General features: G+C 43.3%; 3 protein-coding genes and 1 non-coding gene across 6 annotated transcripts; all 4 read left to right on the top strand.

Annotated features, from left to right (window-relative positions):
• Positions 1-13,581: 13,581 nt before the first annotated feature.
• Lin28a (lin-28 RNA binding posttranscriptional regulator A) lies at positions 13,582-26,034 on the top strand. Its single transcript, XM_076863175.1, has 4 exons — positions 13,582-13,612; positions 14,073-14,269; positions 24,994-25,178; positions 25,815-26,034. The coding sequence occupies exons 1-4, from the start codon at positions 13,582-13,584 to the stop codon at positions 26,032-26,034; spliced, it is 633 nt and encodes a 210-aa protein (XP_076719290.1).
• A 4,396-nt stretch (positions 26,035-30,430) lies between these two features.
• On the top strand, positions 30,431-66,528 carry Dhdds (dehydrodolichyl diphosphate synthase subunit). 3 transcript variants are annotated; one of them, XM_076863172.1, is made up of 10 exons: positions 30,431-30,470; positions 30,813-30,929; positions 31,366-31,479; positions 33,340-33,456; positions 36,826-36,968; positions 39,946-40,062; positions 41,335-41,436; positions 51,703-51,817; positions 54,458-54,565; positions 64,233-66,528. In XM_076863172.1, exons 3-10 carry the CDS (start codon positions 31,417-31,419, stop codon positions 64,470-64,472), a joined length of 1,005 nt encoding a protein of 334 aa, XP_076719287.1. In that variant the 5' UTR covers positions 30,431-30,470; positions 30,813-30,929; positions 31,366-31,416; the 3' UTR covers positions 64,473-66,528. The 3 variants fall into 3 exon arrangements, with proteins under 3 accessions (XP_076719287.1, XP_076719289.1, XP_076719288.1); XM_076863173.1 differs by having other exon boundaries at positions 30,433-30,470; positions 64,236-66,528; XM_076863174.1 differs by lacking the exon at positions 54,458-54,565.
• On the top strand, positions 32,546-32,617 carry Trnaa-agc (transfer RNA alanine (anticodon AGC)). Its single transcript has one exon. It is a non-coding gene; the product is annotated as a tRNA-Ala (tRNA).
• A 1,096-nt stretch (positions 66,529-67,624) lies between the features above and the next one.
• Hmgn2 (high mobility group nucleosomal binding domain 2) lies at positions 67,625-70,381 on the top strand. Its single transcript, XM_076860997.1, has 6 exons — positions 67,625-67,824; positions 68,669-68,713; positions 68,899-68,928; positions 69,218-69,268; positions 69,815-69,910; positions 70,249-70,381. Exons 1-6 carry the CDS (start codon positions 67,810-67,812, stop codon positions 70,282-70,284), a joined length of 273 nt encoding a protein of 90 aa, XP_076717112.1. The 5' UTR covers positions 67,625-67,809; the 3' UTR covers positions 70,285-70,381.
• Positions 70,382-70,636: the final 255 nt, after the last annotated feature.

Here is a 70,636-nt window from a genome sequence, read left to right as displayed (position 1 = left end):
AAATTTTTTTCTTTTCTTTTTTCTTTCTTTTTTTTTTTTTTTTTTTTTTTTTGATATCAGGGATTGAACTCAGGGGCACTGGATCACTGGATCACTGAGCCACATCCCCAGTCCTATTTTGTATTTTATTTAGAGATAGGGTCTCACTAAGTTGCTTAGCGCCTTGCCATTGCTGAGGCTGGCTTTGAACTAGAGATCCTCCTGCCTCAGCCTCCCCAGCCGCTGGGATTACAGATATGTGCCACCCTGTCCAGTTTAGATTCTAATTTGAGACATTATTAACTGTGGAATCTCTGGCAAGTCATGTATTTATTTATTCATTCAACAAATATTTAATAAGGAATTACGCTATGCCAAGCTGTGTGCTGGACACTATGAACAAAATAGATGTAGATCCTGGTTTAGGGAGTTGACATCCTAGTAACCAGTGGGAGAGAAAAACAAAAATAAGTATATATAACAGGGCAAGTGCTCTGTCATGGAATTGTAGGCTACTGGATCACCTGGAAGGGGTGTTGGCTAGGTGAGTGGGGGTGGAGGGCCCAAAATGATCCCTGGAGAGGACAAAGCAACATCTTCATTGAAGTCTAAAGAATAAATAGTCATCGGCAAATTGAAAGTAAGAAAACAAAACCCTGCAGCGGGGCTCACCCGTAACTCCAGTGACTCAGAAAGCTGAGGCAGGAGGATCGCAGGTTTAAGGCCAGCCTCAGCAACTTAGTGAGAGCCTGTCTCAAAATAAAAAGGGCTGGGGCTGTAGCTCAGTGGTAAAGGGTCCCTGAGTTCAATCCCTAGTGTCAGGCAGAAGGGTAATGACAGGAAAATATTAGGAAGAACCAACTGTATCCAAGGCCCGGGAACATTATTACTTGTAACTGAATTAACAGGAAGATTGAGAAGCATAAGGTAGGAAGTAAGGCTGCATTGGGGCAGAGACAACCTAACTTTGCTCTTTTTCCAACACCTCTGTTTTCTAAGGTCTAGAGAGAGAAAACAGGGGGGAAATGCTGCACTTTTGGAAAAGTGTTGCAAAAAGCAGTACGTACCCAACAGAAAGGGGCTGTGGATCACTAGGGGTGGAGTTAGGGCTGTCTGGCTCTGGGCTAACCTCCAGAAGATCAGTGGGAATTTCATCAAAACTGAGGCATTGAGTCTCTTGAAAAATTGTCTGAGATCACACAACTGGGGAAGGGTAAAACACTGAGGTTTGTACAGAAAGCGTGACCCCAGAGTCTTTGCAGAAGTGGGAGGAACTTGTATTAAGGACCATAGTGGGAAGAGTCTGCAGAGATCAGATTCAGTTCAATGAAAGAAAACACTTTCTAACAATCCCAGAATGGCTGATGGGCAGGACATCCAGAAGGAGTAAGCTAGCTCCCTGCTGCTAGAAGTTTGTAAACTGACCTAGAAAATAATAGATGTCAAGCTTGGGGTATGAGAGGGGTCAAATGGTCTGCAAGACTCCTTTTGCCTCAGAGAGTTTTGAAACCCAGGATGCTGTGTCTTCACTCCATACCCCCTGCTTTAACAGAACAGGAGCGGGGCATCTCTTCAGAACCTAAGGGTGCTCAGAATCCAGGCCAGAGAGGAGAATGGACAGCTTCATGCCTCTTTCTATTGTTCTTCCTCAACCCTGGGCAAACCAGAGAGGCTCAGAGAAGAAGAGGAAGGGGACAATCCTCTGTCATTTGGGGGCCTTGATTCCAGGAGGACTTGTGTGGCTTTTGGTGTTCTCTCCTGTTATCACAGAAATGAGTGGTTAGGAGAAAAAGTTGCACTATTGGGTAGACCTGGGTGGATTGCTTCTTGTCAGTGTTACCCTGGAAAGTTGTTTAATCTCTGAGCCTCTGTTTCTTCATTTTGAAGATGAGGACAATAATTGCCACAGTAATTGCCACAATTGTAACAGTAAGCATACATGTCAGCCCCTGTTATTTCTGTGTGTTTGTGTGTGTGCGCACACTCGTGCAGTTACTTGATAGAGGAATTTGACAAAGATACACAAACACTCTGAACTCATTTTTCTATTCTGTTAAGCGTGGAGCATAACGCCTCCATCGTAGGGTAGTTGGAGAGGGCTATATCCAGCACATGCAAATTAACAGACATTATTTTTCCCTCTTAGTCTCCAGGAAAGGAATTGGGGTACTTTGATATAAGTTATGATCTTGATCTGTAAACATTACAAAGGCACTGAGCAGTAGGCTCTAAGATCAGAAATCCTTCTTGCTATTTGATAGAGGGGAAGATGAGGTCCAGGAAAGGAGAACTTTGTTCAAGGTCACATGAGGAATTAGGGATCAGAACCCAAAACTCGCCTGGCATGGTGTCGCATACCTGTAATCCCAGTGGCTCAAGAGGCTGAGGCAGAAGGATCATGGATTCAAAGCCAGTCTCAACAATTTAATGAGGGCCCGGGATGTGGCTCAGTGGTCGAGGGCCCCTGAGTTCAATCCCCGTACCCCCCAAAAAAATCAAAATTAAAAAATAAAAATACAAAAGGCTATGGTGTGGCTCAATGGTTACATACTCCTAGGTTCTATTCTGAATATAAAAACAAAAACAAGGGCTGGGATTGTGGCTCAGCAGTAGAGTGCTCCCCTAGCATGGGCGGGACCCGGTTCGATCCTCAGCACCACATAAAAATAAATAAATAAGAGCTGGGGTTGTGGCTCAGAGGTAGAGCATTCACCTAGCTTGTATGAGGCACTGAGTTTGATCTTCAATGCCACATAAAAATAAAATAAAGATATTGTGTAAAAAAATAAAAATTAAAAATAAATAAATAAAATAAAGGTATTGTGTCCAACTACAACTAAAAAAAATAAATAAATATATTTTAAAAAGACCCAGAATGTTCTCACCATACCATTCTATCACTATTACTGACAAAATGTTGGAAGGATGTGTCATTGAAGACTGAATGGATGAATACAGGTCTCTATATGTCTCCCCAGGGACATGGAGGACTTCCCCTGTGGGACCAAACTTTGAGGTTGTTCCTCAAACAAACTGTTGCCTTTTAAGCTTCTTTGATTTCATTTTTGCTGTTCCTTTCTTCTAGGACACCTTGCCCTCCCTAGCCTTCAAAATCCAATAAAGACCAATAAAAAAGAAAAAAGAAAAAAAAAACCTATACAGGTCTGACCCAATGCCACCTCTTCTGTAAAGCCTGTGTGTGTGTGTGTGTGTGCGCGTGTGCGTGTGTGTGTGTGTGTGTGTGTGTCCGTGTGTCCTAGGGATTGAATTTAGGGCCTTGTTCATGCTAGGCAAGTACTCCACCACTGAGTTACATCTCCAGCACTTTTTATTTTATTTTAAGACAGGGTCTCTCTAAGTTGCCCAGGCTGGTCTTGAATTTGTTTTTGTTTTTGAAGAATTTTAATACTTTTATTTTTTTAGTTATCGGCGTACACAACATCTTTGTTTGTATGTGGTGCTGAGGATCGAAACCGGGCCGCACGCATGCCAGGCGAGCGCTCTACCACTTGAGCCACATCCCCAGCCCTGGTCTTGAATTTGTGATTCATCTTCCTCAGCCACTGGGATTACAGATGTGCATTGCCATGCCCAGCAGGTCTGTGAAGTTCTTCTTACAGCATGTGTGAGTTTTCAGTGTTTCCAAAGCACCTTACACACGCCTCTGTTATTCATCCCAGCCGCAGTTTGATGCTTCTGTCCTGTCACATGCCTCTTCTCTACTAGTTTTCTCCTATACCTAACAGCGAGGGGAGGAATATGAGTTTGAAACCACATTCCCTGATTGAAAGAAGCATGCTGGGGGAAGCGGGCTGGGGATGTAGTTCAATAGTAGAGAACTTGCCTAGCATGTGCAAAACCCTGGGTTCAGTCACTAGCACAACAAAAAGAAAAGAAAGAGAAAAAGAGAAGGAAAGAAAAGAAGTGCTGCACAAGGTGGGGCACACCTATATCCCAGTGGCTCAGGAAGCTGAGGCAGGAAGAGTGAAAGCTCAAAGCCAGCTTTAGTAATTTAGTGAGGCCCTAAGCAACTCAGTGAGACTCTGTCTCTAAATAAAAAATAAAAGGGGTTGGGAATGTGGTTCAGTGATAGAGGGCTTGCCTAGTGTGTGCAAAGACCTGGGTTCAATACACACACACACACACACACACCAGTAAGCCAGAAAGCTGGTTTTGAATTTCTAATTCTTGAGCAAGTTGCTGGTAGGTCATGTTTCCACATATACAAAAAGGGGTGGACGGAAGACAAGGCCTGAAATACTAATGCCTGAGCCTCTGCTGATGAGAGTATAAAGTGTTGACTCTAAAAGCTGATTCCAAAGTCTAAGTACCAGGGCTTGAAACCTATCACTCTGTGACTTTGAGTAAGCTACTTTTTATAAGCTTTTGGGGTCTCACTTTCATCTATAAAATGAGAATATAACCACTGCTAGCTTATAAATTTGATGTGAGGATTGATTGATTAATTGATATAGGAAATTGAATTCAAGGGCACTGAATTACACATCCAGCCATTTTTTTTTTTTTTTTAATTTTGAGATAGGGTCTCATAAATTGCCTAGGCTGGCCTCAGACTTGAGTGATCTTCCTATCTCAGTCTCCTGAGTAGCTGGGATTACATTCAGTGCCCTGCTAGCTATCATCATGTGATAGTAACTTGCACTTGTGATCCACCTTCCTCAGTTTAGTATTTTAAAATCTAGAAAAAACACCTCTAATAACCAATGTCCTCTAAGCAAGTAGAGTGTCTTTCTTTATTTCAGGAAGGTCTGCAAAGCAGAATGATTAAGAGCTTAACTTTGGAACCATCAAAAAGTAAGAGTTGGGTGGGGGGCTGGAGTTGTGGCTCAGAAATAGAGCGCTCGCCAACATGCGTGAAGCACTGGGTTTGATCCTCAGCACCACATAAATATAAAATAGAGATATTGTGTCCACCAATAACAAAAAATAAATATTAAAAAAAAAGAAAGGGTTGGGCTGGGGATATAGCTCAGTTGGTAGAGTGCTTGCCTCGAATGCACAGGCCCTGGGTTCAATCCCCAGCACCGCAAAAAAAAAAAGTAAGGGTAGGGCTGGGGGTATAACTCAGTGGTAAAGTGCTTGCCTGGATGTGTGAGGCCCTGGGTTTGATTCTTGGCACCACATATAAATAAAATAAAGGTCCACTGACAACTAAATTAAAAAAAAAAAAAAAAGTAAGGGTAAACCAGGCGCAGTGGCACATGCCTGAGACAGAAGGATAGAGAGTTCAAAGCCAGCCTCAGCAAAAGCAGTGAGACCCTGTGTCTAAATAAAATACAAAAGAGGGCTGGGGATGTGGCTCAGTGGTCAAGTGCCCCAGAGTTCAATTTCTGGTACCAAAAAAAAAAAAAAAAAAAGGAAGGGTAAAAAAAAAAAAGCTCAGATGTGTAAGGTTCAGGACCTTCAATCCCATGCATACTCTCTTGAGCAGTACTTGAGAATGTGCCCCTTATCTATGAACCAAGAAACCATGTTATCCAGAAAAGAAGTGAAAAGAAGCCCCAAATCACTACTGGAATACAAGCCTGGAGAGGAACCAGGATGGTGTGGTTCAGGAAAGAAGCCCCGGGAAAAATGAAGGCTTAGTGGAAAGGATAATATCATGAAGATTTTGAAAATAATTGAGGATATTTCAGTGACTCACAGTGTAAGGAAGAGAAAAAAAGCAGTTTGAGGGAAATTAAACCCGGGAAATTAAAATGTAGTATAAGAAGAGAAATTTCATCGTACTCTACTACTTGGCAACACAGTGAGCATTTCTATGACCATGACAAAGTAAACATGGGTGATCAATTTAGTTGGAAATGGCGATTTAACTGTACTTGGGAGGTAAGAGGGTAAGTTATCATTTATCATAACAGGAAATCAATAGATAATATCTAAAATTGATAAATCAAGGAATAGACACGTATGCATATTATTCAGGGATATGGAAATATCCTCTGGAAGAAATGGTTCAAAGAGAGACAGCCTCAAGGGAAAGGAGGGGGTGGGGTATCTAGGGGACTGTTGTTTTTCATTATAATTCTCTCAATACTAATTGATTTTTTTATTCCTATGCATTAATTACCTTAACTTTTTTTTTTCCAGTAAAGAAAAATAATTTTTTTTTATTGGAGTGAGCTAGACCTGGATCCACCCTTTGTGATTTAAGTTGAGGCAAGTCATTTAACTTCATTAAGTCTCGGTTTCATCTCCAGGAAAATGTCAATCATATTAAAATGGTTGAGGGTCAAAAGAGACAATACACACAGCTTTTAGTGCATGGTCAGTATATAATCATCATGCAATAAATGCTAACTTCAGAATCAGGGGAAAGTGGGTTAAAAACCAAGGCAAAAGTAGCATTTGGGAAATGACAGCACTTGGCTAGACACCCTGCCTTCTGCCTCCATGGTACATGACAACCAGTGGATACAAACAAATGGACACCAGGTGAATGACAGCTGGATGGGTTGTGACCCACAGTCCAGACTTAGAGTCATGGTGACGATCACGGAAAGGATCAGGAGCCATGAGGGAAATTACAGTGGGCTGTCAGGAGGACACCTGGAGAGTTACAGTGGCTGGACAGTGCGCTATCGCACACTCATCATTTTCTCTTCCTGTCTATACCTTGTGGGGGTTGTGTCAGAAGGAAAAGATTTAGAGGCTGTCAGGGTGAGGGTCAGAGGTCAGCTGGGGTCAGGAAGTCTATTTCATTGAGGTCAGTCTCGTCTCCTTTCAATCTAATGAAGCCATTATTGGTGAAAGCAAGTGCCTGGCGTCTTGCTCTGTGAAGCAGGGCAGGCATGGGGAGCAGATGAAAGAAGGAAGGGGGCTCCCTTGGCTGGTCCTCCTGCCAATTCAAGAGGCCTAAGAGGTGAGAGGGGCACAGTCCTGCTTGATGTAGGAAGCCCTTGTCCCTGAAGTGGGATGAAGATGACAGGGTGGCACGAAAACAAGCTGGTTTTCAGTGTCCCTGGGAATGGTCTCTCTCTCTCTCTCTCTCTCTCTCTCTCTCTCTCACACACACACACACACACACACACACACACACACACGTACACACACATTCACATTACATCAAAATTTCAGAACTGGAAGAAACCTTTTTCTAACAACTAGTCTAATTCTTATTTTACATATAAAGGGTAAAACTGGATGTATTTCGTGAGGAACAGGCAGGAAATAGAGATGCCACACATTTTACTTAACTACGTGTTCATTGTCTGACTCTTCTAGAGTGTAAGCTCTACGAGGACAGGGATTTTATCTGTTTTGTTCAGTGATATATCCCCAAGTGTTTCACACAGTGCCAACTGAGACCTAATATTGGCCCAATAAATATTTGTTAGGTGAGTGAATGAATGAAAAGATAAACGAATAGGAAAGCTGCACACATCTCTTCCCCCCTTGATGAATCCCAGAGCCCTCTCACCAAACTACATAGGAGACAGAGAAACTATCCCATTTTCCAAATGATTACACTGTAGCCATGTTTTAAAATGGTAGGATATATCAACCATCCTGTGGATGTTTTGTTTTGTTTTTGTTTATTTTCAGTACTGACAGTGAATCCAGGAGTGTTCTACAAATTATTACATCCAAGCCCTTATTATTTTTTATTTTGAAACAGAGTCTATGTAAGTTGCTGAGGCTGACTGAAACAAGATCCTCCTGCCTCAGCATCCCAAATAGCTGGGATTATAGACATGAGCACTATGCCTGTTGGACCTGAAATTTTGAATGCATATTGTGGGAAGTAGTTTTCTCAAATGCACACCATCATTCATGTTAGCAGATGGCCAGAGTTTTGCATTTAGAACACCACCCTGGTCTCTACACAGAGTTCTCAAAATAACTTCTGAAATGGGAGCTGGATGTGGATGTTGCCCAGAAGAGGAACTGCTTTGGCTCTGATCAGATCTTTGATCTGGGAAGCCAAGGAACTATGGAGCAAGCAATCAATGAAAATAACAGGCTACAGCCATGGCTCAGAGAAATGGAATCACAACCTTGGGTCCTCATATTTACTAATTTTATTTAATATATAGTCCCTTTTTGTAACATTTAAATTTTTGTATAAGTTGGAGATGGACACAATACCTTTCTTTTATCTATTTATTTTTATGTGGTTCTGAGGATCGAACCCAGTGCCTCACATATGCCAGATAAGCACTCTACCACTGAGCTATAGCCCCAGCCCTGAAGTTGTTTTTTTGTTTGTAGTATTGGGGTGAACCCAGGGGCACTGTCCACTGAGCTATATCTGCAACCCTTTTTATTTTTGCATTTTGAGATAGGGTCTCACTAAATTGCCCAGACTAACTCCCACTTGTGATTCTCCTGCTTCAGCTTCTTGTGTCTTTAGGATTACAGGCATGCGCCACCACACCCAACCCTCTACATCTATTTTTGTTTTTGTTTTTAGTTGTAGATGGACATAACATCTTTACTTTTATATGGTGCTGAGGATCAAACCCAGTGCCTCACACATTCAAGGCAAACACTCTACCACTGAGCTACAACCCCAGCCCTCCACATCTGTTTTTTGCCTGCACATACCTTTTTCCTCATTTGTAAATGAGGACAGCACCAGTAATGATAACAACATACTAGAGTTGTGGAAATAATGTGGGCTTTGGAGTCAAGAAAGTAGAAGTTCAAATCTGCCTCTGCTGTGGATCTGCTGAGCAACATTTGGCAAGATATATTGATTAAGCTTTAGTTTCCTCTTCTATGCAGTGAAAATTTAGCACCTACTCTTCAGGGCTATTGGAATACTTGAATGAGACAAGAAAAGCGCCTTTACAGATATGGGGAGAGGTACACACCCATAATCCCATCTGCTTAGGAGGCTGAGGCAGGAGAATTGCAAGTTGGAGGCCAGTCTGGGCAACAAAGTGAAACCCTGTCTTAAAATAAAATAAAATAAAATGAAAGCTGGGGATGTAGTTCAGAGTTAGAATTCTCCTGAGGTCAATCCAAGTACTCAAAGAAAGAAAAAAGAAAAATATGCCTTGCACATGTGAGGCACTGGGTTCAATCCTTAGCACCACATAAAAATAAATAAATAAATAAAAATAAAAGTATTGTGTCCATTTACAACTAAAACAAAAAATAATTTTAAACAAACAAAAATGTGCCTTTATTATTGATAAAGAATAAGTGTTATTATTTTTGTTTACCAGAATGTAAATTCCATGAAGACAGGGATTTTGTTTGTGCTGCTTATTGATGTATTCCCAACACTTAAAATGATGCCTGCCACACAGGAAATGTTCAATAAGTATTTAATTGGTGAGTGAATTGTTATCATTACCAAGACCTCTTCCAACTCTTATTTTTATAGAGTTATGAACCTACATAAAAGGAACTTAGCAATGTACCTTAAGCAGGAGATGTTCTTTGTGTTGATACTAGATAGCTTTGCCTTGTGTAAAGAATCCCCTTGCGAAGTGTGGTGGTACATGCCTATAATTCCAGTGGTTTTGGAGGCTAAGCCAGGAAAATCACAAGTTCAAAGCCAATCTCAGCAATTTAGTGAGGCCCTAAGTAACTTAGTGAGACCCTGTCTCAAAATTAAAAAAAAATAGAAAGGACTGGGGATATGGCTCAGTAGTTGAACACCCCTGGGTTCAATTCCCAGAACCCTAAATAAATAAATAACAAAGAATTCTTTCCCCCCCTCTTTTACCTAGATATTATTACCCTTAGAAACAAGAACACAAGAAACTTGCACTATATTAGGATTTATCTTCTTTTTTTAATTTTAATATTTATTTTTTCGTTTTCAGCGAACACAACATCTTTATTTGTATGTGGTGCTGAGATTCAAACCCAGGCGGCACGCATGCCAGGCGAGCGCGCTACCGCTTGAGCTACATCCCCAGCCCCAGGATTTATCTTCTTAACTAGACCACTACTTCTTGAAGATGGGACTGTTTCTTCTTATAATAATAATTATTATTATTTGATACTGGGGATTGAATCCAGGGGTGCTTTACGCTGTCCTACATCCCAGTCCTGTTTATTTTTTCTTTTGGGACGAGTTTCACTAAGTTATTTAGGGTCTCACTAAGTTGCTAAGTCTGGCCTTGAACTTGAGATCCTCCTATCTCAGCCTCCCAAGTTTCTGAGACTATAGCTATATGCCATTGAATCAAGCTTTTATTTATTTTTAAATGTCATTATACTACTTAATGCATATTACCCGATTCCTGCATCAAACTTGTGGATTAGTACAATAGCTGGATCATAGTAAGTACCTAATAAGTTTTTCACCTACTGAGATGGGGACCCAAGAGAGGAAGAAGATTTAGTCACGGGTCCTGCCTCCCAATGGACAAACTCCATTGAGAATGAAGAATCAATTATGTTGGGAACGTTGTGTGTCCCTTGTTAAAGCAATCTCTGTCCCCACATGTGTAACTTAATGAGACACTGATATTCTCTTAATTTCTTCTGGAAATGAAATTGAAAGAGGCAACCTAGGAGAATAAGAAATATAACTATTTTAATAATGTTCACTTTTCCATTAAGACTCTTTTCGGGTGTCATCAGTGAACCAGGCAATATTCTAGGGAAAAATGTGGGGCAAGATGAGAAACACTGAATGGTCCCAGTAGTGGAGCAAATGATCCAGCAGACTCTAGATCATAGAAACAGGCTAGTGAGCACTAGCTACACTAACAGTAATAATTTTTATTTATTAAGAACTGACAGGCTTGGTGGCACTTGTCTGTAATCCCAGATATGCAGGAGGATTACAAGTTCATAGTCAGTCTGGAAAACTTAGTGAGACTCTGTTTCAAAATAAAAATAGAAAAGTTTGGAGATGTAGCTCAGTGGTAGAATATCCCTGGGTTCAAACTCCAGTACTGAGGGCGGGGGAGGGGAGAAAAAACTATATGGCAGACAGTAATTTGAAAGATTTCCCTGTACAATCTAACTTCAGTCTCACAATCCCTGAGAGCTAAGTATTCTCATTATCTCCACTGGACTGAGGAGGAAACTGAGGCACAAAAAGGAAGTTGCCTTAGATCACAGAGCTGTAATAAACATGGGTAATCTGACCCCAACACCTGTGATCTTATGAAAAGTGCTAATAAATAAGGAAATCTTTTGAAAATTAGTAGTAGAGAAAAATAACAACAACAACAAACAAAAAACAAAACAAACAAACAAAAAAAACCTCTACTCTTTCCTTACCCTTTATGGACACATGAGTTCTACACATTTTTCTGAAGGGAAGCTTGAGATACCCACACCACTTTCACTGAATCACGCATTACTGAAAATGCCCTTTCTTTGGTGTCCAATAACGTCTCTTCATCTGTCTCTGGTATGAATTATGTCGGTGTTAACCGGGACGTTAAGGAAACCAGGAACACAAGAAGGCATTCTCAAAGCAGGGGGCTGGGAGCCAAGAGCGTGGGTTCGTTCAGCACCAAGGACAGAGCCAAGGCTGCCTCAGGACCCTGGACAGAGAAGCTAGGCGCGCCTGCCCGGGGACCCAAAAACCCTTCAGGGCGGACTACTGGAAACCCAAGAGCTCAGCTCTTCTTTTCCTTTCTTCAGACGACCTCGGTCACCTGCTTCTGAATCTTAGAAACAGAGGTACAGGAAACAAATATATTTTAAGGGCTCTACTAACGGGGAAGATAAAACTCGTGATGGGGAAGCTTGTGTTAGTAAAAATGGTTTTGACTAATATACTCAGAGAATTCTTCAAAGATCTAAATTACAGTCCTCAGTTGGCAGCAGGACACTGCTAATGATATGTGTTAATGATACTTATTTTTTAGGCTGAATAGAAAAGCGTCCCCGTTGTCCTTTTTATTCCCAAAGTTCTATCCCTCATTCCTTACACTCAAGTTTTTGTCTCGTCAAGACACCTCCACAGTAAAGGGAAATCTGACCACAATCCCTGGCTCCCACCCCATCTTCCCCTTCCCTACCCCCACTTTCCCCCTTTCTCTGTCACATACACACGTGGTCACGCGCGCACACACACACAGAGAGCTGCAGCGTGAGAACCGCGAGTTGTTCGGCACACTTGTGGAGAAGACTGAACTCAGAGCAAGCGGATGCCCCCGAAAGCAGGCTCTGTCCCTTTAAATGGGTAGAGGCAGTGGGGGAGGGGAACTGGCCGGAGCTGGCATTGTCCAGTTTGAACTGAGCACCGGAAGTGAAGGGGCAGGGCCAGGGCCGTGCACTGAGCCCCGGGCCATTGTCCATCTCCGACCAGGGCAGTAGCCAGCCCCCTGGCCCACCCTCCTTATCTCCTAAAACCGAGGCTTCCTCTTCAAATGAGGAGACCCCCTATTCCAGTTCTTCCGCCAGCCCCATTATGGGGACGGTAACGCACTTTAGGATGGTGATTCTGAGACAAGGAGGGTCTGGAAATCTCAGAGTGTCCGGAGTACTGGAGTTAGTGCCTCCACCCAGCAACCCACTCAGCCCCTCTCCCTGCAGTGGATGGAAAGGCGTGGGGGTGGGGTGGGGATGGGGTGGGCACTGGTGAGAGAGGGACACACTTCCAGGCCCTTTGGGTTCCTCCCGCTCTCGCTGGGAGCTCTACCTGAAAACAACTTGAGACTCTTGATTTGGAAAGGAGAAAAGAAGGAAGGGTTCTTTACACCGCATCAATTAGGAGCGCTTTCCCTCTTTTAGTTGGGGAGATCCAGAAAACTCTTCGAGTCCGAAACTCCAGGAGGCAGAGAGGTTTAGCTGTAGTGAGCCGCAGGCTGACTTTGATAGGCAGCGCCTTGGTCAGGACGGGAGATCCGCGCTGCGGGATCTACAGCCTCTGCCCTGCTCCCCCATCCCCGACTTCCTAGTGTCCAGAACTCCAGGTCTATCTAAGCACACGGGGGTGGGGGGTGAGAGCGGGTCAGCGCCAAGCAGCCGGGTCAGTTCAGAGGCCTAAGGGGGAAGGGGGGAGGGGCGCTCAAGGACTGGGGGAGGGGGAGGGCTCATCCATTTCTCCCTTGACAGGTGGTTTGTGTTTCTGATTGGCCAGCGCCACCAGGCTCACACCTCCCTCCCCCAACTCTCTGGAATGTATAATTATCTGCGCGGGGGGTGGGGGTGGTGTGGGAGTGTGTGTGTGTGTGTGTGTGAGCAGTCACGTGGTTTTAAAACTAGCCCCCCATGTCCCCTACCTGTATCTGCTTTGGGGACCTCACTGAGTCCTTAAAGGGCAGGATCCCAAATTCTGGGGTACGCAAGATTTCCAGGGCAGACGACCCCCATCTCCAGATGTGTGTATATGGAGGGGGTATCAAACCTCAAGGTTCTGAGAAGGGACACCCCAGAGGTGTCAGAGACCAGAGCGTTGGGGGAGGGCCAGAATCGGAGTCAGAGGGAAAGGGAGGGGAGAGAAGAAGGAGGGGAGGGGAGGGGGCTGCCCGCGGGGGGTTGGGTCATTGTCTTTTAGAATTTGGGAGCCTTTGAAAAGCCGTGGGCCCTCCCACCGCTATTGTGCGGGGGAAGATGTAGCAGCCTCTTCTCCGAACCACCCCTTTGCCTGCGGACTTCTCTGGGGCCAGCAGCCGCCCGACTAGGGGCCCGGGGCCACGGGCTCAGCAGACGACCATGGGCTCGGTGTCCAACCAGCAGTTTGCAGGTTCGAGCTCGGGACTTAGCGGGGACACCTTAGGGTGCAGGGCGCCCAGGAGCCACGTAGAAGGGAGGTGGGGAAGTATCCTTCGGGCTGCCCGTAGTACCCCAAGTCGGTGCGGTTTCCTGCTTCATGGGGCCATCTCTGGAGTAAAGAACCCCGGAGTCCCAGTGGCGTGCGCGCCGAACTTGCGGGGGCGGAGGGAGAGAAGAGGAGGGGCCTGTCGGACCGTGTGTCCCCCGGCAACGTGCTGTGGGAACAGGAGCAAAACTTTCGGGGCACCTCTGGCCTCGGTGTAAGCTTGGGAGCGCGGGTGGTGGCCGGGACAGGTTTTTTCTCGGCAGCTGCCTGATACATGCCCCCTCCTGGGTGTACACCGCAGGCTGGACACTGGGGTCTCCCGGCTAGGTCCGGAGAGGGCCCTTCGTGGCCCTCCAACTAATGGACTGGCCCTCCCTATCTCCAGGTGGCTGCACCAAAGCGGCGGAGAAGGCGCCCGAGGAGGCGCCGGCGGACGCGGCCCGGGCAGCAGACGAGCCGCAGTTGCTGCACGGTGCCGGCATCTGTAAGTGGTTCAACGTGCGCATGGGGTTCGGCTTCCTGTCCATGACCGCCCGCGCCGGGGTCGCGCTCGACCCCCCAGTGGACGTCTTTGTGCACCAGGTGAGACTGATTCTGGTAACTTTGCTGTGGAAAAGGGGAACTAGGAGCGCATATCCATGGGTGGGCGGACAAGCTCGGCTGTTGGATTGAAGATCAAGGACTCATTGTGTGACCCCATCTTTGCCCATGCACCCCAATTCTAAGGCCCCATTTACTACAACCTGGCGAGAGGGGGATGCAAGCACTGATTATCAGTACCCCCGCCCCCTTCCGGGAACCCCTCCGGCTTACCACGTGTCTATTACCTCTTTCCCCTGGGAAGAGGGCAGGGGGCAGAGAGGTGACCCCATGTGGCAGAAACTAAGGTTGTATTGTGCTTGCGGGTGGGGGGAGGGCGAGCAGGCCGGCCAGGAAAGCACATGCCGGGCCTGAGCCGGGCGTCCAGCGCCTTTAACGTCTGAACGTAGCTCGGAGGGCGGGAGAGAATGAAGGGAACTGGTTACCAGACCCAAAGGCGTAAAGCTGAGAAGTCAGCCGCGTCCCCTGTTTAAAGCCGACCTCATGCAGGAGGTCATCGGAAAACTCAGGCCCTGAGGCTTGGGTAGGTTTCACAGATTCCTGAAGGATCCATCTGGGGTCTTGAAAGCTCCTTTAGAAGATTCGTTACAGTTCAGGACTAAGGGCTTTGCTGTCCAACTCCTGCCAGGAAGGAAAACCTTAAGGAGCCCAGGCTTTTACATTCCTGGGACGGGCTAGGAGGGAGTTGGGTCGGTGCAACCCCAAGTTCTCAGTTAAAGCAGGACAGCACAGTATGGGGTGAAATTCAGTGTCGCAGGTCAGGGGGTGGAGGGAGGCTGGCCTCTGAATCTATTCTCCTCAGTTTGGCATTTATGGCCCCAGACAGCCATTGATTGCTGTCCTAACATTCCTAGCCTCAAACAAGAGCCAAAGACTTTGGTCTCCCTCCTCCCAAGCTTCTCTTCCCATAATATCCTAGAAGTATTGCAGGGATCCTGGGCCACCAGTTTAGGAGTAAAAGAAGTTGTTGCATGTGCCCATTCCATCTTTGGTTGGGACTATTTGGAAACAAAAAATTGCTAATCCCTGGCCCTGTGGGTTGACACCCTGGCCGGGCAGGGAGGGGTTACTTCAGGGAGGTTGGCTTTAGGAGCCATGGGGGAGGGGAAAGGAGGATGTGGGGATTAAGGGTTGGAGCCTGAGGGATGGCGTTCTGGAGGGGGAGGGGTGGGGAAGGGAGATGCTGGGTGGACGGTTGGAGGCAGTAGAGAAGTCTCCAGTCATGAGTGAGGAGGTAGAGTAGGGGAAACTATGAGGACAGAGGATTCAGGGAAATAGGGGCCCACTGGTTACTGTTAGCTGTTAGTGCCATAGGGTCACTGGGCTTCTAGAACATTTGCCAAAAGGACCTGCAGGAGGAAGCTTAACTACCCTTTTGCAGCCCCCAACATTAGACAGCTAGTATCTGGCTGGTGGCTTTGCCCCCCCCTCATTTACATATGTGAATGATAACCCACAGGAAGTAATTGTGGGAGAAAGAAGGGAATTGGCCTCTTTAGATCTATTAAATCACTTTATTACAGGAACCAGCTTTGAATGGCCCTCCTCAGCAGGGTGGCAAGCCTCCCCCACTCTCCCATTTATCTGATCACAAAGAGATTAAAATCTTTCCTGGTATGGGGACAGACTGGACAGCTTCCCTAATTTGGGGAGGCTGGAATAAAAGAGTCAGATCCAACATTTTCTTGTCTCCCCTCAAGGCTGCTTAGTAGGGAGGGACTGAAGGGAATGTATTCCCTGATCTGGATTTCCTTACTCATCAATTGGAAATCTGTGCCTCAGCAGACTTATCCTTAGGTTCCAGAACAATTGGAAAATTATTGGATATTATGGAAGACAGCAGGGGCCAGCTTGGAGACACTCTGGACTTCAAGGTGTTGGAACATCCAGGGAACCAAGAGCTGAATGAGTTATCAGGAGGGAGCTGAGCTGGAATAAAGGATCAAGAATCTATCCCCTAATCTCCACTCTCCCAATGGTGGTCAAAAAGGACAAAACTGGTCTTTATTTTGCATATGGGATTTGGGCTGGTCCACAGACTGCACCTTAGTTAGTAATTTGAAATCCCTCTCTGGAAATCTAATGGCAGAGGAAATTTGTAGTTGCTGGATAACCCCTAAAATTTGTTTGCTGGGGGAGGAAAGTTACTGAAATGGAGAGGGTCAGAAATCTTTAGCTGTTGTTTTGGGGCATCCTGGGGTTAGGGTGAAATGGTAAGGACAATGGTCCTAAGATAGCATTTGCCAGGAAGAGGGGATTATAAGCCCTTCTGAGGTTGGGTTTATAAGGTTCCCAACACCCTTTTAACTATTATTCTTATACTCCCTTCCACGTACTTTATAATGTACCCGTGGAGTAAATGTGTGTGAGAAAAAGCTTATCTGTGACTCCTCTACTCAAAAAAGAGATTTCTGTGACACCCCTTTTATCAGCTATAGGTCATTGGATCTAGAAAATCTCTGGAATCTGTGGCATTAGGGGAATGTAAGAGTCATAATAATGGTAAACTGCAAGCCCTTAAATCAAGTTTCAATCAAGGTTTCTTGACCTCAACACTATTAATGTATTTTGAGCAGGATAATTTCTCATTGTGGGTTTTATTTCTTCATTATAGGAAGTATAGTGTTCCTTAGAAGCCAGTTGTACCCTTCAGTTGTGACAACCAAAATGTCTTCAGATATTGCTAAATATCCCCTGGGAGGCAGAATCACCTCCAGTTGAGAAACCATTCTACAGGGAAAGCAGAGCAACAGAGCAAGAAAGAGCTAAACTGTTTCCTATTTCCTGGAGATTCACCAAGAATGCTAAAAAAATCCCTGTGGCCATTTTAAGAGTTCTCGCTTAACTCATGTTTCCTGTGGTTCAAAACCCAAGCTACCAAGATTTGTATAAATTCTTTAAATGAGGAAAAAATGTCTTGCTTTTCCATAGTGTCTAAGTACCCTGGTAGCTAAAATACTGTATTAGAAGGCTGAGCAGCAAAAAGAAAAGCCCATAGATGATTAAGGAAACCTCATGGCCTTCTTTTTTGGAAGAAAATTGAGGGTTGGTGAGAGCAATCTCTGTCAGGGTCTGGGTTAGAACTATTGGGTTCAAAGGGCACATGGGCTCTTTCAAAGCCGCCTGGTTTTTTAACTTTGCATCTTTGATTCCTCGCTTCATTTCTAGTTATTGATGCATTTCTCTTATACTCTTAACCAATGTGTAAGCTCTTTGAAAAGAGGAACTTGGCTGTCTGTGTCCAAGTGTATGAGTGAATATGAAAAAGTAAAGGAGTCTTGAGCACAATTTCCGTGGCGTCATTAATTGATTCATTCCCACTTTTTTTTTCCCCACCCAGTACTGGGAATGGAACTCAGGCCTTGTTTGGTAGGCAAGTGTCTACCACCAGCTACATTCCATCTTAATGGGAAAAGACAGGTTAAAAATAAATCACCTTGGTTTTTCAGAACACTGGTAAGAAGTCCATGTGTTAATTTGGGCATCGCAGAATCTTCTGGGATCCTTCTCTTTCTGAGTAGACATACTTTCTAGCCAATATCCTATGTAAAGTCTATACCACCATCCTGAGCAGAGCATCTATTTGATGGAAGCTTCTACTTGTTGGTTTGTGACACTATTGCCTGTCCCATAAGGGGTTTTTAGTGACTTTTACCGGGGCATGAAGGGTGGAAGGAGTTGGGGGAAAAGGAGGAAACTTCCAAGAATAGTATGTAATTTTTAGCATCTTAGGTTGGAGTTTCTGAATTCAGACAGGAAACCAAAGTCCAAGAAGGGAGATGGCTCTTCTATACAGCAGTGTATAAGAACTGGGTTTTTGGCATAAAACTCCAGGAACCTTTTTATTTCCACAATGAATTCTTTAAGCAAAGGTGGAGGTGGGGTGAGTTCAAAACAAGCACCCTATCCTTGCAACTCCTTCATCTTAAGGATGGAGGAAGGCAAGATAAGCACAATAAGGAGCTGAGGAGGTAGATCTACACACATACACATGTTCACAGTTCAGAACCCTTCAGTCTCCTCAGCCAAGGCTCCCTCTGGTTACCTTCTGCACATGCTGGTGCACAGCACCATCTGGTGGAGAAGTATCAACAGAAGCCAGTGAGCCTGGCCGCCCTAAGGCAGAGTGTTGGTAGCAGCTTTTGGTTCTGATCATCTTTTTTTCCATCCTTCTCCAAATAAACTGGTTTCTTGGTGAACTGATTGGGTTTCTAACCTCTACAAAACTCTACTTCCAGAAATGAAGCTCAAGGAGAGCTCTGATAGGATAATGCTTAGTTATTAAAATTACTTTTATGTGCTTTGCTTCTTTTTTTGTGTGTGATTTTGGGTATTGAATCCAGAGATGTACTCTACCACTAAGCTACATCCCCAGCCCTTTTTTCAGACAGGATCTCTCTAAAAATTCCTGAGGCTGATCTTGAACTTGCAATCCTTCTGCCTTGGCTTTACAAGATGCTGGGATTTACAGGCATTATTCTATTAGAGTTTAAAATGAGATCTGTGATTTGCATTATATCAGGTCATGTTGGCTAACAGGCTGTTTGCAATCAGCCCAGCTCTTGCCTTTCACTATGACTTTTCTCAGGGTGCTTATTAACCCCTCTGTCTCCATGTGAACTGTAACATGGGGGTCATAGCTTGCCACATGAATTTGATATGGGGGTTAAGTACTTAACCTATGGTAAGCATTAATTAATAACAGTTATTTTGGGTATTAGAGAACTTAATTTGTTCAACAAATATTCGTGTACTGCTGGAAACCTAGATCTGAGGGTACGGACATACACTGGATAACTTTGAACTGGAGTGACTGGGGGTTGCAAGAGAGCCAAGAACCCCTGTTTTGGGCTCCATGAGCTAGAGCAAGTACCCTGAAATTCTGACTTGTAATTTATGTGGGAAGAAACAATATGATTAAGATCAGCAGTGATCCAGTTGGAAGGAACCTGATTTGTGTCTCTTTTTTTTTTTTTTTTTAGGGATTGAACTCAGGGCCTTATACATGCAAGGCAAGCACTCTACCAACTGAGCTATACCCCCAGCCTAGAGCCTTAAACTTTTAAAATTCATATTTAATGAGTGACCCCCAAGCTCCATATCTCTACATTTTGGCAGAAGCTGTTGCTGGAAAGGGGTGATGAATGTTTGTGGGGGAAGAGAGGAGAGGCAGTCCATGAGATATTAAGAAGGGAGCAGAAGGTGTAAGTACTACTAGTGGAGGGAAATCATACCTTGCTACCAAATAGAGATGTTTGCTGCAAGTGCCTCTACCTACCAAGGCAGCCTGAGCAATGGGCCCGGGCAGGCTGCCCACCTTCCTAACTTGAACAAATTGGGAAAGGAAGATGGGATTCCTGTCTTCCTCAACTTCTCCCCTTTAAAATATTTGTCTGAATAAATAATTAAGATTCTAGCAGGGAAGATTTGACTGAAGGCATCCTAATGGTGGTGGTGGGGATATCCTCTTTTTAGTTAGACCTAGGAGATATGGAGTGGGCAGGCCTGAGAAGGGAAGATGGCTACTGGATTTGACTTTGGCACATTTGGCAAGACTGACTGGGGAAGAGAAGTGTTTCTGTATCTGTTTACCCTACTGTGACCATAACCCCAACCTGGAGAGGAAGGGAAGAACTGATCCTGTTGAATGTGGGGGAAGGGGAGAGCATACAGGGGATCTGCGCCTTGGAACTCCAGGAATCTGACCACCAGAACCAACCAGTGTCAACTCTTTGTTTCCTGGGGCTGGGCTCTATTGGGGGAGCTTAGGCCATGCCCCTCCCCCCAAGGACTTTTCTCTTTGGAGGGGATGGGGAGAGGGCGGGGCCTTGCTTTGTGTGTGGTTGGGGGTGGAATGGGGGTAGTACAAGAATTTCAGGCTCCTTTCAGATTCAGGCCCTGGGAGGCTGGCTCTGTTGGGCTGCATGCCGCCAAATACCTATCTGATAAGAGAGGAATTCAAACTATGTGTTTTGGAAAGGAACAGGGGAGGGGGGCAGGGAGCCACCCCTGGAGACCACCAGTTTAAATCTTGGCCAGCCGGTTAGGTTGAGGTGCCTGCAGGGGTGTTTTGTACTCTTTGTAAGTCTTCTTAACAGACCTCAAGTCTTCCAGTGATGACTAAACCTAGGAGGACTTAATCTTATAGTGCCTGTCCCCATGTATGGTACCCCCTTGCTTCTAAAAGTGATTCAGTAAACTGGAGCTTGCGGAAGAGATATTTTTCTGGTTTCCATAGCTGGTTAGTGATAAAACCAGAGTTCATTTTGAGTCTCTTGACACTTGGTTCTCCCTGTTACCCTGCCCCCAACCAGCCTGAAGAGGTGGGTAATTGCCACTCACCCAGAATTTATATGTGTTAGGAGGCTCAGTGTTAACTACTTTTCATGCATAAAACCTCATGGTTCCACCATAAAATTAAGTTTATGCTCCATTTTATAAATTAGTATGGAAAGGAGGGTGAATTATCTCAGACTTTTAATCCTTGTTTTTAACCACTCATTGCTGGATCACAGCTGGAATTACCTGGAGAGAAGGCTAGTCTTGTTCCTCTAATACCTTCCAACTCACTGACTTATCTCTTGTCCTGGCTCAGTGATAGACAAGTCCAATCAAAGGTTAAATTTCTATGCAACAGGGAAGAGGAAAAGTCCTTTGGCCACTGAGATGTTTTTATTTCCTGTTTGAATGCTCTTGCCCTGTGTCCACATCAAGCTGGGGCTGTGTGTTGGGAGGCATTATATCCCTGGATGTTCCCCTGAGGATAAAAACAAGTGAAGGGGGTGTTTGGGGTGTATTTCAGTGGTAGATCACATGCCTAGCATTTGCAGAAGCCCTGGGTTCACTCCCTAGCATCCTTATTCCTTTCCAGGGGAAAAAAGCTACAAGAATCCCTTAGCTTTGGAATATTTCTATGATGGGACAGTTACGAGTAATAATACATAAAGTATTTCCATATAATTTTCATTAGAGCCTATGAAGTTGAAAGAAAGGCACTGTTTTTTTCATTTTCTGGATCTGAGGCTCAGATGTGAGTGACTGATAAAAATTCACAGAACCAGTAACTGGAAGGACAGCATTTCATAAAGCAGGATGTGGATGGCTCCTAAGCGTGTGTTCGTAACCAGAACCCTTGGTAGAAGTAAGTTAGCCACATGTGGGGGTGTATACATCTGTAATCCCAGAAACTGGGAAGCTGAGGCAAGAGGAACACAAGTTCAAGGTCAGTTTTAGCAACTAGTGAGATCCTGCCACAAAATTCAAAATAAAAGGGCCATAGATACAGTTATCATGTGTGCCACCACACCTGGTCCTTCTTGACATATTTGATACACTCTGGTTGTTTTACCCTAATAAGATAAAGTTGTAATGAAGACTCTTCTGGAGAGGGCATGGGAGATACTGTTACCTCTACTAATGTGGTATTGATGTACTAAGTGGCATGGTAGTAACTGTGAGTTTTAAGTCAGGAACTCTGGGTTCTTCTAATGCTTGTATTGCAGTTCAATTAGCTGTATGGATAACTCCGCTTCTCCTTTATTTTTTACAACTTTTTTTTTTTTTTTGGTGGGGGGGTACCAAAAACCACTGAACCACATCCCAAGCCCTATTTTGTATTTTATTTAGAGACAGAGTCTCACTGAGTTGCTTAGCACCTTGCTTATTGCTGAGACTGGCTTTGAACTCTGGATCCTCCTGCCTCAGCCTCTCAGCTGCTGGGATTACAGGCATGTGCCACTGCACCTAGCTCCCCTTTATTTTTTTAAGGTTGTGAGGCTATTTATTTACTGCTTTGTAAGTGTCAGGTTTTTTAAGTCAAATAATTAAAATTGCCTCCTTATTGCCAGGTGTTTTGGCACATGTTTATAGTCCCAGCTATTCAGGAGGTTGGAGTATGAGGATCAGAAGTTCAAGGCCAGCCTGAACAACACAGTGAGAACCCATCTCAAAGAAAACCAAACAAATAGCCACCAAAACAACCAACATGACTCCTAGCAATAATATGATTCATCTCAACACTAGTGGAGACAAACTCAGAGACAAAAAACTACCTCTGTTCTTTAGTTCATCCAAAAATGTGCTAGGCATTATCTGATGTGCCAACATGAGCAACAGGGCTTACTTGCATGATATACATGCAATACTTGCATGGTATTCATTATTGTGGCTGTACCAGATTTTATTCAACTGTTCCCCATGCCCTCTCCTCTTAGAAGAGTCTTCATACAACTTCATCTTATGAGGGTAAAACAGCCAGACATGTGTCAAATATGTCAAGAAGGACCAGGTGTGGTGGCACACAATGATAACTGTATCTATGGCCCTTTTATTCTTAATTTTGAGACAGGATCTCACTAGTTGCTAAAGCTGACCTTGAACTTGTGTTCCTCTTGCCTTTTTTTTTTTTAAGAGAGAGAATTTTAATATTTATTTTTTTAGTTTTCGGCGGACACAACATCTTTGTTTGTATGTGGTGCTGAGGATCGAACCCGGGCCGCACTCATGCCAGGCGAGCACGCTACCACTTGAACCACATCCCCAGCCCCTCCTCTTGCCTTAGGTAGTAAGTTATTTACCTTTTTGTGGGGGCAGGCACCAGGGATTGAACTCAGGGACACTCAACCACTGAGCCACAACCCCAGCCCTATTTTTTGTATTTTATTTAGAGGCAGGGTCTCATTGAGTTGCTTAGTGCCTTGCCTTTCCTGAGGCTGGCTTTGAACCTGCAATCCTTTTGTCTCAGCCTCTCCAGTGGCTGGGATTACAGGCATGTGCCACCGTGCTTGGCAATTTACCATTTTAACAACAATGATATACCGAATATGTCATGCTAAATCTTCCTGAAAATTAAACCTACTAATACTTATCTAGTTCTTATTTTTTTTTTAATTTTATTTATTTTTAAATTTTTAGTTGTAGTTGGACATAATATCTTTCTTTTATTTATTTATGTGGTGCTGAGGATTGAACCCAGGGCCTCGCACATGGTAGGCGAGCGCTCTACCACTGGGCCACAACATCAGCCCCTCTAGTTCTTCTTTATATATAGTTTTCCTTGACACTTAGGTGTTTAATTCCAAGTGGATAATTAATTTGTTTCAGCAAAATTTGACTTGTTTTCCTCACCTACTGATTTCTCCATGTAGTCTTGGATCTCGCTGTGACTTCAACTTTAATCCTCTCATCTGCGTGCTTGGATCATGCTTGGATCATTGGACCTGATTGGATCATTATCCTTCAACTTTGAGTAACACTTATGTATAAAAATACACTCTACTGTCATGTTAGAAAAAAAAAGGTACCAGGGAGATGGAGGGCTTGTTGATGTTTATATACATGTAAAATATAGTCTTTGATTCTGTCAGTTTATTCTAAGTCCATGGTTATTCTACCTTTCAAATTTTGGGTTAATATTTAAAAATCTGTGCATGTCTCCATGGTTAAAGAAAGAAGGAAAGAAGAAGATTATATAAGAATAGTACAAAAAGTTCCCATATAACCATTACCCAGATTTATCAATTAGTTACATTTTGCCTCATTTGCTTTTTCATTCTCTTTATCTTTGTACAGTTTTAGGTTTGTTTGTTTATACTTTTTTTTTTTTTTTTTTTTTTGGTATCAGAGATTGAGCTCAATGGTTTGAGACAGGGTCCTACTAGTTGCCAGGCCTGGCCTTAAACTTTTGATCCTCCTGCCTCAGCCTCCTGAGTCCCTGGGATTAAAGGTGTGCACCCCTGCGCCGAACTGTAATAGTTATTTTTTTTTAACCATAAATTGCAGTATTCAGCATCTTTGTCTTTAAATATTTCCATGTGTATTTCTTAAGAATAGGGACATTCTCTTATCATTTAAGTGCAATGATCATAATCAAATTTGACATTGAGACATTTATCCATATTCCATATGCAAATTTTGTCAGTTATCCTATTTTTTTCCTATTCCAGGAAAATCCAGAATCTTGCATTCCATTTAATTACACAATTCTTGCTGTTTTTTCCTTCATGATCTTGACATATTTGAAGTGTGTATATCTGGTATAGAATATCCCTCTATTTGGGTTTGTCTGATGTTCCCTCAGAGTTAGATTCAGAGTGAGCAGTTTAAAGTCATATGTCTTTGGTTGGTGCATTGAACCAAGAAATAGTGTCCCTTTTCAATGTGTCCCATTATAGTTTCAGTAATGCTAAACTTGAAGAATGTGGCTAGGGTGATGGTCTAAGTCTCGTTGGCTATTACTTCTTAACATTTTTTAATAAAGCATACATTAAAGCTTTGATATTAAATACTGCCTAATTTTGCATTTTGTTCCCGATATTCTAGTTACTTATTCTTTTGGTGGTAATATAAGAACTGAGGCATTATATGAATACAAAATGTTTAAGGGCTTTATAGTGCTACCTTTATATTCTTCAATTTTGTATTTGTTGATTTCTTATAAATGCTTACATTTAGACTTTTTTTCCCTTAGGACTTTAAATTGGCTGCAAAGCAATGTTTTGGCATATACTTATCATCATAATCTTTGTTAATGTAGATTTTTGTTGTTCTTACTTATGGTGACTCTTGGTATTTAGTTCTTGTTGCTTAAGGGGGAATGCTGTCACTCTTGCTTTCCTATCTTGCAGGAACAGGTTTGTGCACTTTTGAGTTTTTTTGTTGTAATAATGGAAATGAATGGTAACATCTACCATGTTTTCCTTTACCAGAGTAAGCTGCATATGGAGGGCTTCCGGAGCCTGAAGGAGGGCGAGGCAGTGGAGTTTACCTTTAAGAAGTCTGCCAAGGGCCTGGAATCCATCCGTGTTACTGGCCCTGGTGGTGTGTTCTGTATTGGGAGTGAGAGGCGGCCAAAAGGGAAGAACATGCAAAAACGCAGATCCAAAGGAGACAGGTATAGCTTGGAAGCCAGCTTGTGTAGTCTTCTGATCATAAGGGGATATGTTCTCCCAATCTGTCACTTGTATCAGTTTTCCAAAGATAAATGAAGCCTATGGTCCCTGGTAATCTTGCTATTGGGTTTAAAACGTCTTAGCTCTGAGCAGATTATCTTTTTTTATTTTTTGTTTTGAAATAAGGTATTGATAACTTACCTAGGACCTTGCTAAGTTGCTGAGTCTGGCTTTAAATTTGTGATCCTCCTGCATCAGCCTCCTGAGTCACTGAGTTTACAGGTGTGCACCACCATGCCCAGCCAATATCTGATTTTTCTAAAATTCTTTCTAAGATAAGAGTATGGTAGGCCACCATCTCTTCCCCAAGTTGCAGTCTGCAGTTGGGGTCAGTGACTCGACTCTAAGTATCTTAATATTTTCAAATTGACATGAATCTGAAGATGACATATAGTTAGATTTGGAAGTTATTTAGAGATCATCTAATTTATTTCTTCATCTGTAAGTGGGGAAACTGGTCTCTGGCAAGGAAGGTGTAGTGACAGTCCTGGACCCAAGCTCAGATGGTTTCCCTCTGGGGAGCACTCTAACCTCTTCTCATACTTTTGTCCCACCTTTCCCACATTGCTTTATACCAGGTGCTACAACTGTGGTGGGCTAGATCATCATGCCAAGGAATGCAAGCTGCCACCCCAGCCCAAGAAGTGCCACTTCTGCCAAAGCATCAATCATATGGTAGCCTCATGTCCACTGAAGGCCCAGCAGGCGCCCAGCTCCCAGGGCAAGCCAGCCTATTTCCGGGAGGAAGAAGAAGAGATCCACAGCCCTGCCCTGCTCCCTGCAGAGGCCCAGAATTGAGCCATAGCGGGTGGGGGCTATTCTTTTGCTATCAGGAGTTCAAGGAGCAGGCATCAATCGGCAGAGTGGAGAAAGTGGGGATAAGGGTGGGTTGGGGGTAGCTGGCAGTGCCAAGTTTCTCAGGCCGGGGTTCCCCCGCATCATCCCATCTTCCCTTTCAGTGGGGGGAAGGGGCGAGGCAAAGGAACTCCAACCATGCTCTATAGAAATGCAAGTAGGGGCTTTGGGGCAAAGCCACCTTAAAACCTGTGTGCTTTATCTGAGTCTTCACCCCAAAACCTAGCTTTTGAAAGTGGCCTGGATGTTAGGGAGGTTGTTTTCCTTTCAAAGAAGGAAATGTAATAATATTTCCCTTGCCAGGGCATGAAACAGTTAACACAGAAGAGCAGATGAATGGACCCAACCCACATTCTGTGGGAGAATCTCAGGAGCAAAGCAGGGTTTTCACATCTTGTTTCCTTCCTCATAATCCAATCTTGGGATATAGTGCTGGAAACTGTCCCAAGTTATGGGTTGTGAGGATAGGCAAAAGGGGTGGTTGGGGAAACAGCTGCAGACCCACTGCTCCTAGCTCACTCCCACTCTTTCTGGGCCAATGTGATTTTATTTATTTGCTCCCTTGGATAACTGCACCTTGGGTCCCACTTTCTCCAGGATGCCAGCTGCACTATCTGTGTGCGAATGACGTATCTTGTGCATTTTAACTTTTTTTTTCCCCCTTAATATAAATATTCTGGTTTTGTATTTTTGTATATTTTAATCTAAGGCCCTCATTCCTGCACTGTGTTCTCAGGTACATGAGCAATCTCAGGGATAAGGCGGCAGCAGCTCCAGGTCTGCACAGCAGGAATAATTTTTGTTGTTGTTTTTATCACCATGGAGAGCAACCATTTGGAGTGCACAGCCTATTGAACTACCTCATTTCTGCCAATTAGAGCTCGCTTTTCTGCTATACTGTCCTCTTGAAACCCCCTCCACCTTAAATGTTTCATAGGAGACTAGGTTTTAATTGAGTTGCCCCAAGACTTGATTTCCTTGTACTGGAAGACTGGAAATTAGTCTAAACAAAAAAAAAGTGGTGCAGAGAAGTTTGAGAGGTGGGGGCCAGGTAACAGGCCCAGAGAGGAAGCCAAAGTTAAGTGATGGTTGTCTAATGCTAGGGCATGGAAGTTGCTTTACAGATCCATCCTTCACCAGATTAGCCTAGGCCTACCATGTCCAACAGGGTGTATATGTGTTTTTGTTTTAAAATTTTTTTAAAAAAGGAGAGTAAGGATGAGTTCAAAGACTAGTACCCTTATCCCACCCTGTGCTGTACTAGGAAGGCTATATGAACAAAGGGCTAAAATCCTTAACCTTCCAAAACTCTTGGCTTCCAGAGAGACCCATAGCAAGGACTCTTTGTGGCGCCCAGAGCCAGTGTCCTGCCCTGCTGCAATAATTATGAGTAGTGTCAAGGTAGCTAAAAGAGGAAAGAAAGGGGGTTTCGTTTACATGCTGTGAGATCACCGCAAACCTACCTCACTGTGTTGAAACGGGATAAATGCAATAGAACGCATTGGGTGGTGTGTGTCTGATCCTGGTTTCTTGTCTCCCCCGGATGCTGCCCCCCTCTAGTTATTATATTTGTCTGGGCTTTGTAGGACTTTACTGAGTCTCTGAGTTGGTGATTGCTAGGTGGCCTAGTTTGTGTAAATATAATGTGTTGGTCTTTCTCCATGTTCTTTTGGGGTTTTATTGTTTACAAACTTCTTTTTGTATTGAGAGAAAAATAGCCAAAGCATCTTTGACAGAAGGTTCTGCACCAGGCAAAAGGATCTGAAACATAAGTTGGGGGGCCCTCTTCTTGAAATGGGGGTCTTAAACCATCTTTTATGTTCCTCTTTCCCTGTTTGCTATTTTGGGCCAGATCTTCTGTCCTAAAAGCCTGACTCTTATCCTACCTTCTTCCTCAAAAGAAAACCTACATACACATTTAATCCTTTGAGTGTCTCTACAACTCTTAAATGACTTATGCAGAATTCCTAAAGAAGCTGGGATTCCCTGCCCCTTGTTCCTAACCTCCGGAGTCAAGACCAGCTCTTGATGCAATTAATACCAAATACCACACTACTGTTTGCATGGATCAAACCTACTTAATCTGTAATTCTAAAGTAGAGAGAAGCAATTGGGGGCTTTCCATGTACAAAGTGGGGTCAGGAGACCAGGAAAGAAAATATGAATGTATGTTCAAGTCACTCAGGAACTTTTATTCAGGTGCAAGAAACTTATGTCAAAGTGGCCACAAGATTGTTTAATAGGAGACGGACGAATGTAACTCCATGTTTACTGCTAGAAACCAAAGCTTTGTGTGAAATCTTGAATTTTATGGGGAGGGAGGGAGGGAGGGTGGGAAAGTGTGTACCTGTCTGTTCTTTCCCTGATCTCTTCCCCTCATTCCTGAAATACAGGAGACTAAGCCCCCTTGGGCTTTGGTGACCCCCCACCATTGGGGTGTTTTATATTATGATTTGATTTTGCTGTACCCAGATACTTTCTTCCTTTCCTATTTTCTAATCATTTTATAACACACATGCTGACTCTTCCCTTCCTTCTCCTCTCCCTGGGAAAATCAATGAATAAAAACTTATTGGTACTCAAACTGTTTTCTCCTTGTCAGATATTTAGGGACCTTTTCTCCTCCCCATATCCTTACCTTCTTAGATTGGGACTCAGAAGTCACAGAAGAACCATTAAGTTTTTCAGTTTACCACTTTGTTAAAAATGAATCTTGGAAGGTTCAGTCCTCAGCACCTCATTACAGTGGGTTTTTGTTTCTAGTTAGGCCTCTTGTCCTTTCCTTGGAAGCTGCCACATTCAAGAGGGGATTAGAGGCTTGGCATGCATAAGAATGGAGTTGCCTCTGCCACTGGCTGGGATGAAAGGACGGGGCCATGGCTTGGGGCATGAGACCCTAATAATACTCGTCCCTTACTCCTCAAAGCCCTTTACAAATCTTAATTAATTAACCCCTTACAGTACCCCAAGAAGGAAAATATGATGGGGAACTGGGGAAATTGAGGCCAAAGGAGAGTCGCTGACTATAAACCAACATTTTCTTTGAGCCAAAGTTTGCCCGCCTTCTAATGAAACATTGGCTTTTTAAACATCTCCCCCTAAGGGAAGGATTTATAAAACTTGATTAAAGGGAAACGAAGTGTTAACACAAAGTTGAAGAAGTAAACTACATTAAACTTCAAACCTGGTAACATTACCAGAGCAAGGGTTAGAAGTTTCATACATCCCCTGCGGGTTGGGCGTTTGTAGCTTAACTGTATCAAAAGTCAAAGCTAACAGTGGAAGCTCATAAAATAGCAAACTGCTGTTGAATTAGTCTTCCTGCAAAATTGGACTAACCTGCTAACCTGCATCTCACTCCCCAGGAAGGGCAGATGAGTATTAAGACTATTCATGGGTGGGTTACTTATCTCCAGAGCTTTCTTTAATCATTTTGCTTGGTTAAAAATGACCCTTTCAGCCAGCCTTAGCAATTTAGCGAGGCGCTAAGCAACTCGGGAAAACCCTGTCTCTAAAATACAAAAAAAAAAAAAAAAGGTTGGGGATGTGGCTCAGTGGTTAAGCGGAATCCTCGGTATCAAAAACAAAACAAAAAAATCTTTCATCTGAAAAGACTAGAAGTCACAATATCTATTCCTTGCCTTGTTTGTGAAGCAAAGTGAAGTAAAACGAATTTTGTTGAACCCGGTATAGTCCCAGCGACTCTAAGCAATTTACCAAGATCCTGTCTCAAAAAAAGGGGTGGAGATGGGATGTAGCTCAGTGGTAAATTGCCCCTGGGTTCAATTCCCACTACCCTACCTCCAAAAATCAGGTTCGATGAGAATGTGAGATTCTCTTCCACTTCAAACATTCAGATGGAAGTTGTTTTATGTATTAAAGCAACTACTGGTTACGTCAGACACCTAAGTTCTTTGCTTTTTGTCATTTTGAAAAAATACAACTACCAGTTTCTTCTGTGATTCAGTACCCTAAAATTCCTGCAAGATTTGGTACGGAGCCAATTCCCTTTAATTTTCTACGTTGGTTAATTTCGGACTTCCGTTATTTTACAAGCCCTTCTTTAACAGCAAAGTGGTTTCTGCCCTTCCCTCTAATTTCCGCTGCTGTATGTGGGTTTTGACAGTCTGCAAATCACAGTCTGGGTGCCTAAAATCAGCCTAAAAAGGACTGTTATTCAGGACGTCTGTAGGATTGGCTAGTGCGACTACCATCTTCTCAAATGATAAATCCACTAAATAAGACGCAATACGGTAAAAATATGATCTTGAACACTAGGCTGGGAGAAAGGGTTCTGATGAAGCCCAGTCCTGGCGCTGCCTTACCCCAGTTCTCAGCAGCCTGCTGTTAGAGGTCGAGAAGCCTCTCGGTTTTCTAAGGTAAGGCTCCCTTGCCCTGTGGTACATTTCCGAAACACATTTTTCCTGAGGCCTTGGAATCTTGGGGGTCAACAGACCTCCCAGCTCCAGCTGCCGGGCCGGCCCCGCCTTCCCCAGCACGTGGCCGGGAAAGCCACCGCCTGTCGCGCTCGGTCACGTGAGCTCGACTTTCGTCCACGCGCCGACGGAGCGTGCGCAAAGGACAGGCGTGGCGCCTACCACCCTCCTCCCGCGCCCGGTTCAAACCGCTCCTCCCACTCAGCCGCAAGCGTCAGGCGCGCCCCGCCCACTGAGTGATGGGAGGGGCGTGGTCCAGCGCCCAACGATGACGTGTTCTTCCAGCGCCACGTCGTGAGGAAGTATAGGCTCACTGGAGCAGTGGGAGTACGCCCAGCTGAGCGGCAAAGCTGCAGGACTTAAAAAAGAAGGAGAGAGGTGACAGCTGCGGGAGAGATACAGGTACAACTAAGGGAATAGATAATTATGGGACCATTGAGCTATCAGGAAACGGGTGTGGCAGGCGAACGGATTAGTGACTGGGATCGCAAAGTGGGAAATGGCTTGAGAGGAGAAGGAAGGTATGGGGCATGACCAAGATATAGGTACCATGACGTGTCAGGAAGCAGACATGGATATTCAGAAGAAATTAGTTCAGATAACAAGGAAAAGAAAATGGGAGCAAAGTTCACAAGGCCAGGAGAATCAAGCAAAGGCTTCTTGCCCCAAAGGTCCTATTAGCTTATACAGCTGTGCATGATGAAAGATTAGAGACTTAGGCCATTGTCTTTGGATTCTGATGCTGGCTGCTTTCCACAGTCCAGGTGCCTCTCTAGAAGCCAACTGTAGCTGTTTGCAAATGCTAGTGACGTCTTATTCTCTTTCTTGTTTATCCAAGGTTACCTGGCTAGTGTCTTGTTCTGGGGTGATTTTTGATTGGACCAGAACTATGTCATGGATCAAGGAAGGAGAGTTATCACTTTGGGAGCGGTTCTGTGCTAACATCATAAAGGTAAGCAGTGGGCCAGGGCATCATTTGACCTTTTGGTCAGGTGGGTAATCCTGTGTTGAATCCTATTATTATTCAAGTTGAACAATCTATAGTAAAAAGTGGACTTTATCAAGGAAACAATCTTAGAATTGTAAGGTAACTTCCAGTCTACATTTCTATTAAGTTATTGTTTCAGCTGACATTTTCAGGCAATCCAAGCTGTTCCAATATCATTGGTTAGCATAAACTGTTAGGTTTTCCTTATAGAGAGATGAAATTTGTTTCCCTGGAGCTTTGATCCTAATACTGTCCTCTGGGTTCAGATAGGAAAAGTATTTTTTCTTTGATGTGATATTACAGCATAGTGGTTGAAAGAGTTTGGACCCTGGCAGGCAAGCATGAACGAAGGTCCTATTTATTAACCATGTGACTTTTAATTATTATGCAGTTGTTATGAGGATAAAGTGAAACATACACATAAAGCACTTGGCACAATGTCTAACTTTTTTTTTTTTTTGGTTGTAGATGGACATAATACCTTCGTTTTATTTATTGATTTTTTTTATGTGATGCTAAGGATCGAATCCAGTGCCTCACACATGCTTAGGCAAGTGCTCTACCACTGAGCCACAACCACAACCCATAACATTACTATTATTTGGATACTATGATTGCTATTTCCCATATCCCCCTTTGCATACCCAAGTCTTCCCTCGGCTTTTTCTCTAGGAATCACAACGTGTTATGTCCTCTACCTAAGGTAGGTTTGAGATTAGAACCACTCAGGTTGGTTTTGTTTTTCAGCCATAGACTGTCAAGCAGTAGGTATAGGAGTAAATTTATGAGTCAGAAACTCTTATTCCCACCATATGCTCACATGCCAAGTGGTTTCAAGCAGGCCAAAAAATGGAAATTATGGGCTGGGGATATAGTTTAGTTGGTAGAGTGCTTGCCTTGCACGCACAATGCCCTGGGTTCAATCCCCAGCACCACAAAAAAAAAAAAAAAAAAAAAGAAAGAAAGAAAATGGAAATTATCTCCTCGGGAAATTGTGGCAGTCACATGTTGGGAAGAACAAACTGGGGCTGGGAATGTAGCTCAGTGGTAGAGCATTTGCCTAGCATGCGGAAGACCTGGGTTCAATCCCCAGTACCCCCCACCACAATGATAATAATAATAATATAAAAATAAAAGATTAGAACAACACTGGGCCTAAATTCCTGTAGCAGTATTGGCTACACCCGGGGAATGGGTACCTTTTTTTTTTTTTCCCTGAGATGAGGGGTCTTACTATGTTGCCCAGGCTGGGTGCAAGCCATTTTCCCATCTCAATTTCCCAAGAAATGGGACTACAGGCCTTTGCTACTGTACAAGGCTTGGTGTCTCTTTCATGTGAAGAATGCCATCTCCATTTGACTATGTCATCCGGGTTCTTCCTTTGCCTTCCTGTTGGAGACTCATGAAAACAAGGTTGTAGTAAAGAGCATTTGGTTAAAAGATGAACTCTGAAAAGAGACAGACCCTTATTTAAATCCCTACTTTGCCTCTTAGCTGTGTGACTTGCATTATTCACTTGACCTTTCTGAACCTCAGTTTATTCATGCATAAAATGAAGATAATATTGTTTACTTTACAGAGTTATATGATAAGATAATGTAGAAAAAGCCCAGCATGGTATTTGGCATGTATTAAGTGCTCAATAAACAGTAAAATAAACTGAAGTGCTTAATGCAGTTTTATTGAACTAAAAGTGTAAAATACTCAGTAACGTTTTTCAGGGATTTTGTCATATAGCTCAAAGCTATCAGTGTACAGTGTAGTGTCTTCCCTCATCCCCAGAGAATATGAGATTGGTTCATCATTTGTCTTCTTATTCCACAGGCAGGCCCAATGCCCAAACACATTGCATTCATAATGGATGGGAACCGTCGCTATGCCAAGAAGTGCCAGGTGGAACGGCAGGAGGGCCACTCACAGGGCTTCAACAAGCTGGCTGAGGTGGGTGTAGATGGCAGAACTCAAGATGGAAATCTGTGGAGGGTTGGATTATTGCTAGAAAAAAGAGACCCTGAGATTGAACCCAGGGGTGCTTATCCACTGAGCTACATCCCCAGACTTTTTTTGGGGGGTACCAAGGATTGTACTCAGGAGCACTTGACCACTGAGCCACATCCCCAACCCTATTTTGTATTTTTATTTAGAGACAGGGTCTCACTGAGTTGCTTAGCACCTCACTTTTGCTAAGACCAACTTTGAACTTGAAGTCCTTCTGCCTGAGCCTCCCAAGCCACTGGGATTATAAGCATGTGCCGCCTCACCTGGCCCCAGCCCTTTTTAGCGTAGGGCCTTGCTGTGTTTCTAATACTTCCCTCAAACTTGTGATCCTCCTGCCTTATCCTCCTGAGTAACTGGGATTATAGGTGTGTGCTACCATGTGTGGCCAAGAGTGTTTTAGTTTGTTTGTTTGTTTTAAAGCCAGCCTCAGCAAAAGTGAGGCGCTAAGCAACTCAGTGAGACCCTGTCTCTAAACAAAATAGGTCTGGGATGTAGCTCAATGGTCGAGTGTCCCTGAGTTCAATCCTCAGTACCGCGCCCCCCCAAAAATATGGAATATTATAATCTTTGTGAAATTTTTTCTTGGTGCTGGGGTTGAATCTAGGGCCTCACACGTTCTAAACACATCTACCTCTGAGCTACACCCTCACATTTTGGAACTAACTTGTAAGAAGAATAGAAATATGGTTTATAGTCCCCAGGTTCCAGTGTCCTGGCATAAGAGCAAGCCCTGATGTTAGGGCATTAATAATTTTTGCCTCAAAAAAATGGAGTATTGGGGTTTCTCCAGCACTCTTATAGAAGTCTGTAGATTTATTAACCCCTGCTTCTCTTTTGCAACTAAGTAAGGCAGTTTTGCCTAGTGCTTAGAAGCTTGAGCTCTAGAGTACTTAGAACTCACTGATATAGGCAAATTTCTTAACCTTGTAAAGACAAAGAACTAATTGGCACCCTTACACTCCACTTACTGGCTTTGTGACTTGCAGTAAGTTTTGCAGCTTCCCTTTGCCTCAGTAAAATAGGGTGTACAATAATCTCCATTTTAAGAGATGGATGTGAAGATTCAGCAAGATGGCATACAGCATAGGGCCTAACCCAGGGAAGAGCTGAAAAAAATTGAAACTGTTGTAGGGGTGGGTTCCAGCCTAGGTGTGCCATCCAAGATGGCTGCCTTGCAAGGTCTTCAGAGCCTGAGTCTAGTCAAATATCAGGTTATTAATGGTATTTTCCCCAAGGTGTTAGTGGATTTGTTTTGTCTGTGTACCTGTAAAGGATCAAAGAGTTAGTTCTACAGCTTTGTTTCTTCTTTTTTTCTTCTTGGTACGGGGAATTGAACCCAGGGGCACTTAACCACTGAGCCACATCCCCAGCCCTTTTTTTTTGCGGGGGGAAGGTGCTAGGGATTGAACTCAGGGGCACTCGCCCATTGAACCCTATTTTTTGTATTTTATTTAGAGACAGGGTCTCACTGAATTGCCTAGTGCCTCCCTTTTGCTGAGGCTAGCTTTGAACTCATGATCCTCCTGCTCACCCTCCTGAGCTGCTGGGATTACAGACATGCGTTACCACACTTGGCTTCCCCAACCCTTTTTATTTATTTTGAGATGGGGTCTTGCTAAGTTGCATAGTGCCTCCCTTGCCAAGTTGCTGAGTGACGCTGGCCTGGAACTTGCAGTCCTCCTGTCTCAACCTCCCAAGCCGCTGGGATTACAAGCAGGTGCCACTGTTCTTCAGTTGTGTTTGAATGTCTTTTATCCTCATCTTTAACCTCCAGCTCCCCATCTCATTGTTTTTCTTGACTCAGGATTGTTCTCCATCTTTAGTGATCTGGGTTAGAGCAACCCCAGAGGACTGAGTAAATTGTGTGGTTTTTTTTCTTACTTGCTTTTTTTCCCCTCCTGAGGCTGGGGGATAGAACCCAAGGCCTCATGCATACTAGGCAAGTGCTCTACTATTGAGCTACATCCCCAACCCAAGTTTTCCTTCTTTTTAAATTGAAATATGATTTCATACAGTGCAATACACACAGTTCAGTTTTTAATAATTGCATTCATCTAACCCTGACAAGATATAGAACCATCTCTGCAGAAAGTTTCCTATGTCCCTTCCCAGTCTAAACCTGTTCTCCCTTCTCCTTTCTGTAATTATAGACTGATTTTTCCTATTCTAAAATTTCATATAATAAAATCATTCAGTGGAGAATTTTGACATGATTTTTCAGCTTTATGAGTCTGTTTTACCAGGTATAAATTAGGCATGAAGACAGTTATGCCACTTTTAAGTGATTGTTTAAAAAATCAGATGAAGGGGCTAGGCATGGGGGTGCATGCCTATAGTCCCAGCAGGAGAAGGCAAGGCAGGAGAATTGTAAGTTCAAATTCAAGGCTAACCTGGGCAATTTAGTGAAACCCTTTTTAAAATAATAAAGGGTTGGGGGTGTAGCTCAGTGGTAAGAGCTCTGGGTTCAATTCCCAGGACTGAAGGGGTAAAAAAAAGAAAAGAAAAATCAAATGAAATAATATACATGAAAAACATTTGCTGGGGCTATAACTCAGTGGCAGAGCACACTTGCCTAGCATATGTGAGGCACTGGATTTGAGCCTTGGCACCACATAAAAATAAACAAAATAAAGGCATGCTATCCATCTACAACTACAAAAAAAATTGCCAACTCTGAAATGTTGCATAATTGTCCAATTATTGCTTTAACCTTTTAATTTATTAGTCTCTCATAATATCAGAAAAATTAAGTTGTGCTGTGAATATCTTATATTTTATATTATTTGTTAGCCACCTTGTTATGGATGGATTATGATCCCTTTATTCAGACCAGGAGATTTTAACCCAGAGCAGTTAAATAATTTGTCTCTGGTCCCATAATAAGTCCATGATGCAGCCAAGGACCAGAACCTAGGTCTTCACACTCTCAGTGGAGAGTTCTTTTTAGTACACCACATTAGCATCTATGTAGTCACATTCACTAAGATCACATTTTTTAGTTTCTTTTTTTTTTTTAGTTGTAGATGGACACACCATCTTTATTTTATTTATTTATTTTTATGTATTGCTGGGGATCAAACTCAGTGCCTCATTACATGCTAGGTGAGTGCTCTACCACTGAGCCACAACCCCAGCCTGTATTTTTCAGTTTCTTAAACAGAAGCTTTCTGCTTATTTGGTTATTCTCACATAGCACTACTATTATTGTAGCTTTACCCAGGTTTGAGGAGAAAACTCTGAGTCAGGGCTGAAGCATCTTTATTTCTTTTCTTCTCTTCCTGCGTCCTAGCTCTTAACCTTCTCCCCTCTCAGACTCTGCGCTGGTGTTTGAACTTGGGCATCCTTGAAGTGACAGTCTACGCGTTCAGCATTGAGAACTTCAAACGCTCCAAGAGTGAGGTTGATGGGCTACTGGATCTGGCCCGGCAGAAGTTCACCTGCTTGATGGAAGAACAGTAAGATGCTATCTGAGGAGAGAACGTGTTCTTCCTCCACTTGCAGCCTTCCCCTGGCATTCACAGCTCTGTTATCTGAGGCTTATTTAAGGGCCTCTAAGTCCTTTTAATGTTAGATCTCTGGTGGCAAGAATCAGAAATGCAAACTAGTTTTTCTTTTTTCTTTCTTTCAAGGGGGCATTTAATGAAGGATATTGAGATATTTCACAGAATTTAAAGACAATTACAGCCAGCCTCAAGCAAAACTGAAATCAAGAATTAAAATCCATTTGGTAGAACCTCTTCATACATTTTCGTTCTCCTCTCTGCAGACCATATTTCTCTGCTTCAAGAGAACAGCCCAGAATGAGCTCGAATCTTAGTTGGCTCACCTTGATCAAATGTTTATCCTAGAAACAATAAATTGTCACTAGGGGAATGGAAGGCAATATGAAGAAGTCATTTGTTGCTGCATATAGATCCCTACAAAGTTACTATGCTCCTCTTGCATAGTCTCTTAGGAGGGCTGGGAGATGCTTGAGTCCTCTATTGGGAAGTATCAGTACTATCACAACAATAACATTACCTGTCACAAAGTTTAGGCTTACTTAGGGAGCAAAGCCAAAAAGGGGGAAAAAGGATGTTTAATGGAGATTTTTTTTTTTTTCTTTGAAACAGGTCCCACCAGGCTCAGTGGCACACTCCCATAATCTCCACAGCTTGGGAGGCTGAGGCAGGAGGATCATGAGTTCAAAGCCAGCAAATAAAATATAAATATAAAATATAAAAAAGGGCTGGGAGTGTTACTCAGTGGTAAAGCATTCATGGGTTCAATCCCTTGCACAAAAATAGCATGGATCCCTCTTCAGTCACAATTGCCCAAAAGTCTTAATTAACAGCTGATAGCTGTTGTCTACCCAGCTCATACCTAGGAGTAGGAAGATGAGAGAACAGACCCTAGGGTTCCAGCAGTGATGGGCCTAGAAGAAGTTTCTGGGAAGTTGCTTTTGCCATTTCTGTCCCTTTGTGGGTGGTGGAAAGCATAGCCGGGCTTCCCACAGTCTGTTTTAGAATGGTGAGACCCTGGGCTGCAAACATCGCTCCTTGGTTCCTAGCAGAATTTGTTCTGCTCAAAGTCATTATTCTCCTCAGAGTCATCATGCCCAGGTTCTGAAGATGGAGGTATGGGGAGAAACATTCTTTTGTACTATATACTAATCTTATTTTTGTAAATGCTTAGTGTGTGCCAGGCCCTTAACCTCAGATGTCTTCTCATTTAATGGTCACATTACCTCATAAGAAGGATATTCTTAGCCCTGTTTTAGAGAGGAAGAACATAAAAAACAGAGAAGTTAAGGCATATATTCTGAATCACACAGCTATCAGAAACAGGCATAGCCAAGGTGTGTCCCTGGATCTTACTGGCCCCAGAGATGAGCTGTTGTCTACTATATGTGTTCTAAAAAATAGGAAACAACCTTATAATTCTTATAAGATCAAAACATATGACAGTGGAGGTAGTACTGAGATTGCTGTAATCAGTACTAGAGAAAATGGACATAGCTTACCATGAAAAAACAGAGAAAGTGTTTATGCAAGGTTAGCAAGGATGTGAGGGTACTAGGGCTTGAATCTAGGAGTTCTTAATTCAGATTTTGCTTTGGTTTGACTGTATGTCAGCTATAGCTCTAGATTTTGCTTCACATACCTTGAAGAAATGTAGTTGAAGGTTATATGTGGTGGGCTATGTGGATGTGGTCTTCAGCTCTGGATCAAGGTGCTTTAAGAACTGCCAGAGGGGCTGGGGATGTGGCTCAAGCGGTAGCGCGCTTGCCTGGCATGTGTGCAGCCAGGGTTCAATCCTCAGCACCACATACAAAGATGTTGTGTCCGCCGAAAAACTGAAAAATAAATATTAAAAATTCTCTCTCTCTCTCACTCTCTTTAAAAAAAAAAAAAAAAAAAAAAAAAAAAAAACTGCCAGAGATCCATCCCCATCCTATAGTGTTGAGCTCCCACTTCTGAAGTAGGAAGGATTCGGTTTCTCCATAGCATTTTCAACTGAGAGAAGCTGGGTGAATAATAGTGAATTTGTTCTCACGTGTATGGAGACTGGAAGTTACTGTGTGGAAGTGCTATAGTATGATTAAGAGGACAGGCTCTATAGCAAGACTCCCTGGATTCAAATCCTGGCTATTCATTCAACTGCTGTCTGAACAAATTATCTAATCTCCCTATGCCTCAGTCTCCTCATCTGTAAAGGGGAATTATGGTGGTATTATCTCAAAATTGTTTTGAGAATAGAATGTATATAAAGCACGTAGACTACTGTCTGATACCTAGGAAGCATAATTAATGTTAGCTATTACTTTCATAGCATATTTTACCAGAACATAACAAAACCAATAATACAACTCCTGCCCTAGAGCAGTTTGCTTACTTGTCAAAGTGGGACAGACACTTCATAGAATGCATAAAATGCAACTTAATTTACCAACAAGAACTCTTAGGTTGGTATAATGTATGATCAGAGTTTGAGTTCTCTAGCTGGGTGTGGTGGTGCACTCCTGTAATCCCAGTGACTCTGGAGGCTGAGGCAGGAGGATCACAAGTTTGAGGCCAGCCTTAGCAACTTAGCAAGACCCTGTCTGAAAATAAAAAAGTAGACTGGGAATGTAGCTTTTTCACCCCTGGATTCAATCCTGGGGTGAAAAAAAGACATTTGGGTTCTCATGGCAGATAGAGCATGACCGTTCAGTGCATATATAACACTTGATGACTGCATGACCTTAGACAGTCCATACCTGACTATTCTTTCTGATCCTCAACAGTGTAGTAAAAACTCCTTTGAAAACTGTTGAAGAGAAATAATACACACAGAACAGTGCCTAATGGAGGAAAGCACTTAGAAGCTGGTGTTTGGTTTTTATCTAAGCTCCTTGCCCTCTCCAGCTGAATAGGTGCTTTGTCTCAGCACTACCTCCTTTTTCCCAATCAGGGAGAAGCTGCAGAAACATGGGGTATGCATCCGGGTCTTGGGTGATCTGCATTTGTTGCCCTTGGACCTCCAGGAGTTGATTGCACAAGCCGTACAGGCCACTAAGAACTACAATAAGTAAGTGCTCAGATATCCCGTCAGAAACCTGTATCCCTCTTTGATTTCCTGCTGCTTTTAGGGAGACATCCTCAGCCTTTCTTGGTCTGTATTTGGTATAGGGGCAATGAAGAAATAATTTGGGATGCTAAAGGACTTCTTTCTTCCATCTGTAGGACAGACCATTGATGCTACTAAATAATGTTATTAGTGTGTATATTAATACATAGACACACTTTTTCATATTTTCCCCACCCCATCCCCAAATTAACATACATGTTTTTTTTAGACCTGATAAGCATTGGGATGGAAATGGAGCAGTCCTCATCCTTGTCTCTCTGAAGATACATCCTTCAAGAAATTATTTCTTAAGATAGTTATAGTGGCACATGTCTGTAATCCCAGCAGTTTGGGAGATTGAGGCAGGAGGATCACAAGTACAAGGCCAGCCTTGGCCACTTTAGCAAGACCCTGACTCAAAACAAAAAAGGCTGGGAATGTAGCTCAATGGTAAAGTGCCCCTGGGTTAAATCCCCAGTAACACACAGACAAAAGAAAGAAATTATTTTTTAGAAGTGCTTTTTCTTGCCAGGCACGGTCACACATGCCTGTAAATCCCAGCAACTCAGGAGACTGAGGCAAGATGATCACAAATTCAAGAAGGCCTGCCTTAGCAATTTAGCAAGGCCCTAAGCAACTTAGACCCTATCTCAAATAACAAAGACTGGGCATGCAGTGGTTAAGCACCCCTGGGTTCAATCCCTAGTACCAAAAAAAAAAAAAAAAAAAGGTTGTTTGCTAGGGATTGAATTGAGGATTCTGCATACACTAGATAAATGCTCTGCCAGCCACCTATGTCTCCAGCCTAATTTCTACCCACTCCTTTAACCCATGGGCATAATGATCTTGGCAGGTCATAAAATTAGAAAGTGAATAGAGTAATAAGTAAACTTCATTAGGTGTGGCTTTGGAATATAATATGTGCTTGGCAGTGCATTTGTTTTTCATGAGATCTCCTTTGCTGTGCTAATATCACAGTGGTTCACATCCTCTGCAAGCTGGTTGGCAATAGAAGAGGAGAGGTTAAGAGGGCAATAGAGAACATTTCATATTTTTCATCTTATAAAACTAATAAGTTTATTCCAAGAAATCTTGGAAATCACAATCCCACCTTTCAGAAGTATGCACAGTTAACATTTCATATTCTATGTCCTTTCAAGATAGGGCCACTCTAATCAGGGACTCCATCCAAGTCATCTGTCTCTGTAAATTGTCCTGTTCTTCTCTCCTCAGGTGTTTCCTGAATGTCTGCTTTGCATACACATCCCGTCATGAGATCACCAATGCTGTGAGAGAGATGGCCTGGGGAGTAGAGCAAGGCCTACTAGATCCCAGGTACTTTGAGTTCTTTCTCCTGGTGACTGACAAGAACAACAGATCTTCCTGCACCATGTATTTGGCCATGGAAAGATTTAAAGGGATCTCCCAAATGTAGAGGTTAGAATTATTATGGCTTACTTCAGAATTTGTCTGAGTTCACCACACACCAAGAAGCTCCAGAGAAACAGCAAAACAGGTGATGAGGCCATGCCATTCAATGAAAAATGACACCTACCTGGCCTTTTGGCAGTATTTTTCCAAGGCCGATTGTTGTATTCCACCACTAAACACTCAAGGTCACTCCAGATGAACTGGGCTGCACAAAATAACCACACAGAGAAATACCTTTTTCTTTGGGTCTTGTGTCAGCTCCTCCACCCTTAGGGGGTCTGTGGAAAGAGAGAGAGAAAACACATGCTGAACCCTTTTTTTTTCTCTTTTTTTTCTTTTTTGGAGAAGCCATTCAAATGAGGCAAGGGATAGGATTACAAAGGAACAGGTGAGTGTAGCTCAACCCCTCTGCATGCAGCCTACTCCTAGGACCATTCCCAGGGCCACACCTTATTAGGCACAGTTATGGCACTACCACGCCAGATCCCCATGGTGCATCAGGACTTAAAGGGGCATGCATTTGAAGTGGCTCCCCACAAATGATTTTTCAGGAATGTACTGTGTTGCGGGGAGACTCTTAGTTCTCTCACATTACAGTTTCACACAACATTAAGGTTTTTTTTCAGAAAAAGAAAGTTGTTGCCAGGCATGGTGGTGCAGGCCTATAATCCCAGCTACTTGGGAGTCTGAGGCAAGAACATCACAAGTTCGAAGCCAGCCTGAGCAACTTAGCAAGACCCTGGCTCAAAAAAAGGCAGGGTGGGGCTGGGGATATAGCTAAGTGGTAGAATACTTGTCTGGGTGCTAGGTTCAATACCCAATACTGGAAAAAAAAAAAAAAAAGTTGCTGGGGGGTGGGGAGAAAAAAAATTCTTAATCATTAGCGACAGAGTGGGATTCTAATCATTTGAGCTGGGAGGGACTTTCAAAGCCATCTGTCTGATGTTAGTATAAAGTAACCTTTAGTAATAGATTAGTAAACGGGGCTGGGATTATGGCTCAGAGGTTCATCGATTGCCTAGCATGCGTGAGGCACTGGGTTCGATCCTCAGCACCACATAAATATAAAATAAAGACATTGTGTCCACCTATAACTAAAAAAAAAAAAAGTGAATAATTAAAAAATAGATTAGTAAACAAATAATAGCATTAGTAAATATTAGTAACAAAATAACCCAGATAACATGTTATAGATTTAGTCATTAACTTCATGTGTGAGAAATTCAAGTCTTTATTTATTTATTTTTTAAATTATTGGGGATTGTATCCAAGGTTTTGTGTAGCTAGGCAAACAGTCTACCACTGAACTACATCCCCAACCCCTTTTGTCCATTTTTTAGATGAGAAAACTGACAGCATTGAAGTAACTGACCCAGGGTAATTCTGCTAATAAGTGCCAGAACTGGGACCCATATCTAAAGCTGTCTGATTCTAGAATGCTTCTCTTTTATCTCTATTGTATGAAATCTTGGGACCTAGGAATTTTTCTGATTCCCTTCTCAAGTATAATTAGAAGTATAATTTGATTGACTGGAAACTAGATTACAAGAAGTTAGGCCTGGGGATGTAGCTCAATAGTAAAGTACTTGGCTAGCATGCGCAAAGGCTCTGGGTTCCAATCCCAGCACTGCAAAATGAAGGAAGGAAGGAAGGAAAGGATGGAAGAGAGGGAGGGAAGGGAGGAAGGAAGCTTGATGAGAGTAGAAAAAAGAAGAGAAGAGTTTTCTTGTTTTGTTTTTGTAGTGCTGGGAATGGAACCCTGGGCTTCACACACGCTAAGCAAGTATCCTACCACATAGCTACAGCCCCAGCCCTACAAAGATAGCTGTTTATTTTTTATGTATTTATTTTTTTGCTTTGTTTTATTTTGAGAAGACAGTTACAGTACTGGGAATTGAACCTGGGGCATTCTACCTAAATATATATATATTTATTTATTTATTTATTTTGCTGTTAACAGCTTTCATTTATTTTTTCATTTACTAAATATTTATTTTTGAGACAGGATCTTGCTAAGTTGCAGTTCTGCCTCAGCCTCTAAAGTTGCTGGAATTACAGGTGTTTACCACCACACCCAGTAAGAGAATGGTTTTTAAAACTATTTTATGAAGCTAGGTACATTGGTGCATGCCTGTAATCTCATGGCTTGGGAGGCTAAGACAGGAGGTTCTTGGGTTCAAAGCCAGCCTCAGCAAACAGCAAGATGCTAAGCAACTCAGTGAGACCCTGTGAAAAATAATGATATGTGAAAATAATGATAAATGTTTATGCTAAAAGGAAACAAGCTTTTTAGCTCTTTGGACTTGATAGGGAAGGCAAATGATAAGTGCCCTAGGAAGGAATAAGCAGTTACCAGGGAATGAGGCAAGAGAATGAGGAGCTCCATTGGTTTCCAGACTACTGATAAGTTCCAGTAGAAAGTGACTGGATTGTGGTGGTGCTGCTGGAATGGATAGAGCAGGCTTGTCCAGAGCTACGAAGCAGGTAAAATCAAGAGGACTAGCTGGAGGTGCAGCTCTGTGGTGGAACACTTGTTTGGCATACATGAGGCCCTGGTTTTGATCCCTAGCATTACAAAAAGACCAGGAAAAGCAATCATTTTGGCCTGGGATCACAGCTCAATAGTTGAGTGTTTGCTTAACATATGTTTGGCATATACAGAGAATTCAGTGGACTGCCTGGGGAAGGATGTATGAAGGGTGTATTCAGTGTTGTTTTTTTTTAATATTTATTTTTTTAGTTGTATTTGGAAACAATATATTTATTTCACATATTTATTCTTGTGTGGTGTTGAGGATCGAACCCAGGGTCTCACACGTCCGAGGCGAGTGCCCTATCACTGAGCCACAACCCCAGCCCCATGTATTCAGTGTTTTTAACAGCGAAGAGAGGAGCCCTTCACTGTGCTATACATCCCTGGAGATAATCCAGGTTAAGGATCAGGCTAGAACTTTGGTTTGGAATCTGCTATAGATGTTGAACAGAGATGTCAGATCAATAATTGAAGGGTTGGGACTGGAGATACCAGCATGAAGGTCATCTGTGTGTAGGGTAAGAAGGGTATTTGGTTGAGTACCCTTGAGTTTAATCCCTAGTACCAAAAAAAAAAAAAAAATTTATATGATCTGGGCACAGTGGCATACACTTATATGTAATCTCAGTGAGGGAGACCAAGGCAGGAGAGTTTCTTGCTTTCTTAGCTTCTTCTAAGGAAGCTAAGGACAGTCTCCAGTGAGAAGAGAAACTCTAGGATGGAGTTTTGAGAAACTGCCTTTACTGATTGGGTAGAGTACAATGAGCCTTAAAGGGAAAAAGAGGTCTGGGGTTGTGGCGCTTGCCTAGTATGTGTGAGGCCCTAGGTTCAATCCTCAGCATCACATTGGGGGGAAATTTTTTTTTTTAAAGATAAATAAATAAAAATAAAGTGTATCCATCCATAACTAAACAACAACAACAACAACAACAAAAAACTGGGCATGATGGCGCACACCTCTAATCCCAGCAGGAGGATTATGAGTTCAAAGCAAACTTCAGCAACTTTGTGAGGCCCTAAGCAACTCAGAGAGACACTGTTTGAAAAAATAAATAGGACAGGGGGGATGTTGCTCAGTGGTAAACTCCTGTGGGGTTCAATCCCTGGTACCAAAAAAAAAAAAAAAAAAAAAATGCTGAGGCAGAAGAACCAAAAGTTCAGGGCCAGCCCAGCCTCAACAATTTAGCTGGGCTTTAAATAACTTAGTGATTCAATTCCCTATCTCAAAATAAAAAGAAAGGCTGGAGATACAGCTCAGAGATAAAGCACCCCTGGCTTCACTCTCCCCAAAAAAAGAGAGAGAAAAGAAAATGAGCTGTTGGAGAAAAAAAATAAGATACTAACTGGATGGGGATGAGGGGGTCAGTTGGGAGGATTAGGTAGGAGAGGGATATATGAGTGGATGCAAGTCTTTGATAATTTTTTTAGCTTGGAGTGATTTCATACTTGGTCATTATATTGTGGGGCTTTTAAAATTTTTTTTAGTTGTAGTTGGACACAATATCTTTATTTTATTTATTTTTATGTGGTACCGAGGTTTGAACCCAGAACCTTGTACGTCCTAGGTGAGCACTCTACTGCTGAGCCACCAGCCCCAGCCCCATATATTGTATTTTATAATTAATGTGTTTCAAATCCTTTGCATGTATGAAATAATATATTAAAAATAACAACAGAAAGCTTTTTAGCAAGTAGATTTACTTACTATTCATTCATGTACAGACCAAGAACTCTGATCTCATCTCTTGTTCAGTATACTTTACCCTCACACCACACTGCAGTATCCACTGACCTTACCTCCTGCTTATTGTCCAGCAAGTTTCCCCCAATCCATCTTCTCTGCCCTAGTTTGTTAAATAATTTGCCTCTGTAGGGTTCTCATGCAGACGGGGTATGTGGGCTGGGCAGTATCACCAGGGTCAGGAGGGTGATGTCTCAACCCATTAGCTCCTGCAGCTTGATATACAGTTCAATCAGAGCAAGAGGCAGTTCTTTTTACATTATTCAAATTTAAACAAACCTGCATTTATATCAGAAAATCAGAGAATTTATTATAATTAGGCTATCCCTAATAGCTGCATTTTCCTTTTCTCTCATCACCATTCAGCTCTTTCTTTTCTTTTCTTCTAGGTATATATTTTTTTTCTCTGGCAATCAAATTAATAGATTGTTTTGTGACTCTGGAATTATAGAAGGAATAAGATTGAGTCTGAAGGATAACTTCTCTTCCACTGAGTTACTTTGAACAGATGACTTGACTTTGTATAGGCCTCTATATTCCTTATAAAATAATAGTAATAAGCCAGGCATGGTGGTGCACACCTGTAATCCCAGCAGCTTGGGAGGCTGAGGCAGGAGGATCACAGGTTCAAAGCCAGCCTCAGCAAAAAGCAAGACACTAAGCAACTCAGTAAGAACCTGTCTCTAAATAAAATACAAAATAGGTCTGGGGATGTAGCTCAGTGGTTAAGTGTCCCTGAGTTCAATCCCTGGTACCAAAAAAAAAAAAAAAAAAAAAAAAAAAACCGCAAGCCAGGTCAGGTGGCAGACACTTCTAGGCTCAGCCTCTTGGGAGGCTAAGGCAGGAGAATCATAAATTCAAGGCTAGCTTGGGCAAATTAGTGAGACCTTGTCTCAAAATAAAATTAAAAGTGTTGTGTATATAGCTCAGTGGTAGAGAGCTTGTCTCACATGTATTAAGCCCTTGCCTTCAATCCCCAGTACCACAAAAAATAAAACTTAAATCCAGTTATGTCATAAATATTTATAACAGATGAAATCACCCTGTGAACTGTTTTTATCCTGAATTTTGCTTTTTCACTTAATGTTATAATCTGAATCCCTTCCCATGTCCCATGTTTTTAATAATTCTTAATAACATTATTGTTACCAGTTACCAAGTACTTTAGCCATTCCTGTATTTGTTTCTTCTATTTGTTGTCTTGTTGTCAATGTATTCAATTTTCCAATTTCTCATTATTACAAATAATGCCACAATGAATTTTTTTTTTTTTTTTTTTTGGGTGCACTATTGAGGATTGAACCCATAGCCTCATACATGCTTGGCAAGCACTCGACCACTGAGCTACATCCTCAACCTGAAATTCTTTTTTATTATTTCAAGACACTTTATTTTCAAAACAGGTCACAACATTAAGCTTTTGGCCCAATTTGCCATTGTATAAGCTACACATGCTTGCTGGGCAGCTGAAGGGGCACTCTTCAGTAGTTTGTTTGAAAAGTGAATAAAAATCCACATAAAACAAATATTCAAATAGTTTCCATAGGAACACAGATAAGTGTGATCCTGTTGTGGGAACAGACAGGCAAGACACTGAAGACAGCAGGAAACAGATTTATTTGGCTGTAGCCAGGTTCAGAGGGCAAAGCTTTCGCTGTAATCAATCAATCCCCCTGAACCCCAAGTTCAGGCAGTTTCAGAACTTTATACCTAGTATGTAATTGGAATGGCTCAGAAGTTCACATTCTGCAGAAGTTCACACAAAAGCAGCCGTTTCTTTCACTCTTCTGGGCAATTTAACCCTTCAAGGACAGTGCCTGAAAAGGAGAGAGCTGCTTCTCCCCTTTCTTCCCTTCCCTGCCAGTTGTTACCATGGAGCACAATTAGTAGCATCTTATCTTTGAAATGTAAACATTTCTGTGAAGCTGCAGCCCAAGGCCAGAGGCCTTATTAAAGGATCTTTCTTATTACACTTTGAATTTGCAAACACACTTCCACAAGCTATTACATATATTGTTACTATACTAGATAGTCCATAAATGTTTGTGAAAAAACTAGTGAAGGGGTATTCACAACCTGGAGTGCTGATCTCTTTCAGGCCTGTAGCCAAGTAAGATAGAGCAACAGGCAATAGGAAGCTTAACTACATTTAACTCTTTTATAGAGATTATTGTGCTGATAGTCCTAAGATCAATTATGGTGAAGATTTCTGGAAAAGCTTAATTAAGATTTTCTGTGGAGGAGGGAGGTGCCACTATAATCCCATCTTCTAATCTTCCATATTGCTGCATCTGTGTCAACCCTATTCTTCAAAGACATTTCAAATCTAACAGTAATTAAGGTAAATGGTCTCCCAAATCCCTTTATTCAAGCTAAACTTGATGTTAACACCCACAAGAACGGTGTGTACACACTGATACTAGTGGAAGCATGTGCTGCTGAGAGACATTTCATTCTGCTTTCTCAAGCAGAAGACACAGGTTGAGTGTGAGGTCCTGCTCCTCCACTTCAGGTACGAAACCGTGGTTCTGAATTTGCTGCTTGCGTTGCCATGCCCAACCTGAAATTCTTGAGTTTAATTCTTTTTTTTTTTTTTTTTTTTTTTAAAGAGAGAGTGAGAGAGGGAGGGAGAGAGAGAGAGAATTTTTTAATATTTATTTTTTAGTTTTCGGTGGACACAACATATTTGTTTGTATGTGGTGCTGAGGATCGAACCCGGGCCGCACGCCTGCCAGATGGGCGCGCTACCGCTTGAGCCACATCCCCAGCCCTTGAGTTTAATTCTTATCTGCATTTTGGATTGCTTCCTCAGGATCTGGGTCTGGAGATCCCCATTTCATTTCATTCTTGCCAAGATTGCACTTTTGGTTGGGGGAGTAGCTTTGGTACTGGGGATTAAACATAGGAATGCTTTAACCACTGAGATACCCACCCCGAGCCCTTTTTATTTTGAGACAGGGTGTGTAAATTTTCTAGGCTGGCCTTGAACTTGTGATCTTCCTGCCTCATCCTCCGAAGTTGTTAGGATTAGAGGTACCACCAGTATACCCACTGCAGAGATTTTTAAATGTCAACTATTCTAATTTGTTCAAAGCCGGTATTTTACTGTTATTTAATATATAGTATTTCTGAGAAGTCTTCATGTAGTCAGCAAGTGCCATTCATTGGTAGATTTTTGTTGCCCAAAATCTACAGATGTTTCATTTTGATTTTGTCCATTTTATCTTTCCCCTTTTAGAGTTATTTCTTTTCTAAGAGCATTTTGCCCACTGCCTGAATTTTTTAAAATGCTCTTTTTGTTTTGATTATGTGGTACTAGGGATTGAACAAGAGAACTGATCATTTTGTTTGTTTAGAATCCTGAGGACTAATGCCATCCATAGTTGCAATCCTAGAGATTTGGGAAGCTGAGGCAGGAGGATTGCAAGTTTCCAGGCTAACCTCAACAACTCAGTGAGACATTGTCTCAATAAAAAATAAGTGAAGAGGGCTGGGATTGTGGCTCAGAGGTAGAGCGCTCGCATAGCATGGGCGGGACCCGAGTTTGATTCTCAGCACTATGTTAAAATAAAGGCATTGTGTTGTGTCCATCTACACCTAAAAAATAAATATTTAAAAAAAAATAATAAGTGAAGAGGTCCTAAGAGTTTAGCTCAGTGGTAAGAGTATATACTTAGCATATACAAGGCCAAGTTCAATCCCTAGCACACATACACACAAAATCCCAAATAATATAGATGTTTTTACAATGTTTTAGAATCCATATGACTTTAAATAAGGTTTTAAAAATTCTCTGTTTTGTTTATATGGTACTGAGGATTAATCCCTGGGGTATCTACCACTGAGCTACATCCCAGACCCTTTTTAATTTTTTAAAATATATTTTATTCCCTAGTTTTAGGTGGACACAATATCTTCATTTATTTTTTAATGTGTTGCTGAGGATCGAACCCAGTGCCTCATGCATGCTAGGCAAGGATTCTACCACTGTGTCATAAACCCAGTCCCCCTTTTTAATTTTTGAGACAGGGTCTTTCTAAATTGTTAAGGCTGGTTTTAAATTTGAGATCTTCCTGCCTCTGTCTTCCAAGTCACTAGAATTACAGGTGTGCACCAATATATCTAACTGAAAATGCTCCTGATACTGAATCCAAATAATAACAGAAGTATATAAAGAGAGATGGTCTTTCCATTCCTTATTTCTTGTACAACCCAGTGTTAATAGTATGACATGTGGCTTTTCAGACTTTCTTCTTCATATAAATGTTCATGCATGTGAGTGAGTATAGAGATATGTGTTTGTTTTTCACATTGTATGTCTTTTTTTTTTTTAAAGAGAGAATTTTTTTTTAATATTTATTTTTTAGTTTTTCGACGGACACAACATCTTTTGTTTGTATGTGGTGCTGAGGGCTGAACCTAGGTCGCACGCATGCCAGGCGAGCGCGCTACCACTTGAGCCACATCCCCAGCCCACATTGTATGTCTTCTAAAACTTGCTTTTTCCAGGTAACATTAGACCTAGGGCATCTTTCCAAATTGGTACATTTAGATTTATCTTTATTTAAAAAATTAAATAGTTGTGTAGTATTTTATCAAATTGCTGGATCATAGTGTATATAGTGTATATGCTTTTTTTTCTTTTTGAGACAGAGAGAGAGAGAGAGAGAATTTTTTTAATGTTTATTTTTTAGTTTTCGGTAGACACAACATCTTGATTTTATTTTTATGTGGTGCTGAGGATCAAACCCAGCGCCCTGCGCATGCCAGGCAAGTGCGCTACTGCTTGAGCCACATCCCCAGCCCGTGTACATGCTTTTTAGAAACAAATTTTAATTGAGGGGTAACACATATTGTAGAGGGTACATCTTGTGTTAGTCTTGCAGCTAAGTGACTTTGGCAAATTATTCATCTTCTCTGAGACTCAGTTTCCTTATCTATAAAACGAGGATGGAAATATTGAATATACCAGGCATGGTGATGCACACTTATCCTAGATACCTAGGAAGCTGAAGCAGGAGGATTGCAAATTTAAGGACAGCTTGGGCAACTTAGTGAGACCCTGTCACAAAATAAAACATAAAATGGCCTGGAAATGTAGCTTAATGATAGACCCGTCCCTAGGTTCAGTCCCTAGTACACAAAAACAAAAACAATAAAACAAATACCTTATGTAATTTTTTTTTAGTTGTAGGTGGACACAATACCTTTATTTTATTTTTATGTGGTGTTGAGGATCAAACACAGTGCCTCACGCATGATAGGCAAGCGCTCTACCACTGAGCCACAACCCCAGCCCCTACCTTATGTAGTTGTGAGGATTTAAAATTATTCATGGGGGGCTGGGGATGTGGCTCAGGTGGTAGCGCGCTCACCTGGCATGCGTGCGGCCCGGGTTCGATCCTCAGCACCACATACAAACAAAGATGTTGTGTCCGCCGAGAACTAAAAAATAAATATTAAAAATTCTCTCTCTCTCTCTCTCTCCCTCTCTCACTCTCTCTTTAAAAAAAAAAAAATTATTCATGGGGTTGGGCATGTATCTCAATGGTAGAGCGCTTGCCTAGCATGTGTGAGGCCCTGGGTTGATCCCCAGCACCAATAAAATAAATAATTTGTGAATTTAGCAAACATTTGTTGAGGGCCTTCTCTGTAACAGGAAATATTGGCAAGGGGTTTTTTTTGTTTTTGTTTTTGTTTTGCAGTGCTGGGTATTAAACTTGCAACCTCACACTCGAGTCCTCACGCTTGATAGGCAAACTCTACCACTGAGCTACATCCCTAGCTCTAGAGTATATATTTGATAGTGGTCTGTAAACTGGAACTTTATGCATGAAAATTCACCAGAAGAGTACTACAAAAAGGAATGTGTACTTCTGTCTCCTGTTTACCCTAGTGATATCTCTGAGTCTCTGCTTGATAAGTGCCTCTATACCAACCACTCTCCTCACCCGGACATCTTGATACGGACTTCTGGAGAAGTGCGACTGAGCGACTTCTTGCTCTGGCAGGTACGTGGTTTCCAAGCACCACTATGTTTCTGTCAGGCCAAGAATTACAACTGTACCCAGACTGAATGAAAGTGGTTTGTCCCCACTCTCAGCCATGCTGGGACCAGGGAACTTGGGGCAGGGGGCTAAAATCTGGAGAAGTATCTGTAGGCTATGCCTGCAACATTTGCTTTCCCTTCCTCATCTGACCCTGGCTTTGCAAACCTTTTTTTTTTTTTTTTTTTTTAGAGAGAGAGAGAATTTTAATATTTTTTTTTTTTTTTAGTTTTCAGCGAACACAACATCTTTGCTTGTGTGGTGCTGAGGATCGAACCTGGGCCTCACGCATGCCAGGCGAGCGCGCTACCGCTTGAGCCACATCCCCAGCCCCCTGTATACTTCTTGATTACCAAAGTGTAAGGTATCCAGTCTAGAGGGAAACTCAAGGCCACCCAACCTTAGTGAATATTTCACTTGTGTCCCTATTCAGCCAGTGGGGCCTTGAAACACTGAAGACCTGCTATTTATCCTAGCACCTTTGGGCTAGATCTTATCTTGCAGTTACCAGCCTCTCCTTTTCAGAATAAAGGTCCTTATGTATGCAAGCTTGGCCTATGCAGGATTTAAACTACTTCCACATCCTGAGGGTTTTGGTGTTTCCTCTTGGCTCAGTTACCTCAGCATAAGTGGTCCCCCATATCCAGTCAAGTTTGCTTAAAAATAAGATTGTTTTTGTTGCTACTTGATCCTTGGGTAGCACATGACTAGGGAAAATCCTTTTTCAAGGAGAGGTTGGAGGAAGACTCAACTTAGAAGCAGTTCACAGGGTTAAAGTCCAGAAATTTCAATGAACCACAGTCTACATGAACTAATAATTAGCTGCCGAAGATGCTTTCAGGTATATGTACACCTAATGGTTCTGTGGCCCACTTTGCTCTTCAGATCACATTTGGAATTTATGGACACTGAACTTTAAAAGACCACATTGGTAAAGTAGAGGATTTAACAGAAGAGGCCAATCTGGAGAATAAAGAGTCTCGTGTCTTAGTAGAAATGAGAGGAAGATAGTGGTCTGGAAAAGGTAACAGTTTATTCCCTAAAAGAAACACAAAGTTGAGTTTTTCCTCCTTTGTGCTGGAAAGATAGCAGTGACCAAGTTAGAAATGATCCCTGCTGTTTTGAAACTTAAAATTTGTTAGCAAAGTCAAAATTCTGAACAAGTCATTAAAACCTGTGGAATGACAGGTCTAATCTAGCCTTCAAATATTTGGAAGAATATTACTTTGAAGAAATATACTTATCCTAGAGAGAAAATACCTGGGGCCATGGTATAAGTTGTGGGGAAACAACACTATTATTTGTGGGGAAACAAACACTATTTTAGGACAGCAGGCTAACAACTAATGTTACCTGCCATGAGGCACTGAAATCCTTACCATTAAAAGTAGCAAGTGGTAGCCATCAGAAGTTCCAGTGGCTCATGCCTGTAATCCCAGCAACTTTGTTCAAATCTAGCCTCAGCAATTAACTAAGATCTTGTCTCAAAAAAAAAAAAATAAATAAAATAAGGGTCTGGAGTTGTAGCTCAGTGGCCAAGTGTTTGCCTAGCATGTGTGAGGCCCTGGGTTTCATCCCCAGTATTCTGGGGGAAAAAAAAAAGTTTCCAAAAAAGTTCAGTGATTATTATTTAAGTTTGTCCTGTTCTGTGCTCTACTTTATGTACATTAAATTTATATAGTACCCTAAATAATACTCTTATTATCCAACTTCATACTTGAGGAAACTGAGGCCCAAAGAGGTTAAATAGCTCACCCCAGTTCAAATAGATGGTAAATGATAGAGCCAGAATTCAGATCCAGGAAGTCAGAATGCAGAACCCATGCTTTTAATTAACCATGGTGCCATGCTGCTGCTACTTAAAAATAACAATTTTTTTTTTTTTTTTAAAGAGAGAGAGAGAGGGAGAGAATTTTTTTAATATTTATTTTTTAGTTTTCGGCAGACACAGCATCTTTGTTTGTATGTGGTGCTGAGGATCGAACCCGGGCCGCACGCATGCCAGGCGAGCGCGCTACCGCTTGAGCCACATCCCCAGCCCAAAAATAACAATGTTATTTGTACATTGCTGGCTTTTTCAGACAGTGTCTCTTAGATGACCTCTAAGAGCCAAGAGCCAATAACATAATCCAGAAGTTATTTCATATTCCTAAAATTGGCTCTTAGAAAAATCTTGGTGGAGATGTTGATTGAGACTTGTTTTAGTTCTGCTTGCCACAGGCTGGTGATCTCACTGCCTCAGATTACCCATCTCCCATCCATGAGGGAATCAGGGCTGGTCAGGGAAGCCACTGCAGCTCAGGATGCCTATGCTATCTCATTTCTGGGCTTCCTGCTCAGCCTGTTCTTCCATTGGGAGAGTCACCAACATTGTAGCCCAACAGCACATTACTAACCATACCCTTGGCTGGGGATGTGGCTCAAGCGGTAGCACACTCGCCTGGCATGCGTGCGGCCCGAGTTCGATCCTCAATACCACATACAAAGAAAGATATTGTGTCTGCCTAAAACTAAAAAATAAATATTAAAAAATTCTCTTTCTCTCTCTTAAAAAAGAAAGAAAGAAAGAAAGAAACCATACTCTTCCTTCCCTATCTTTCCCAGACCTCCCACTCCTGCCTAGTGTTCCAACCTGTTCTTTGGCCAGAATATACATTTTGGAACCTCTGTGAGGCTATCCTGCAGTTCCAGATGAACCATAGCATGCTTCAGGTAAGAGTTTGAGTTCGGCCTGTCTGGAAGGGATTGAAGAAAAGGTTAGCACTGATGGACCACCGTGCTGTATACCAACATCTTCTGATAAGCATGTTGATATATCTCATTTAATGCTCCCAAGACCCATTGAGATAGGTCTTATTAGCCTCCCGTATACAAATGAGAAAATAGAAGGAAAATAGTTTAGTCAAGGACATATATGCAATAAGTGATAGGAGTTAGGTTCTAGGTACAAGTCTAACCTCTTAAAAACCCAAGAAAATGTTTCTTAGAGAGATTGATCATAATAAGCCTTTAAAAAGAGTAGCTAGGTGCAGTGATACATGCCTATAGTCCTAAGAGGGAGAAGCAGGAGGAATGTGAGTTTGAGGTCAGCTGGGACAACACAGCAAGACCTCTGTCTTCACCACCACACACACACACACCCAAACAAAAAAAAAACAGAAAAATTGTTTAACATTGGTATACAAAATCTAGGCATTTTCCAGAAAGGGTTAAGAAGAAAATAGTATTGTCTGTCTATCGCATGGAACTATATTGTGCCAAGACTTGTAGTTCTACTTCAATTTTGATCACCAGATCTTGAAAGGGTTTTCCTTAGGAGGTAGTCACCTGCATCTGGTTAGCACTTAATAATAATGGGTGTGGGTGATGGTAGCTCACATAATGGGGATTTACTATGGTGATTTCATGTACATTTTCTTATTTAACTCTTCCAAACAATTCAACAGGTTTGGTGACTTTTTTTTTTTTTTTTTTTTTTTTTTTTTGGTGCTGGGGATTGAACCCAGGACCTTGTACACTGATCTTTCAAATATGAAAACAGATGGGTAAAGAGACTATAACTGTCCCATACTAAGTAACTGCCACAGAACTAGGAACCTGAACTTTAAAATCAAAGCAGATGCTACTTTTTAAGTCTTTAGAGATAATGGACAGGAAAAAAATAATAACGTTAAGTCAGGGCTTCTCAACCTCCTTGGTCTTAGGGCCCTTTGGGGAATCTAATGAAAGCTGTAGGCCATCTTCCTTAAAAAACAATTGCAGACTAGTTTTCCATGAAATTTCATTTATCGCTCAAATACATAGAATACTTTCAAGGGATTTATATAATGAATCCCAAGTTCAGAACTCCTGGTATAAGTCAATAAATCACAAAAGTTTGATCATCAGTTTGATCACTGAAACTCAAAATATGAGGAAAGAAGTTTAGAACAAGTGAAAACAGGAAAGTCTCAATTATTCAGTCCTGAGGAATGAATATCAGATTTTTTCACAAGACCAAAGCTCCCTCAAAGAACTTTTTTTTTTTAATGAGGTAACTTTTTTTTTCATAGCTTTATCTTATTCATTTATTTTTTATGTGATGCTGACAATTGAACTCAGGGCTTCACATGTGCTAGGCAAGCGCTCTACCACTGAGTCACAACAACAGCCCTCAAAGAACTTTAAAACCCTTTTTACGGAAAACTTTCTGAAATGTGTCTCGCACATAATTCATCAACACCTCCTATAGACCAGGCATTCACTTATGCTGATAATGATTAGAACAGTCACTTCTAATGATGATGATGATGATAATGATAATGGTAACTGCCACCTTTAAACAATTCACTGTACAGTGATACCCTTGTAAAGTGGAACTGTGTTCTCTAAATTAGATGGTCCCAAAATATCTGGCTTCAGGATTTTTTGTGTATTCTGTGCCTTCCTTCTTTCATTTCCTACTGCTGTCAATGGCTAATTTTGACAGCATCTCTCCTCTTTTGCCTTCCTCTTTACCGTTTTAGATCAGCTATAGGCAAAGAAATCACTTAACCAAGCATGTTAGAATTGTGTGTATAAAATAAGAGCAGATTGGCCCTGCATGCAACCCAGAGAAGCTTGGTGCATGAGCTTTTATGTATGGATACTCTTGTGGATGAACCTCCAATTTGGCTGCCCAGGAGTCTTTTTTAGTAATTTCAGGTTTCACAGATACTTTTCACAGCGTTGTCAGAGTAGTTACCTCAATTCTGTAAATTTGTTGAATCCCTAGAATTAGTCAGGCACAAAGACAGAGGAGAGTCACCAATTAGCTGGCCAGACAAGGTCTCTGCCTTTGTGGAGACACAACTAGGAATTTATTCATTTATTGTTTACAGTAAACAAGAAAACAAATAGAAAATTCCTGATTGTAATAAGCCAATAAAGAATACACAGAGTGATGTGCTAAGGTAATGGATGAGTGCAAGGTACTTACTGAAGTTGTGATGTTGGGGTCTTGGCAGAACAGTCTTAAAAAGCCAGTGTGCCTAAGTGGGAGGCGTGAGATGAGACTGGAAGGAGTCAGACTTCTGATGGTGCAGAACTTGGTAAGCCATGGGAACAAAACCGATGGCCTTAATCATGTGCATGATAGGATCTGATTGGTATTTGGTAAAAATCACTTAGGAGTTTCAGGGGCAGGACTCAGAGGCAAGAGACCAAATTTCTGCTATCGCCAGAGTTGAGAGAGATGTGCCTCTAGGTAGGGTAGTGGCAGTTAAGCAGGGGAGGATTGAAGGTTAGGGGATAAAAATGAACATTAAATCAAAAACAGTTCTGGATGTGGTTGTACAAACCTGAAATCAGGAGAGGCTGAGGTAATTGACCATAATTTCGAGGCCAGCCTAAGGGTCTTAGCCAGACCTTGTTTCAAAATTTAAAAGACTGGGAGGGCTAGGGAAGAATGGAGGTACTTCGGATTAGACAGAGGGGAGTAAAGTGTTTTAATCAGCTTTTTTTGCTGCTGTGACTAAAAGACCTGACTAGAGGTCAGGTAGGGGAGGAAAAGTTTATTTAAGGACTGAAGGTTTCAGAGGTATCAATCCGTAGACAGCAGACTCTATTCCTTGGGGCAGGACATCATGGCGGAAGAGTGGGGCAGAGGGAAGCAACTCACGTGGTGATCAGGAAGCAGAGAGAGAGAGAGGTCTCCACTTGGCAGATACAAATATATATCCCTGGGCTGGGGATGTGGCTCAAGCGGTAGCGCGCTCGCCTGGCGTGCGTGCAACCCGGGTTCGATCCTCAGCACCATATGCAAACAAAGATGTTGTGTCCGCCAAAAACTAAAAAAAAAAATAAATAAATATTTAAAAAAAAAACCAAAAAACCAAATATATATCCCAAAGCCATACCCATTTCCTACCTCCAGCCACACCCTACCACTACCAGTTACTACTCAGTTAATCCCTGTCAGGGATTAATTCACTGATTGGGTTAAGACTCACACAACCCGATCATTTCTCCTCTGAACCTCTTGCATTGCCTCACACATGAGCTTTTGGGGCACATCTCGCATCCAAACCATAACATAAAGTGAAGGGTAGGGGTTTGGGGGTAGGGATGATCGTAGAATCAGACAGATAGATGATAGAATGAATCAGACATTACTCTATGTGCATATATGATTACACAACCTGTGTAACTCCATATCATATACAATCAGAAGAATGAGAAGTTATACTCCATTTATGTATGTTGTGTCAAAATGAATTCTTCTGTCATTTAGAATAAATAAAAAATTTAAAGGCTGAGGATGTAGTTCAGTGGTTAAATGTCCCTGGGTTCAATCCTAGTACTGCCCCCCAGCCAAAAGAAAAAAGAGCAGAAACAAATGAAACTAAGTATATGAAGGTGACAATACCCCTGTACCAAAAGAAAGAAGTTCATTCAAGTTACCTGCATACAGTTCTCTGATGATATATCTTTAGTGAAATCTACTTGGGATTTAAACTGGAAAACAGATTTAAACATAACTTAAGAGGTCTGTTGTTATTGCTAATGTTGATGATATAATTCTGAAACTCTTAGTTTCTTGTAAGATAAAGCAATTCAGTACAAACACTAATATTTTTAGAAACCAGGATATATAGGTTGTGATCTATGCAGTTGAATGAATAGCTCTACCATTTCCTTGGATGGGATAGAGTCAGGAATTCCATTTTGTACCAGTGAATCATAAGTGCAGACCTTCATTGAGCTCCTACTCTTACAGACATCCTTTACCTAGATTCTGTGAGGTGCTATAAAGTATATACTATCATTGCCCCCAATTTTGGAGTAAGGAAACTGAAGTTATAACAGAGACACTGAATTAAGCCTTTCCAGCAGGGTCCCCAGGGTCAGGGGCTGGCCTGGCTTTCTCTATCCAGCAACCCTCAAAGCTCTTTTCTAGAAACATTTGCACATTAGCAGAAGTGCTAAGGGGTGAATCCAGACTGGATAACATCCTTCTCACGAGTCTGGCCTCAGACCTGAAAGACCTTTCCAACCTTTTCTCTTAACTCCTTGTTACATACCCTATTTTGTGGCCCAACTGAATTCTATTGTCAAAATTTGAGCTTAAAATTGATCAAATTATACTGTTGTGTGCATGTATGAATATATTATAACAAATCCCACTGTTATGTAGAATTATAATGCACCAATAAAAAGGGGTGTAGAAATCCGAGCTGCTCTGTCTCTAGACCCAACCAGTGTGTCCCTGTTCTCTGCAGGAGCAGAGGGCAGGGGTAGGTTCTGGACATAGAGCAGCTTACGGGATGAAGGGCACAGCTACAAGTTGTTGGGAACCAGACCTAGGAATCTGAAGGACCATGACAATCACCAGTGGTCACCTACCTGGTGTTGGGAGGCTGGCAAAGGGAGAAAATCTTGGCTATGACATAGTAGGTATTGTCAACAGGGAGATAGGAAATCAGGCCAGGGAAGATGAGGGGCAATTCAGAGCATCTGGTCCTCAATTTGCATGAATGTGGGTCCATGAGAGCTCAAGATGGGTAAACAGAGGTAAGTAAAAGATGTCTGTCCACCTAACTCTAAGCCTGATAGAATAGATGAAGAAGACATGTAGTCCCACAAAATTTCCTTCAGTGCACTGGTCATAGTTTAAACCAGGCTGATGGACTATTATGTTCACAGTGCTCTTCATACAGTCACTGTATTCTCAGGAGAAGTTAAGAGCTCCAGCTATTGTCTTTGGCATTTTGAATCATAGCACTGCCTACTTAGCCATCTGCCTAACTGGAGTACCATTTTCCTCATCTATAAAATGAGAGGATTATGACAATTATAATATCTACCTCAGATATGTGATAAGGATTCAGTAAGCTAATACATGAAAAGTGCTGCATGCAGTGGCTAATATGATCCACTGCAAGTGTTTTTGGGCCCCTAATCAGACTTTTCCTGTCTCTACAGAAGCTATATACACATAGCCCCTGCTCATCCCATCCTCAGTACAATTTCCAGGTAGACTCTGGGGGCACTTGAGATCATCATGTTTCCTGTAGGAGGTGCTCTCTGCTCTCTTTATTCAAGGGCAGCCCTCACAGGTGTGGTCCTCAGGTTGCTGGCCTGAGCATGCTGGTTGTAGCTCTAAAGAGGACTTTTCATTGGTTTATTCTTGGCAGTTCTGGGGCCTGAACCTGGGCCCTTGCGTATGCTAGGCAAACACCCTCACCACAGCCCTTAAATGTTTTGAAGCCCAGGAACTACAGCCTCTCTCCAGACACCAGCAAGGAGGTGGAGGACTTGAGGATTTACGTCCTAGAGGGTCTATTACATCTTGTTCCTTGATTTTTCCAAAAAGAAAAGCAGAAAGGCCTAGTGTCTATGGGGAAATTGATAAGTTAGGCCACATTTCTCAAAGTGAGTTTCTTGGAGCCCTGTGCCAAGATTGTATAAGGTCTAAACAAAAGGTCTCTGAAGGAATTAATATACTCACCCAGGTGTGGTGGTGCACACCTGTGTGCTACTCAGGAGGCTGAGCAATAGGATAGCAAGTTTAAGGTCAGCTTCAGCAACTTAGCAAGACCCTGTCTCAAAATAAAAAGAGCTGGGAATGTTAACTCAGTGGTCAAGTGCCTCTGGGCTCAATTAATGTTTAGTCCCCCCAAAAAAAGAATTAAAACTCATTTCCCTTCTGATATATGGTCAGGAAGAGAGACATTGACCTTCAGGACATGTTAGCTTGGGTTTTCTGGAGGGTGAGTACCTGAGAAGAACCTCAGGTACCTCTGAGATTAGGAGAGTAGACCCAGACCACATGGGGATAGACAGGTTTCTAGAAGCAGATCATGAGCTTCCCCACTTCACCCTAGAAATCACAGGTTATCCATAAGAAGCAGGACACATTTCCATCATCCTCCCCAAATGCCACCTTGGAGAAGCCAAAGGAACTGTGTGACCTAGGCCAAATCGCTTCCCAGCTCAGCTTTAGTGTCCTTGTCTGTGAAATGAGGCTGTAACAGATGGTGTTAGCAGTGGTCTCAACTCTGTCATCCTCACAGTGAGGATGTGATTCCTGGCAAATAGGGGTCAGACTTTACCTTGGCTACAGCCTCCATGTCCAACATCCCATCAGAAGCCATTGTTGAGAGGAATCCTGAGCCTCACTAAGTGCCTTTAATCAACCCTGCATTTCTTCCCTCTGGGGCTGGGTGCCCCCATCCTTTCTGTCCTGTCAGAACTTGGCCTGGGTAGTCCTGGCCACCAGCAGTGGTGATAAAATTGCTGATAGTTAATATAGGCACTAGGCTGGCCATTCTTTATCTCATTGCTTCTCAAACAGTGCAGTAGGGTGGATACCATTATCCCATTTTACAAATAAAGAAATAGCTTTTAGAAGCACTAGCCTGGCATATGCAAGGTGCTGGGTTCGATCCTCAGCACCACGTTTAAAAAATGAATAAATAAAGTAATGGTATTGTGTCCAACTACAACTAAAAAATAAAAATTAAAAAAAAAATAGCTTTAGAGAGGTAAGTGAGTCCTTTGGACAGGAACTTCTCAAATATCCATGTTCTAGGCTGATTGACTCTACCCTGAGCAAGCTCTTCCATTTCACGGCACTTTACCTCTTATTCTCACTGAGAGGATATTCTCCTCCTTGCATACACCCTACTTCTGTCCAAATATCCTCCCCATTGGTTGAATATCAGCTCAGATTCTGCCTGTTACTGGGTGCAGTGGCACATGTCTATAAGTTCAATTACTCAGCAGTTTGAGGCAGGAGAATCACAAGTTTGAGGCCATGGACAAATTAGCAAGAAGATCCAGTCTCAAAACTAAAAATTAGAAAGTGCTGATGATGTAGCTCAGTGGTAGGGTACTCCTGGGTTCAATCCCGAGAACTAGGAGAGAAAATATAAAATTCTGCCTGTCCATGATGTTTCACTGCTCCTTGACCTTCATCAACCCTAATTGCTTTCTCTGAGCTTGTTTGACCCCATCTCTTGCCTCCCTGAGGACCTCTTCCACATTCTGCCTTGTGTTATGGTACTTTGTATTCATGGTTTTGTCCTATTCACCTTCATACTCACAACAAAGTTTTATAGGTAGAGCCCAAAGTTCCTCCTTACTAAGGCCAGAAAAAAGCCCTTTAGACAAGATGGAGAGCTTCTCAAGATGGAGAAATTTATAGCTCTAGTACCCTTCAATGCCTTAAGACAACCCAAAGCCTATGGGAAGGAGATTCCTTTGTCTATTTCTTTTCCTTTTTTTTTTTTAAGCTACATCCCCAGTCCTGTCTGTGACTGTTGTGTGACTGGGATTACAGGGAGGCTGAGGCAGGAGGATTGAGAGTTCAAGGTCGGCCTTAGCAATTTAGTGAGGCCTTAAGCAAGATCCTAACAAAGACCTCTTAGAAAATAAACACACACACACACACACACACACACACACACAAATAAATAAATAAAAACACTTGGGGATGTGACTCAATTTTTCAAAAAATATTTTTTAGTTGTCAATGGACCTTTATTTTATTTATTTATATGCGGTGCTGAGAATTGAACCCAGTGCCTTATTCATGCTAGGCAAGCACTCTACCACTGAGTCACCACCTCAGCCTGAGGTGGCTCAATTTTAAGCCTTGGTTCAATCCCCAATGCCCCAAAATAAAATTATATTTAAAAAACAATCCCTAGTCCTTCTCTTGTTTTGAGACAGTGTCCCACTGATTTTCCCAGGTTGACCTTGAACTTTCGAGTCTTTCTGCTTCTGGAATTGCTGAGATTGTAGGCCTGGGCTACTGTGCCCTGCCTCTTTTTTCATCTTTGTTCATACAGTAGATCTTTATTGCTAAAAGATCTTAGCAAACCTCCAACAGACAGACAGCACCTCCCTCACAGCTCCATTGTGAGGGTCAAGTGAGATAAAGTGCTGTGTACATGTAAGACATTCTTTAAAGGATGAAGACAGGAGCCTGATGCAGTGGCTCATGCCTGCAATCTCAGCTACTCAGACTGAGGCAGGAGGATCCCAGGTCTGTGGCCAGCTTAGTAACTTAGCAAGACCCTGTCTCAAAAAAAAAAAAAAAAAAAAAGATTGGGGATGTAGCTCAGTGGTAAAGCTCTTCTGGGTTCAATCATTTAAAAAAAAAAAAAAAAAAAAGGCAGTCAAGGTGCTTTAATTAGATCAAAGACATGACCACAGGGTAGAACATGGTAAGGGTCATCAGTGTTTGGGATACCTAGAGGTATCCTGTAGGAACACCTAGTTGCCCACTCATGAAAAAGGCTTGGCAGGAGAAGCTCTGGTGCAAAGGCTCCATAGGCCAGACAGATTGGCAGTAACAGAGAGCATCAGTGTGGCACAGCTAGGCCCGGGTTCTGCTCCAAAGGGATATTCCCCTATTGTGCCAGGAGTATTCTCACTTCTCTCCTAGGATCATGTGATCAGCTGATTGTTTCACATGTAAAAGGCACCCCAAGTGCCAGAGGAAAAAGCACAGTCCCTGACCTCTAGGAGTTTGTGGTTTGCCTGAAGGCATACACTCAAGGTCTGAGAAGTGCTGCCAGAGACTATAATTGCCACCTGGTGTTAGAACTGGTTCCAGGAGACCTAAGGGCTCTGTGGAATCTTCAAGGGCTTATTTTCTAACAGTAAAAGTGGACTCTGGACACTTAACACCTGTTCTAGGAAGATGCAATAAGTGACTGGAGAGAGTTGAACTTGCTTCTCGGTGTTCACAGAAAGGCCATTTGTGGAAGAGGCAGGCCTGACTTCACACAGGAGAAGAGTCTGGAGCTGAAAACTCATTCAGGGAATTGGAAGGATGGCACTCCCAGAGTAATCCGGGAGACCACAGGAAGTGACCCAATGAACAGTGCCCCAGACGGGAATAGAACCCTTCCTTGCAGCAAACAATAGACAATAACAACATGTAAAATTGCTGTTTCTGTCTGAGAGCCTGCTAATATGCTAAAGAGGATTTTGCATATATTATCTCTAATCCTTAAAACCACTCTTCAAGGTACACACAACCCCCACTTTACAGATGAAGAAATGAGGTTAGGAAAGGATTTGCCCAAAGCCACAAAGCTAGTTGGTGGGGAAATCAGAAGTCAGATCCACATTTTTCAGGTTCCCTTTCAAGTGCAAGCCTGAGAAGAATTGAGAAATACAGATGCTGCTACACAAAACAAACCAAGATGGATCCCTAACTGCCATTGCCCTGCCTGCACAATGTGGGCACCACCTACTGCACACCTATTCCCAAAACTTTCCAAAGCTGGTCCAAATTCCACATTTCCACTTCACTTGGCCTACCCTGTGCCCTACTCTACTTCCTCCATCCCAGTTCTGCCCATACCTAAACATGATCTCCCCACCCCAAACCCCACTTTTCTCCTAGCAGAAGGCCCGAGACACGTATGCAGAGGAACTGAAGAGGCACCAGCTGGAGAGGGACCAGGCTGCAGTGACAGAGCAGCTGCTGCGAGAGGGGCTCCAGGCCAGTGGGGACGCCCAGCTCCGACGGACACGCTTGCACAAACTCTCAACCAGACGAGAAGAGCGAGTCCAAGGCTTTCTGCAGGCCCTGGAACTCAAACGAGCTAACTGGCTGGCACGTCTGGGCACTGCATCAGCCTGAATGAGGCTGGCCACCTGCCACTTTGCCCTGCCCTCCAGCCCCCCCCCTTCCTTTCCCCACCCGCTTTTTTTTTTTTTTTTTTAAGAAAGGCTCCTCCCTGCAAGTGATGAATTTCACTCCTCTTGGCTTGTTAGGGGAGCCCCCAATGCCAATTCTGCTGGCTATACATACCTTTGGACTGGGATAATGGCCCCTGAAGGTGAGAGTCTCATACAAGTACACTAAACCCAGTACACCAGTAGGTTTGGAGAGCAAGGAACTCTAATTCATTGGCTATTTGCTCCATTCACCTTTGCCACCACCACCTATATTCTGGATGCAGTTTTGCTACCAGCACATCCTTCAGCACACAGGATGGCAGCAAAGAGGTCTCTCCACCGCCTAGCCCTTTACCCATCCACCTTAGCCCTCCCCTGACTTTCACAAAAGATTTGGCTCTACCTTGTTTCTGCTGGTAAACAGCTAATAGGCAGCCAGTGTTATTTGGGCAAGGAAGAAAGGGGCGGGAGAGACAGAGAAAATTTGCCCATCTGCTGCTCCTCCCCTTGGCTCTCCACCTGGGATTTGCTATTGAATCTCTACCCCCTCCCACCACGCAATACTGATTGCTCACTGAAAGGCTCAGCGCCCCCAATGGCGCTAGGAAGCCAGGCGGGTGATTACAATCCAATTACCTATTGTCGACTCAGCCCACACAAGCTTTTCCCCTCCCCTTGCAGGGCATGGGGCCAGGCTGCACTCCCCAGTGAGACTGGCCCCCTCCATGGCTCCAGGGTAACAAGGGCCTCTAGGCCCTGGTGAGTCTAATCCAATGCTGGCTTCCTTCCTTGTGACACATCAGCGTAGAACATACATATCTTCCCACCTCACTGCCTCTGGCCCTCACCATCTCAAACTCTTTTGATTCCTACTTCCAATATCTGAGGCTTCCCATAGCTCTTTGACCTGGCTCCCTACCTAGGCCCCAAGATGATTTATTCTCAGCATGGCAGAACTTGTTCCAGATCCTCTCTGCCCATGAGGGCCAAGGTTGCCCAGCAGGAAGATGAGTACAGATTCAAGGCTATGTCCTTTTCCTTACCTCCCCTTGCCAGGCAGCTCTGCAGAGCTGCCGAGAGGATTACTGCCTTTGAAGAGCTGTCTGCCTGAGCAACTCCGTGCTTTAGGTGCCCCAGAGCAGCAAGGACCAACCAGTAATGCCGGCCAAATGCTACTGTAGTCTTCTCGTTTTATATTCTGCAAGCTGTTTCCCAGCACTTCCTTCCAGGAGAGAAGTGGGATCTTGCAAGCCGTGTTGAATGTACTCTTTAGACCCCTAAATTTTCTATATTCTAGTTTCCTCCTCCTTTTCTGTGCCTACATACCTGGCAGTGGAGACCCCTTGGCCATCATTCCTATTCCCAGAATCGAGCATAAATGCCAGACAGTGCGGTTGAGAAGCCAATCAACATACTTTGGCAAGGCCCCCTACACACCTGGCACTCCCCACTACCAATCCCTGGCACGGGGTTCCCAGAGAGCAGGTGCTGTACATTTTCCAGCTTTACAATGGGGCTGTTGACAGCCTTAATTAGGGAGGCATGAATTATGCGACCATAATGCAGAGCCCTACAATTAAGGCGGGAATGAGGGACTGGAGGCAGCAAACGGAATCTGCCCTGTGAGCATGATTGTTGGGTCCGTCTCCCTTCTCTGACTCCTTCAAGATTCGGGTAGAGATGATTAATGGGACTGGTATCTCTCCTTGGCCTGAGGTCCTATATTCTGGGAAAGGTACACGGGTGGAGTTGGGAGGAGCTGCCCCAAGAGGCACTGTGGGGGTGGTAAAGAAAGAAGCAGAAGGCTCATGACTGCCCAGGAACAAGGGCTGCAAGATACTTCAACTCGTGGTTGTTTCCTTTTCTCCTGGTATGATTTGTACAAACTAACCCTTGCCTCAACAAAATCAGGTGGGTCCTATTTATGTGTCCTCCCACCTGTGAGCCAGATCCCATTTTTGAGGATGTTTATCCTGTTCTTGTGTTCTCCTGGGTCTCAAATAGAATTTTTAAAATTCTTAGATGTTAAGATGTGTTTTAAGTGCAATAGAAGAACACCCTGTTTTGCTGCTGCAATTGCCTACCCACCCTCCGGTGCACTTGGCTAGCTCCAGAACCCCTGGCTTTGAGTTTAGGGACACTGGAAGAGTTCTTTTGCCATCACAGCACCTGTTCCTCTACTTGTTTCCTAATCCCCAGACGCTTTCTGCCACCCCCTTCCTCTCTCGCAAGTGAAAGGAAACCAGCTTGACAGTGTGGAAGGAGGGATTTCGCCAGCTGCAGTGTCTGCAGCGCCCAGACTTGGTGGCCGCGTCGGGTGGGGGCAGCTGGGCTAGATGTATCTGAAACGGGCAGTGCTTGGGGGGAGGGGAGTGCTTTCAGGCCTTTTGGTGGCCATTCGTCGTCACTCAGTGCCAGGGTTCGGAGGTCTGTTCATGCTGGGACCTAAGGGAGTCAACCGACAGGCTTGGGGGGCGGCAGAACAACGGGTGCTGAAAGGACAGCTCCTACCTGCCCCGCAGTACCCGAAAGGCATCTCTACGTGAGAAGTCTCCCCCTCGAACCCTCACCCCACCTCGAGTGGACCGCCTTTCAGGTGAGGCGTTCGAAGGGCTTCCCCGAAGTGGCAGTTCAGAAGGATGCACGTCCGGCTGCGCCAAGCTGGCCTTCTCTCTTCCCACTTTAGCGTCAGCCTTGGCCCCTAGAGCAGCAGCCTGTGCCTCAAGCGGCGCGCCTCCTCCCGCCTCCAGTGGAGCAAGGCAGCTCGGCCAGGCCTCGCAAACCCCTCTTCTGGGGCCCCCAGAGGGAGCAGGAAGGAAAGCGGCTGAGATGCGCCCTGAATGTCGCAGGGCTATGAGAAGTGGGTAGCTCGGTTGCATAAGGTGGAAGGAACTTGATAGTTTGCAAAAGCCAGCTCTCGGCGGGAGCAAACATAGCCCGCCGCCTTGCGGGCCCCTCCTCGTTTATTGCCTTAGACGCGCGCCTCCCCCACTGCGCCCCCACCCCCTCGGCGCGCCGCCGTCCCGCGCGCCCTCCCCCCCGTACCCCCCTCCTCACTCCCTCCAGAGGAGGTGAGTTTAAACCCCGCCCACGTGACCCCAGCTGGGCCAATGAGCGGCGGCGGGAGGTGAAATCCGGTTCTAACCGGTCCGGGGCTCCCAGCGCTATAAAAACTTTATAAACCCCCCGGAGCCTGAGCAGTGTGAAGAAGAAGAGGCGAGAACGACCCCCGGACCGACCAAAGCCGCGCGCTGCTGCATCCCCGCGTCCAGCGCCTGCGTCCCGCCGCCGTCGCCACCATGCCCAAGAGAAAGGTACGTGGCGCGAGGGCCGCAGGCGCCAAGCCGCCACTGCCACCACTGCCGCCGCCGCCGCCTCGACTCGGGGCGCGGGAATTGGCTCAGGCCAGAACGGCGCAGCCGGCGAGCGCGGAGCTCGAGGCGGGGTGGGCGGCCTCGGGCTAACCCTGCGCGGTGCCGCTGCCCGCAGGCGCCAGAGGCCATATTGGAGGAGCGGCGTCCACGGCGGGAGGAGCCATGTTGGCGGCTGTTTATCCCACTCTCCTCGGGCGCGTCGCACCCTCCCCGCGCCCCTTCCCCCACCGTCTGGCCCCCTCCCCTCTCCCAGCGGGCGGGCGATTCAAACTCGAAAGGGCGGGAAGGCAGCATTCTGGGTTGGCGGGCGGGGGAACGCGCTGCCGCCAAAAAACCGCCGCCGCGAGGGGGCGGGGCCGCTTCTCGAGAGGCGGGGCCGGTGTGGTGTGGCTCCGCCTCTGCCCGCCCACGCGCCCCGCGCGCAAGACGCGCGCCGCCGCCCACGAGTTCCCCGGGATTGCGCGCGCCTCTCTCCCGCCTTCGACGGTTGCCATAGCAACGGCGCTCGTCTCCGCCTCCAGAGGGGGTTTGTTTGCACCATCTGCAGCTGTTGCTCCAGCCTGGAGCTGTGGCGCCGGCCCCGCTGGGGTTTGGCCCGCGCTACCCGGCCCGTGGGCCGGGCGCTCTGTGCAAGCTTAAGGCCTGCTCAATACTTCAGCTCCTTGTATGGAAGCTAGGCAGACATGTGTCACAAAGTTGTGACACTTCTAGTTTTTTTTTCCCCGGAACCCCGTTAAGTTCAAAGAATCACCTCAGAAACTAGTTCTTTGTCTTTGTTTTATAGGCTGAAGGGGATGCTAAAGGAGATAAAGCCAAGGTGAAAGACGAAGTATGTATTATTTATTTTCTTTAGGGGGGTTCATACAAAAGTCTTGGACAAAAAAACCCACAGGACTCCTTTGGTGATAATCAACCACAATTCGTGTCTTGAATTTGTCTTCATTTCCTGTAGTGTAGAACAAAATTGCCACAAAACTTTTATTTTTCTAACTTTATTCACTTTTATTTCAATAGCCACAGAGAAGATCTGCAAGGTTGTCTGCCGTAAGTATACATACTTCCAATTTTTAATATTTGTTCCTGAAACTAAAAAGCATTGCATCTGATGAATTATGATTAGTGGCTGGTTTTGAATGTTGTACTCTAGTTTGGACTATTGCACATATGGAGTTCACTGGTGGGACACATTCGTTTTGATATTCTGAAAGAAATCCAGCCACATAAACTTTTTAGTAAGAGAAAACTTCCATCCCTTTGGTACTGATTTGATTGTGGGTTTTCTTTGGTTTGTTATACTAATCTTCTCTTCTTCCCCCTTGCCTGTCAAAATAAGAAACCTGCTCCTCCAAAGCCAGAGCCCAAGCCTAAAAAGGCCCCTGCAAAGGTAAGTAGAAAGAACTTAAGGGGTAATGGTGCTAATATTGGAATTGATAATTTTCACAGAAAGAATTGTACTTCACTGCCTTAAACCTAATTCAGCATGATGGATGTTATAAATTGCTTTGTTTGCTTCCCTTATTCCTGATGTTGGTAGCATTGGTTTCTGTCATCAGTTCAAAAACTCTGCCCTTGAATGTTAAACACCCAAGTGTTTGACCTGGTTTTTCTATTAATTATACTTAGACATGAATTTTTGTGTGCTGAACTTCACAGCATGGCATGGTGGTGCACACCCATAGTCCCAGCTATTTGGGATGCTGAGGCAGGAAGGTTGTAAGTTGGAAACAAGCCTCAGTAATATTAGCCTAGCTTGTGCTAGACCAAGAGTTCAATCCACAGGACCTCTAAAAATTTTTTCTAATTTAGTGTAGTTTTTGATCAGTCCTTGTAATGGGTGGTTGGGTAGGTATACTATGCAGAACTTCACAGACTATACCTTCATAATATAATATGTGTGGGGAGAAACAGTTCTGTTTTTCTCCCTTTATAGAAGGGAGAGAAGGTACCCAAAGGGAAAAAGGGGAAAGCTGACACTGGCAAGGATGGGAATAACCCTGCAGAAAATGGAGATGCCAAAACAGACCAGGTATGATGCTTTTTTCCAATTATTGCCCCGTTTAAAAAAAAAAAAAAAGTTTGTCATTGCAAGTATGTTGTGACCTTCCTGTTAACTTAAAGTCTCTGCCATCAGCTTAAAGGCACTGTGTTACAGTCTCATGTCTTCATGTCTTCTTCCCAAATTATACAATTATGCTCAAAGGGAAGATGACTAGCAAAGTTATATAGCAAATCATTGTCCAGAGTACCGACTCTTGGTATCTAAGTATCCAAAACCCAACCTTTGGCTAGAATGATGCTGTGGGTGCAGTAGGAACCCAGATAAATGCAACATGTGGATTTTAAGACTGTCTGTTTTTCTTTTAGGCACAGAAAGCTGAAGGTGCTGGAGATGCCAAGTGAAGTGTGTGCGTTTTTGATAACTGTGTACTTCTGGTGACTGTACAGTTTGAAATACTATTTTTTATCAAGTTTTATAAAAATGCAGAATTTTGTTTTACTTTTTTTTTTTTTTTTTTTTTTTTAAGCTATGTTGTTAGCACACAGAACACTTCATTGTTGTTTTGGGGGGGGGAAGGAGCATATGTCACTAGTAGAATGTCTCCAAAGCTGGATTGCTGTGGGGGAAGACACTTTTCCCTTCTAGTTTTGAGAGATTTCCTCTTTGTTCCTAAGAGGAAGGGATTCCCTGATGTTGGCACACATAGCCACCTTGGCACAAATGCCTTGTGGTATGGAAAAACTCAAACTCATC

Source organism: Callospermophilus lateralis, chromosome 7 (genome assembly GCF_048772815.1).
Source record: "Callospermophilus lateralis isolate mCalLat2 chromosome 7, mCalLat2.hap1, whole genome shotgun sequence".
In the NCBI taxonomy this organism is placed as follows: Eukaryota; Metazoa; Chordata; class Mammalia; order Rodentia; family Sciuridae; genus Callospermophilus; species Callospermophilus lateralis.
Note: the sequence above shows the minus strand (reverse complement) of the source record. Positions and strands in the feature narration are given on the sequence as shown.

Bases quoted from the DNA above. Each gene is read 5' to 3' on its own strand.
- Hmgn2 (XM_076860997.1), top strand. The intron at 69,269-69,814 runs GTAAGTAGAAAG...CTCCCTTTATAG, and splicing joins CTAAAAAGGCCCCTGCAAAG to AAGGGAGAGAAGGTACCCAA. The intron at 69,911-70,248 runs GTATGATGCTTT...TTTTTCTTTTAG, and splicing joins GAGATGCCAAAACAGACCAG to GCACAGAAAGCTGAAGGTGC.
- Dhdds (XM_076863172.1), top strand. From the start codon at position 31,417: ATGTCATGGATCAAGGAAGGAGAGTTATCACTTTGGGAGCGGTTCTGT. The intron at 36,969-39,945 runs GTAAGATGCTAT...TTTCCCAATCAG, and splicing joins ACCTGCTTGATGGAAGAACA to GGAGAAGCTGCAGAAACATG. The intron at 51,818-54,457 runs GTACGTGGTTTC...TATCTTTCCCAG, and splicing joins GCGACTTCTTGCTCTGGCAG to ACCTCCCACTCCTGCCTAGT.
- Lin28a (XM_076863175.1), top strand. From the start codon at position 13,582: ATGGGCTCGGTGTCCAACCAGCAGTTTGCAG. The intron at 13,613-14,072 runs GTTCGAGCTCGG...CCCTATCTCCAG, and splicing joins GTCCAACCAGCAGTTTGCAG to GTGGCTGCACCAAAGCGGCG. The intron at 14,270-24,993 runs GTGAGACTGATT...TTCCTTTACCAG, and splicing joins TGGACGTCTTTGTGCACCAG to AGTAAGCTGCATATGGAGGG.